The sequence below is a fragment of the Poecilia mexicana genome, unplaced genomic scaffold (genome assembly GCF_051168715.1).
Source record: "Poecilia mexicana isolate PSO_F unplaced genomic scaffold, ASM5116871v1 scaffold_2, whole genome shotgun sequence".
Classification (NCBI taxonomy): Eukaryota; Metazoa; Chordata; class Actinopteri; order Cyprinodontiformes; family Poeciliidae; genus Poecilia; species Poecilia mexicana.
The window spans coordinates 22,014,455-22,086,107 of NW_028263371.1; the positions used below are offsets into that span (position 1 = coordinate 22,014,455).

The window sequence follows — 71,653 nt, forward strand, 5'->3', positions numbered from 1 at the left end:
AACATAACGCCCTGGGCATTTGCCCATATTGCTCATGTAAGAAACTACCACTGTTGCACCATTAAACATAGCAATTGAGGCAATGCCCTGACGGTAAATAACGCTCAACTATGAACACTGACCAAGGAGCAACAAGCAAGAATTAACCAAACAGAAGGCGCTCATCGTGACTGTTTTCACTCTCATTCCCACTTCATGAAGCCAGGTAGTCTGACACCATGGCAGACATTACAGCTGCCACTTTGAACAAAAACAATCAAAGAGCAATGTGCATGCTCTGTGTGCTCTTTCGTTCTTGTGTTTTAGTTATTTGTTAATTTAAATATTAACGTACATAATAAAATAAAATAATGATGCAGTGTACACAGAGCATTACAAGAACAAAGAACGGGTGTTCTGTCAGGTCAGATCGTCATACGCTTAGCACAAACTCACGGTGTTCTGTCAGATCAGCATACGTTGTCAGATAGTCGTACGCTTAGCTCAGATATGCATACGCTGTCATTACCATATGATTTTATTTAATCATCAACATAGAATCATGATGTAGATCATCATACACTTGGTTATTAACAGTTGTATGGCATCCAGCTGCAGCCAGACCTGCTTTAAACACACTTTGAAACCACAACAACGCATGTATATCCATCTAGTTGTCACATTATGTCATATTATAAACAATTTAATTACTTATTTTCGTCATAACTTGTTGCGTATACTGACAACTACACTGACGGTCGGACTTAATGCGCATGCGTTGGCATGGTACTCACTGCATGTATGCTATTTTGACAGCGTATGGCTATGTGATAGAACAACGGCTATATCTGTCAGACACGTCATTACCATAAGATTTCATTTAATCAACAACATAGAATCATGACGTAGATCGTCATACACTTTGTTATTAACAGTTGTATGGCATCCTGACTTAGCGGTTAAGTGAGTTTTACACGGGTGTGTGTTGTAGCTGACTCCAGCTGCAGCCAGACCCTGCTTTAAATACACTTTGAAACCATGACAACACATGTATATCTATATAGTTATCATTGAAAACAATTTAATGACTTATGTTCATCATAACTTGCTGCGTATGGTGAACTGACAACTCCTCTGATGGTCGGATTTCTTAATGCTTAATGCATGTATGCTATCCTGACAGCGTATGGCTATCTGATAGAACAACGGCTCTCAGTGAGTGACACTCCAGTCCTATCTAATAAGTAAAGAGCCGTGGAGAAGAATCGACTGTTTCTGAATGTCACCTCACTATATTGCAGACTTTTGGACATAGCGTTGTCCCATATATGCGACAAGTCAGTCAACACCTCCGCACAATAATTCAGCACAGTGAGTGATAACATTTTTCATCACAATGCTTATGTGTCTCTGTACAGCTAGCTTTGCTAACATCATGTTAACGGAGCTTACCTTCGAGCTACTTTTCTAAGTGACGAAAAAAGTTAGACATTGTCCCCACCGTCTGTGAAAGCGAAGCGCTGCTGAGTTAGCTGTGGCCATCGGATTTCTTACTATTTATGCAGCGCTATTATATTACTGACGATTAGACAAACATTTTCTGCTGCTGAGAGGAAACCACTGCGCATGTCCTGGAGCGCCCGCACGAGTGAAAGGTGGGGAGGGGAGGAGGAGGGAGAGTGAAAGGTGGGGAGGGTGGGGGGAGTAACAGAAACACGTAGTTGCTTGGATTTTAATCGGTGCGTTTTGCATCCACTGAAAACAAAGATGTTAACAAATAAAGTGGACAGAATGCTGTACGTTTAGTGATATTTTCACAGTTGCGGTCTTGACTGGTCTTGAAATAAAATGCCGAGTCCTCAGCGCCCAAGACCGAGACCAAATGCGGTCGAGTCCGAGACGAGACCGAGACCATCAAAAAATGGTCTTAAGACCGGTCTTAAGACCAAGACCAACTTCGAGTACCACAACACTGGTGTTCTAGTCTGAATGGTTTAAAGTGCTGCTTTCTGTGCCGTTCCATCTGAGCCTTAACAGACATAAACATGCAGTAAATAAATCGATTTTCAATCAGTTTTTTGCACCAAATAGTTAATAATAATAAACACATTTTCACTGAGGCTCTCTAAGAGCCATATGAATGAAATAAGTAATTATTGATCTGACAGGCGCAGCGGCTTTGACACCTGGTGGTGGGCGTGTCGATGTGGGCGTGACGTCATCAAGTATGAATGGGTAGGTGACGCTGCTGGCTCTCTGTGTTTGAGGTGAGCTGGGTGGTCAGTCCTGGCAAAGTTTGGAGCATGATAATCAGAATTAAATAAATCGATAATTGTGACAGAACAAAGAAGAGGTTTGGTGTTGATACTCGGACAGATGAGATTCACAGAGTTAACCCAGTGCGGCCGAGCGCTATCACGTTATAACGTGATACGTATCTCGTTAAAACGTGATAGTATCTCGTTAAAACGTGATACGTATGTCGTTAAAACGTGATACGTATCTCGTTAAAACGTGATACGTATGTCGTTAAAACGTGATACGTATGTCGTTAAAACGTGATACGTATCTCGTTAAAACGTGATACGTATGTCGTTAAAACGTGATACGTATGTCGTTAAAACGTGATACGTATCTCGTTAAAACGTGATACGTATGTCGTTAAAACGTGATACGTATGTCGTTAAAACGTGATAGTTATCTCGTTAAAACGTGATACGTATGTCGTTAAAACGTGATACGTATGTCGTTAAAACGTGATAGTTATCTCGTTAAAATGTGATACGTATGTCGTTAAAACGTGATACGTATGTCGTTAAAACGTGATAGTTATCTCGTTAAAACGTGATACGTATGTCATTAAAACGTGATACGTATGTCGTTAAAACGTGATACATATGTCGTTAAAACGTGATACGTATGTCGTTAAAACGTGATAGTTATCTCGTTAAAACGTGTCGTTAAAACGTGATACGTATGTCGTTAAAACGTGATAGTTATCTCGTTAAAACGTGTCGTTAAAACGTGATACGTATGTCGTTAAAACGTGATAGTTATCTCGTTAAAACGTGATACGTATGCCGTTAAAACGTGATAGTTATCTCGTTAAAACGTGATACGTATCTCGTTAAAACGTGATAGTTATCTCGTTAAAACGTGATATTTATCTTGTTAAAACATGATAATTTTAGGTCCAGGAAGTGGCGGTATTATGCTAGGCTAGTACAGTGGCTAACATGAATTGGTCAGGTTTCTTTTCATGTTTGGTCTACAACATGTAGAGATACGGATGCTGCTTTGCACTGTGGTTAAAACCATTAATAGCATGCGTACTCTGAGCAGGATCCTAAACAGAACGGGACTGCACCGAAGGAAACGTCAGTCCGGTCCTCTAGCTGTAGCGGCGTTCCTGACTGTCTGGATCGAAGCTCAAGTTGGCTTCCGATTGTAGCTTCTGATTTGGGAAATGGCTAAAGGGAGATTATAACGGAGGCTCAGACGTATTTGCTGAACAGTTTCTGTTCAGATTTGTTTTAACAGTACACTTGCTGAACTACGGCTGTTCGTAACCAAGCAACCGAAATCAACAGAAGGCTCGATAGTGGCAAAAGACAAAACTAGATCCTGTTAAGCATTCTTCAAAATAAAAGACTTCCTCTCTCCAAAATAAATCATACATAAAGCTTTGAATTTAATTATTTTTCACGTCACCTTTTGGAATTGTGTACAATCAAGTTAAATTCGGTGAATAATAATTATCATGTAAATTATACTTAATGTTAACCGTTCCTGCTCAATCTGCTGACCGTGGTCTGAAGACACAGGGGAGATGTTTCTCCAGGGCCGAAGTTTCTACTTCGGGGTTAACTCCCTCGCACGCCTCGAACATGAACCACGCGGTGGCACGGAGATGGTTGAGGTTAACTTTTAATAACTCCAGCTAACAGGTGAAAGCTGCACAGACTTTTCTTACAGCCGCTGCTCCGGTCGTCTCCTACTCACTCACACCGCCTCACACACACTGACCCTCCCCCTCCCTCCTACAAGGATGCAGGGGTTCCTTTTGCATGCAGCGCCCCCCTTCAGACCGGAGGACGACTGCCACACATCTCTTGCACCCACACAACTCACTAAGCTAAACATCACATACAGTGGAGGCACTTTCCGCAACACTACCCCCACTCTGGATGGCAATTAAGCAATAATTCCACTCCAGCCTTACAATGCATAAAACTGATACATAATCCCTATAGCTAACAAGAGATAACTGTGTCAATCATCCTCACATGGGTGAGGTACAGCATCGAACCACATATCCCAGTGATATATAATTAGCTCATTTAAGGAGTACCTGCATGTGTAAAATTGGACTTTGCATGCAAGAGGGCGTAAGAAATGACTCGGCAGCATCTATGACGACCGGGCAGGACACAAACTGAACTCCATCAGGTATGAAAAACATACAGCAAAACATGTTCTTGGAAATAAACCATTTGCTTTTCAGCTGAATTTTCTTTGCAGTTCGAACAACTGAACAGTAATAAAGGAAACAGTCATATTCTGCCTTGTTGAACAGTTTTTGCTAACTCCGCAGGACACTAGAACAGCTGGAACCTTAAACTGAGTCTATGGTCCTACTTGGGACTATCCATGTGCCGTATCGGTCTGGTGCTCTACGCCGGCGCCTAGATCGTCGAACCGGCGGGCTCCGAGAAGGTGAATATCCCACCTCACCCCCACCATCCTCATGGCTGACATGGGAAGGGGAGGATGGGACAAACACTCCCGGATTGGGATCCTTTGCAGTTGAGGTAGACAGCAGGGAACAGTCAGCGCCCCCACTGATTGCATCCGAGAACAAACCCTGCAGATCCAGGTCACAGTCTGCAGAGTCCTCCTCTAAGGTTGGTGGTGGAACCTCGGTAGGTTCCCAGTGTTGACTTTGGTCCAGGACCCATGTGTTGTCCAGAGGCTCTCGGCTGCGGTAGTGCTTTAGCTGGTCATGGTGAACGACTTTCACCTTGGACCTTGGGTTCTTTTGTATCCGGTAAACCAGGTCATCTAGTTGACCTAGGACGAAGAATGGGCCTTCATAGGATGGGAGGAACTTTTTGACTTTGTTCTTGACATGACGTGTCCCTTTAATGAGATACCACACAGGGTCTCCAACTTTATACTGTGTGTGGAAGCAGTTCTTGTCGTACTGTCTCTTTGCACGTGTGACTGAGTCCCCCAGGGCTCCCCTAGCGATTTGGTGGGCCAGCTCCAACCGTTCCCGCATCTGCTGCACATACTCTGGAGCAGTGGGTTTTTGTTCCGGATCAGGAGGCAAACCTGCGACGAGGTCCACTGGTTCACTTACTTCTCGGCCCAACATCATAAAGTTTGGAGAGAAACCTGTAGCACTATGTTTGGTTGACCTGTACGCCATAACAGCATAAGGAATCATCAGGTCCCAATCCCAATGACAGCGTGCTGCGGTAGTAGCTAGGATCTTTTGGAGGGTGGCATTGAAACGCTCGACCTGACCGTCTGACTGCGGTCTGAATGGTGTTGTGTGAGTCTTGTCTATCCCAAACAAACTGCACATCCCTTGGAACACCTCGGACTCAAAATTGCGTCCCTGGTCACTGTGTAGCGCTTGAGGGATCCCGTAGCGGCACACCCACTCACTAGCAACAATACCGGCAACTGTCACAGCTCGCTCATTTGGAATAGGAAATGCTTCAGTCCACTTTGTGAAGTAATCTTGTATCACAAGCACATAGCGGTTTCCACGCTCAGTCTCATTTAATGGTCCCATAATGTCCAGTGCAATGCGTTCCATAGGAGCTCCTACTTGGACTGTTCCCATTGGGGCTTGCGGTGTCTTCTGGGGTCGAGCCCTTGATGCACAGCTGGTACAAGTTTTACACCAGAGGGCAACATCCTCCCTCATGTGGTACCAGTAGTATCTGGTTCTTAATCTGGTCAGAGTCCGTTCTACACCAAAATGTCCGCCCACTGGCCCCTCATGCATCTGTCTCATCACGTCTAGTTGTAGTTTACGCGGCAGCACAATTTGTGGGTAGAATTGGGTGTCATTAAGGCAATAGAACCGACGGACCAGAACTCCATCTCTGAAGTAGAGTCGTTTCCACTGAGTCCAGTATGTCTTAGTGGCTGGGCTGCATGGCGAGACAACAGACCATGGGGGGCGTTTATCACTGGCCTTCATCCAGCTGCGTATGGGTGCAATGTCCACATCAGCATCCTGGGCCTGGCTCAGCTCCCCCATGGTCCAGCCATGAAACAAAGACGCTGTGTCAAGAGTTTTAGCCGCATATATTTTCTCAGTCAATTTCACACTGCATCCATCAGTTTGAACGTTGTGATGCATTTTGTCTGCACCAGTGGAAATGTTTTGGTCTAAGGTCTCTGATGTAAGGGTGTTTTGACTTACCCCCACTGGACAAACCTCTGTGATGGATGGTTGGTCCTCTACCCCCACTGAACTCAGCAACAGGGAGCTGGTGTCAGAGTTCAACTCACATTGGACAGCCTGATGGTTGATGGTTTTGGGTGATGTGGAGAGGTCCTGTACTTTACATGGGCAGGACTGGCGGCAGGGTCTCCTGGAGAGGCTGTCGGCATTGGTGTGCTGTCGACCCGGACGGTGGATAATCTCAAAGTCATATTCAGCCAGTTTCTCAAGCCATCGAGCTAACTGTCCTTCTGGCTCTCTCATTTTGGTCAGCCAACGCAGACTGCTGTGGTCCGTACGCACCTTAAACGGACGGCCGAGGAGATACTGACGAAAATGGGATGTGAAATCCACTATGGCCAGAAGTTCACGTCTTGTTGTACAGTAGTTTTGTTCAGGCTTTGCCAACTTGCGACTGCCATAAGCCAACACTCGTTCCACACCCTCCTGCATTTGCGACAGTACAGCACCGATGCCGGTGTCACTTGCATCAGTGTCTAGTATCATTTCACCGGAATCCAGGGGATAACCGAGAATGGGGGCCGATATAAGTCGACACTTTAACTCGTCAAAAGCAGCCTGGTGCTCGGCATGCCACTGGAAACGAGCATTTTTCTTGGTTAGGTTATGAAGGGGTTCAGCAATAGATGCAAAGTCTTTTACAAATCTGCGATAATATGAGGCCAAGCCGATGAAGCGTCGGACCTCCTGGATGGACGATGGTGTGGGCCACATTTGGACTTTTTGGACCTTACTGGGGTCCGTAGCTACACCATGTTCGGACACTATGTGACCCAGATAGGCCACCTCACGGCGGAAAAGGCAGCATTTGGCAGGTTTTAATTTCAGGTTAGCTTGTTGGAGTCTGTAAAACACCTGGCCAAGCCGCTGCAGCATCTCTGACACATCCCTCGCCAGCACGATGATGTCGTCCAGGTAGACCAAACAGGTCTCCCACTGCATGCCGGCCAGGACGCGGTCCATCAACCGCTGGAACGTCGCCGGGGCGTTACATAATCCAAACGGCATGACATTCCACTCGAAGAGACCTGTTCTGGCGCAGAATGCAGCTGCTTTGCGTGCTCTTGGCGTCAGCTCCACCTGCCAGTATCCCGAGGTAAGGTCCAACGTGCTGAACCATCTGGCAGTAGACAGTGTATCCAGTGTGTCCTGGATGCGGGGTAGGGGATACGCATCCGGTATGGTTCGCTCATTGAGAGCCCTGTAATCAATGCAGAGCCGGTATGTTCCATCCTTTTTACGTACCATAATTATGGGCGAGGCCCAGCTGCTGTGGCTGCTCTGGGCAAGACCGTTCTGCAGGCTGTCGTGTATCTGTTGGTCGGCGTATTGCTGCTTCTCTTTCGCCATTTTGCGTGGAGGTTGTTTGATTGGGGCGCCAGGACGAAGTACAATATCGTGCTGGACGAGGCTGGTCCGGCCCAAATCAGCAGCCCCAGTAGAGAACACATGTCCATAAGTAGAAAGCAAACGTTTAAGTTGGAGACGTTCACCATCATTGAGGTCTTTAGAGCTTTGAACGTAGAGCTCCTCCAGGTGCGGAGGAACCACAGGAGGGCTGACTGCCGAGTCTGCGGCTGGTGAGACACAGGGAGGCCGCACGGCTTCAGCTGGCTGAAGGAGACCAGCCATGGACCCTTCTTTAATGATCACAGCTTTATTGCCAGGATTAAAGAGTCGAAGGGGGACCATTTTGGACGTCTGGGGATTAACTAAGACTCTAGCGAGGAGTACTTTGTGTTTCTCAATAAAACCTTTGGTGGGGCTAAGTATCATATCACTGCGGGCTGTCCCACTTAGATGCATGCGGCCCCTCACAACATACTCCTGTCCTGGTTCCACCAACACTGTTCTGGATATTTTCACTGCATGTGACTTTACGTTAGATTCAGGTTGGAAGTAGGGCACTTCTTCACCAAACAGGATGATGCGGTGTTTGCCGAAGTCAAGGCGGGCTTCAGCTTGTGTAAGGAAGGGATGCCCCAGCAGCACTTCCAACCCTGCTATATCTGCTACAAGGAAATCCACATCCACCTGACGGTTGTTGATGTCGACAGGTATCCGGGCCTCTCCAAGCACTGGCACATCTACAGGCCCCACCCCAAGTAAAGTCTCAACAATTGACGGCTGCAGCTCAGGTCTCATGTCAGGGTGGATGGTATCATAGTAGTGCAACGGCAGCACATTCCTCCGTGCCCCACTGTCCAACACAGCACACACCTCCACTTCATAGATTCGCATGTGGATACTCATTTCTTGGCTTTGGCCTTTCAGGTGGAGCACAGTGGGTCCTTGGGTCTCACAGGTGGAACTGCTAGATGTCAAAGCTTTGGTGTTTTTGTGGGGAGAGGGGCACTGCTTCTGAATATGACCCCAACCTTGACAGTTATGGCAGCGGACTCTCCCTTTTGCCGGATTTTTGCGGCTATTAAATGCTGAGGGTGTGTGTGTGGCAAACCAATTTGGCGAAGAGCTTGTTACAGGTGTAGTTTTGATAACACTTTCATGTTTGTCATTGGCTCTGACCACAGCAGTCCTGGGCCGACGTTCAACCATGCTGCGGGCTCCTGACTGCATGGCACTGGTGACATAAGTTGCAGCCCTTTTGGTGGTTTCATGAGCATGAGCTATTTCATATGCACGGGCGAGTGTGGCTGGTCGGTGCTCTAATAGTTTCTGGACTATTTCTGCATCACCCAGACCATTTGTGAAAACTTCTACCGCAATAGAGTCCTGTTCGACTTCGGCTCTGTCACCATAAGGGTGATTCTCACGAACCCAGTCATTTGAATGTCTAAGAAGATTTTAAAGTCATACTCATGAAAATTAAAAATAATTCACTTTTATTTGAACAATCATCATTTCTAATATTTGGCACAGTTAATTGTTAGTTACCAAAATATTTTTTTAAATGTTTTTTAACTAATTTTAGAGTCAGAAATTCATTACCGTAATGCGTCCACAGTAAAAAAAAATGCTTTCACCTCAATTTATCATTGTAATTATTCAAGCTGGTTTATAAAAAAATACTACCAACTTGTGTAAAATAATGTAAACTAGCTCAATATTGTGATATCTAATGATTTCCTATTAAATAATAAAATATATTTTAATAAAAGTGAGTGTCCAGAGGTGCAAAACTCATTACCGTAGCACCTTGTTCGAAGTCCTGTTAAATTTATAGAATTTTTTAAAATTGAGTTATTTTGACCCATAATGTACCACAAAGAAGAGAAGACAAAATATGGCTAAAAAATAAGATTGTTTGACATATTTTGATTATGATAATTGTTATGTTTCTCCTTGCATACGCCTATTCGCACACCACAGCCGATCATTACCGTAATGTGCATTACCTCATGTGCTTAAAAAGTAAATGATTAGATATTTTTCTGTAGAGAAGATATCAGGGAATTTGTATTGTAGGTGAAAAAATTTTAGCTGACTCACCATGGCATGCTACCATTTTAAGCTATCTCATGCGAATTTCACTCATTACCGTAATGCACAACTTTCATTACCGCGCAATTTTAGACCTGTTGCGGTAATGAAAAACAAGATTACGGTGATGAACAGTGTCTTTTTGAAATGAAAACATAGATAAATACATAGTGCATTTAAACTTTAATGCTCCTTCTTATTGTTTTTTTTACACAATTACAGCAGTTTTTTATTTACTTCCTACTTATGAAAAATGGTTATACTATTTTATGGCAACAAATATTAATTACCTAATGTGAAGGGAAAAAGGAAGTAGTGCTGGATATCAATTAAAATTTCCAAAAATGCTTAGATTCAGAGGGACCCATTTCAACTCATGATCCAATTTGATGGTTTTTCGATTCAGTTAAGGATATTCCGCTATCAAAATTTTACTTGGAAGGTGAATGAGTGAAAGAAGATGTATACTGGGGGCAGTTCTCCTGGACTGGCAGCCCAGGGGGGTGGTCCACCTACAGAGTATGCTCCAACTACAGAGGGTTCTTGGGCCTCCCTGGTAATGTCTATTCTGTGGTTCTGGATTAGTCGAATCTAAGCTTCAGGAAGAGCAGTGTGGGTTTTGTCTTGGTCGTGGAACACTAGACCAGCTCTACACCCTCAGCAGGTCCTGGAGGGTCCGTGGAAGTTCGCCCAATCAATCTACATGCGTATTGTGAACTTGGAAAAGGTGTTCGACCGTGTCCTTCAGGGAGCCCTGTAGGGGCTGACAGTAAGTCGGGCTGGTTTCCGGTGAGAGTTGGACTCCGCCAAGGCTGCCCTTTGTCATCGATTCTGTTCATTACTTTCATGGACAGAATTTCTAAACGCAGCCAAGATGTGGAGAGGGTCCGTTTTGGTGGCCTTAGGATCGCATCTCTGCTTTTTGCAGATGATGTGGTCCTGTTGGCTTCATCAGGTCATGATCTACAGGTTTAGTTCTCAGTATATCTGTAGTCATGGATGGGAAAATGGAGTGAGAAATTGACAGGTGGATTGGTGCAGCATCCACAGTGAAGCATATACTGCTTTTCATTGTAAGCAGTAATGGCTTTCCATTATGGTTCAGCAATATGCAACATTTTCTCAGTTGCACTGGTCTGCCCTGGTGAAGAGAGAGCTGAGTCAAAAGACAAAGCTCTCAATTTACTGGCCAATCTACAACCCTTCCCTCATTTATGGGCATGAGATTTGGGTCATCACCAAAAGAACAAGATCACAGCTACAAGAGGCTAAAATGTTTTTTCTCTGAGCTCTCCTGTAGAGACAAGGTGAGGAGCTTGGTCATCTGGGAGGGACTCAGAGTAGAGCCACTGCTCCTCCACATTGAGAGGAGCCAGTTGAGGTGGCTTGGGCATCTGGTGAGGATGCCCGAGCCACCTCAATAAATAAATCACCCTTACATAAAAATAAATGAATAAAAATTAAAAAAACACCCAGTGAAGGACATAGCCTATTATCCAGGTCTGTGTAATATCGATTTTTGCGATATATATCAATATTTTCTTTCCTAGAAAAAAATCGATATAGTAATGCAAGTATTGTAACATCCAACTGTCATCTTGTTCACTCATTGCTTGCTTCGCCAGGAGAGTGATTAGGTCATCAGGCTTAGAGTGATTCCTTCAGATGTTAAGTGTCAAGGTTAAAAAGGTATCAAACTATTCAGAGCAGGGTACTTGGTGCACTTTATTTACTTCACAAATGCATGTAAGCTATAGTTTGTACTGTTTCAATTAAAAGAAACATGTCTTCTCAACACTTCTTTGATTCATTTTGTCCAGCTGTTGACTTTAAGTCTGTGTCCATGTCCAACTAGAGCCAGGTGTTGTGTAGTTGGTGCTTTTAATCAGTTTTCAGTTAAATTAATTCAATCCAACTCTAAGTCACAAAATGTCACCAAAATCACTCTGTCCCTCTAAAATCTTTCAGAAAATTGCAAAAGTGTATTGAATTGTATTGTTTGCTGAATATCGCAATATATATGGTATCGTGAGCAGAATATCGTGTATTGTATTGTATCGTGAGATTATTGAATCACTACAGCCCTACTATTCCTGAGGATTGATGAATTCGTCCAATTGCCCAACCTTACATTCCAAGCAATAAGCAGAGATGAAAAAAAGTCAGTTGTGGGTTTGTTTCCATGGCTCAATGTTGGTAAAATGTTTAATTTGCAGATGTATGTTTTGTTACATGCCATTTTATTATTTATGTGTAGTTAAATGTTAGTGTAATTATAAAGTGTTCATTACCGAAACATTCTTATTCATTACCGACATACGTTTTTTCATTACCGCTATGCTCATTTTATGATAATTTATTTAGATTAGATAAAAGAATTACATGAACTTTTTAATTCCTCAATGAAATGGTCAGACTCTTTTATATTATGGTTGTGTTGTTTTTTCAATTTAATGATTTAACACAAAATTAGAACAAAAATAGATTTTAAAATTGTATTCATGTTACGGTAATGAAATAATTGTTTACATTAAAATAATAAATTTTGTTATTAATGACTATTCTTTGTTGGTACCTTCTCCTTTGTGGACACTGAAGTCCATGGTGTCCAAAAAAAGTGGAAAAATGTTTTTGTGGTTTCATATTTCTTCATCAAAATTGTGTTACGGTAATGAATTTATTTCTTCAAAGTCAGACTAAAATGTCTAAAAATACCTTTAAAAATATGCATAGAGGTTATAATTTTACATTGAAAGATAAAATTAGATTCTATTTTATAAAGAAGGTGTGTTTTTGTGTGCATACAATGCATTTTTATTTTTGTTGTTAGTTGTACCATGTTCGTGAGAATCACCCATAAGCCACCGCCACTTTCCCATAGATATCATCTCTGAATACATGCAGGGCCTCTCCATATTTTCGTACTCGCTGCCTCAGTTCTACTGCAACAGCAGCGGCGTGATCAGAGGATGGCCCATATGCAGTTTCCAGTTCGTCCACCAGGCGGCGGTAGTCCCACTTGGAAGAGCGAGGGTTTCTGTGGACAATGGCCCCTGCTGCGCCAACCAGGCAGAATTTCAGCTGCACCGTCATTGTCTTTTCAGACCAGTAATTCCCTTCGGCGCAGCTCTCAAACCTGTGCAGAAATTCTTTCCATGGTGTGGTACCATCGTATTGGCCCGGACGTAAAGTGGGGACCCTTTCTCTAGGTTCTCCATCCTCCTCACTGTCGGACAAGGGCTGCTGCAACAGGAAACGGGTTTTATTTGCTTTTAATCGGGACCGGGGCCGTGCAGGGGTTTGCTTGTAACTTATAGTTTCATCCAGTCTCGGGGTACATTGCACGGCGGGAAATGTCACCGGGTTAAATGGGGCCGGCGTGCTGTGTACAAAGCTTTGTATATGAGCAGGAGCAAACGGGTTGGAGTCGGTGTAATTATCTTTCATTTGAAACGTGGGGGCTGGGTCGTAGTGCATGCCCTCGGCTGCATTCCCCACATGAGCATAACCTTGACATTCGGTATCAACGAATGGGTTCGTAGAGCTAACCAGTGGCTGCGCGGGGCCGCGGTGCGGTGCAAACATGTCCCCTCCTTTAGCGTACGAGCTAAAACAGCTTTCATCACACAGAAAAGGGTTGTAATGTTCACATTTCCCCACTGTCACATCTTCTGTAGCCTTTCCACACTCTGCGCCCTCGGAAGACATATCCAGCGTCATAAACGGGTTGGCATAATCTGTTTCAAGTCCATAGTTTCCACCGGGGTGGCGGGCGGCGGCATCCATCTTGCGGTTGCTAATCAACGGGCTAATGCAGTCTCTCGGCTTTATTGCTAGCCGCTATTATCTCTCTTACTCAAAGCTCACCACTCGTCCTGCAAGGCGAAGAGGTCCCTTCGTGGTCGCCAGTGTTAACCGTTCCTGCTCAATCTGCTGACCGTGGTCTGAAGACACAGGGGAGATGTTTCTCCAGGGCCGAAGTTTCTACTTCGGGGTTAACTCCCTCGCACGCCTCGAACATGAACCACGCGGTGGCACGGAGATGGTTGAGGTTAACTTTTAATAACTCCAGCTAACAGGTGAAAGCTGCACAGACTTTTCTTACAGCCGCTGCTCCGGTCGTCTCCTACTCACTCACACCGCCTCACACACACTGACCCTCCCCCTCCCTCCTACAAGGATGCAGGGGTTCCTTTTGCATGCAGCGCCCCCCTTCAGACCGGAGGACGACTGCCACACATCTCTTGCACCCACACAACTCACTAAGCTAAACATCACATACAGTGGAGGCACTTTCCGCAACACTAACATATGACTTGACATATGACTGTAAATAAGTAACTGGAAATTATATTTAACATATAAATGTTAAGAAATCATTTGTTCTGCTTTAAAAACGAACATACATCGACACTTCAAATCTGGAGTAGATTATTCTAATCTATGCTAATGGCAGAATATTTCAAACCTAGTTTGTGATTTGTGAAATCTTTATCTGAATTGAAACCTCAGCAATGAGAGATTTAAAAATATGTTTGCATCTGGAATGCATTAGAAATAAACTCCTATCACATTTACAATATTTGTTATTATTTTAACCTTCTGTTTTCTTTCACTTTTTTGTCCTAGAGCACCTGCCTTTTTGTGTGGCTTACAAGGATCCATCAGCTGGGATAATAATGCCAACAACTTTTCAGATTCCGATTTATAGTGATGCAACGTAGCATCAGAGATGAATAATCTATTCCAGATCAGAAGTGTCTAAGTATGTTAGCTTTAAAAGTTTAATAGTTAAAGATGCTACTCATCTCCTTAATTGGTCACATCAATATTATAAAAATTACAATATTGCCAAAATTCTTATATGTTTTCCAATCAGTTTCAATTTCCTCACTCCCCTTCTTCTTTAAGGAGCTAAATATAACTTTTTCCAACTTCACTTAAATGGTAAACGCCCGAGAATGAAACTGTTTCTCTTATATCTGCCATATGACAGAGGGTGTTAACAATTATCAAACCTATTATGTTATTTCAACCCAGATCAGGGCAGCAATGTTTTACTTTACTTCCAGATAGCCCCCAGCATGGGTTACTATTGTGTCCCACTGGATCTCTATTGCTATAGACTTGTACATGTACTCATCAGGCAGGAAAAGGTTAATTAAGCAAACAAAATACCCATTTCTGAAAAATACAATGATGATCTGGCAAAAAACACTTGATTATTTGGGAGAAATGCAACAACTATCCGATGTAATGTTCATCCATGTAGAGCAGGATTTAAACTGCTAAGAATATAACTAAAGTGTCTGATCTTTTTTCAGGGAAGGTATTTATGTAACTTGAAGAAATTAAAAACAAACATGATATTCCTACAAAATATTTCTATAACTATCTTCAAGTTCAGAGTTTTATTTTATCAAAGCAACACAATAATCTTTACCTACCCTCTTTGTCTTCGTTAGAAGACATTATTGTAAGTCACCTATATGGTAAAGGAGAGGTGTCTCTTCTTTGCTCCTTGTTTGTCGACAAATATTAAAAATTGTTGACCAATATTTGACAAATATTATTATTTTATTTTTTTATTTTATTTTATCAGGTAAACCCCGTTGAGATACACATCTTATCTTATTTTCAAGAGGGACCTGGGTAGAAGTCTGCAACACACAGCAACCTGGTTACAAAATAAAATTAATTAATGCATATGCAGAAGTGTAAAACAGTAGAAAAGAATTTAAAAACAGTGACACTGTTTAATAGAATCTCGTCTGTTTATAAGAATCACTCGAAATAAGTCCAGTGAAACCAGCTTTGACATCTTTATTTCAGACTGGAGATGTTTCCAGGCTGTAGGAGCCATCACACTAAAAGCTTGCTTCCCTTTTTCAGTTCAGAAAAGTGGAACATGTAAAAGAAAAATATTGTTAAAACGTAAAGAATGGGAATTAACAGACCTATGTAAAAGAAAGTTTAAGGATGCTGGAGCCAAGCCGAGTAGAGATTTATGACTCACGATCTTTAGGTGATTGTTTCTCAGGACGCTTAAAGGAGGCCATTCAGCTTTTGCTGATTTATGATTTATTTTGGAGAGGAAGTCTTTTATTTTGAAGAATGCTTAACAGGATCTAGTTTTGTCTTTTGCCACTATCGAGCCTTCTGTTGATTTCGGTTGCTTGGTTACGAACAGCCGTTGCCGTTGTTCAGCAAGTGTACTGTTAAAACAAATCTGAACAGAAACTGTTCAGCAAATACGTCTGAGCCTCCGTTATAATCTCCCTTTAGCCATTTCCCAAATCAGAAGCTACAATCGGAAGCCAACTTGAGCTTCGATCCAGTCAGGAACGCCGCTACAGCTAGAGGACCGGACTGACGTTTCCTTCGGTGCAGTCCCGTTCTGTTTAGGATCCTGCTCAGAGTACGCATGCTATTAATGGCTTTAACCACAGTGCAAAGCAGCATCCGTATCTCTACATGTTGTAGACTGTTAAGAGAGGAAAAATTCTTGAACTTTAAAACCTTTTGACTCGTTAAATCCTCTCTTATGCCCGGGTTCAGAAAAATGCTGTGCGCAAAGACTGAGATCACGCAGAGATAACAGCGTCACAATAATCAGCATTTATTCAAGACAGATGCATACTATGACCAGACAAACACATCACATAACATCAGAAACCTCAGAGCACAAACAACACATGAATTTACCTGAGAGAGAAAAAGACAAAAGATGGAAGCGACAAACAAAAAGCAAAGACGTCTTTGGAGAAGTTGCAAGCGCAAAATCTGATTTGTTACTTCTGTGTAGAAAGTTTTATAGTAAAAGGCGTATTCCTATCTTTAATTTATTCAAATAAGGCGTATCTTTGCTCATCCAACCAGGAGCTATCTCTGACCCTCTATCTGAAGCCTAAACCCCTGCCGTGTTTACGGCCTTTCACAGATGAGTGTGAAAAGCCAGAACTTCCACTGTATTGTTTTCTCACAGACAAAAGGCAGTTCAAACGATCCTAGCAAACCATCTGCTGTAACTACAGGTAAATTACAGGTCAATAGGCCAGAATAAGTCACTGATTTAAAACCACAATTTAGGCCATTTGAATCAAGACATGTTAAGTTTTAAAACTAGCTTATTTTAAATTTATTTTCTCAACAGTTCCCTCTTTTAATCTCTTAATAGAGATTACACTCTAAAATATAAGTTTAAAATATACTATGTGATAGTATAAGCCTAAATTCAGAAACACCATATTATAGCTGATAAATTACGCCCCTCTTTTTGCATGCAACCTTCTACATAACATTTGTTGTTAAAATGTTGGCATATTCATAGCACATAAAATCAGATAGCAAAATCAAATAAAGGATTCACATCCTAAAATAAATGTTCAAAATTATCTAGCCCATAGTCATGTCTTACCACAAAGATTATTTAAAAATGCATAATTTTGTTAATGCTTAACAGAAACTTTACCACAAATCTTACTATAATACTTAAATGATATTTTAGAAAAGTCAATCATATTCCTGATGTAAATAGGATGTTACACATATATTTGACCAAAATTATCCATGAAATGAATGAGCAAGTTAGATACAAAATACTGCATATATAAGACTTACAAGCTATTAATAAACCTCCAGTTGAATAGTTTTTGTACAATTTTTTTCTTTTTTTTTTTACATATCTTCATTTTGTGTTTCTTGTTTCATGTTTCTTGATGCTCCTTGAAGTAAGATGAGTTCGTTGGCACGTCGTAGATGAAAGATTGTTAACAGGAAAAACAAAGATGATCCTCTGGACTCCAGCAGCTCATTTTCCTTATAGTTTTGAACTCAGGGTCGTCAGCTCAGTAACCGATGCTCACCTACTTAGGGATTATTATGCCCAGAATTTGGTGAGTTTAACAAAGAGGCCGTTCCCTCTTTTCCAATTTGATGACATCAAAAGCAGAGTAGAATGAAAGAAATCCTGATAAACATCTAGGTGTGAGGTCGTCCTCCGGCCAGGGAAGATCCTCAGTCACACCAGGTTGTGGTCCTTTGTTATCCAATGAGGTCATCTGCTGGTCACCATACTGGAACAGAGTCTGTCACCTATCTAGAGCTCCTTAATGTATTTTAAAATAAAATAAGTAATTCCTTCCAATTTGAATTAATATTTTATTTGCACTGATTTATTAATTGATACTCTAATCATTCTTTATTGTTTCAAGTCATATATTGTTCTTGTTCTCAAATCTTATTTTAATAGTTACTTCATTATCAGGAAGTAAGAGATTTTGTGGTAGCTTTTAGTTTTGGTTAGTTCTCTTTAAAACTTCATTCCAAATTATCATTTATTTCCTTATGTTAAGTCTCTTCCAGTAATTTTCCTTTTGTATTATAACTCAGTAAACTTTGCATTTTAAGAAGCTGCTCATTTAGAATTGTATTTTGTCAATCTTTTGACCCTCTTTTTATAAAAGGCCTACATGAGAAATAATGTTTCCTATCATGCTGAACCCAAATCTTAACCATATTTTAGAAGCAGTTCCATAATTGTTCATTTGTAAATCTCCAATTTAGACCAATTTAATTTCAATCATCATATTTTCTATTTTAAAACCTTAAAGAATAATCAGCCTGTTTTACAAGAATAAAGTTAACCGTGTCACTAAATATCAAAAATGATTTACTTTATTCCAATCATAGTTTTGAATCCCAAAATTTCAACCATTTTTACCTTTGATCCATTTATTCTTTTGAAAAGCTATTTGTAAAATATTTAATTTGATACCCTTTTTATAGTGTTTATCAATTATCAATGCCATTATCAGTTTTGGGGAGAAATTCGATACAGCTAAGTTTATTAAATGATGTAAATATTTAGTTTAGACCTTCCTGGATGTCTTAGTTAAAAAACTTGTTTTAAATCATATGAAAAGAGATGCAACAATCCAACAATCACCTTCCCTGTTTTAAGAAACACTTTTTATATAAATTATTTGACAAGTAATATTAAGTTTAGTGTATTCAATTTGTAAATTTTAGTTATTCCATATCCAAATAGTTAGCTCATATTTAATGAATTTTGATTTAACTTCAATAACCTCTTTTGCCAAGAAGTAAAGAGAGCTCCAAACTACAAATTTGCTTATTAGATCAATTCCATTCATTTCCCCCTGTTTCTATAACAGAACAAATGTTCTGTCATAGAATACAATAAAAATCCTATACAACTCATTGAGATGAAATCCGCTATCACCACTAACTTTAGCATCATATAATCACAGTTGGATGTAATTCAAACATGGTGTCCCAGATGCTGTTACAATCTGCACACCTCAATCAAAGAATTCAATGTTTGATTAAATTTATGAAATCAACACAGAACTTGGTGTCATTAGTTCAGTAAGCTCTATAGACACACTTCAATCCACTTTAGCACCTTAATTTTAAATTCAATTTAATTTAGTTGTCACTGAATGGTAGCCCCTGTACTATGCAAAAAAAATTTAGATCATCTTCTTTGTAGTTGAAGCGTAGCCCACAATGTAATTCAGCTATGGTTAAGAAAAACTTTTATAATTCCAATAGTTGGTCCCTGCCCATTCTTATAAGGCTGGAGGGAAAAACACATTAGCATTTTGTGAGACAAACAGAGTGAATCATGGAGGAAGTCAATGCATATCCAAGAAATGCAGAATCGTAACCGTTGGTTCACACGAACCCTCCAATTGTATTGTAAAACCTCAGACACCAGGAGATGGGTGTCCTCAACACTTAGCATTTCACAGCAGGGGTTCAGGATGTGAAGGCAACAGGGCGCATCAGTGCTATAACTAAAATAAGGAGAGAGCAATGGCATCACACACTACAAAAATTTAAAAAGAACTTATTCACCACTACCAAGTTTTGTCGGCATCCATTTCGTCTCCAACCTGCAGACTGAAGGGAACCCCAGGAGTGGGCTTTGGCGCTCAGGTCACATGATCAGAGGTGAGAATCCAGGATCAAACATGAGAACACACAACAGGACCACTGCTAAGCGACTTGCCATGCCCCATTTCTTTATCTGCTGAATCAGAAGGTGTCCAGAGTAGCAATCATTCCCGCAGTGCAGAAACATCTGGATACAGTCCCTCTTTGATGAACTTTGGTCAGCCTTTCGTGGTTGACAGAGTGGGACGTAGAAACCAGCAGATCAGTCATCCTCTGAAACCCCCATCTGGGTTTTGGACAAAAGGCTTTGATCTTTGTGGTCCTGACTCCCTGCTGATTCCAGGCCGTAGAGGACTCTCGCAGATAACGCCCGAGTCCCTTTTGTTTTCAGCCAGGTGTGAAAAGCAACACTCAAAGCAGACATCTGTTGCCAGGTCCTGTGAGCAGCATTTTGCCCTCAAGTGACAAAAGGAGAACACAGTTCGTCTTCACTGACCTTAGTAATCGTTCAACAGTTTTTGGCTTTCATACAGCAGTCCAGCAGAAGATGGGCACAGTTCAGCATCGTCAAGTCCTTGTTCAGCAGCAACAACAGCGGCCTGATGCGATAATCAAGAAGATCCTTTCTAATCACCTCGTCCCATGATCTCTGAGCTTGAAAGACCCTGCCCCCAAGATCGCCATCAAGTCAGAAGGAAGGAGAACTGCCAGAGAAAAATAATAGAAAGTAATTAAAAAATCAAAACTTATGTATGCGACATTTTGTTTACTTTCACTATTATAAAATAAAATTTAATTTTATCTTGTGATGCATCCTCCTTTGTGGCTCTAGATTTGTTGTTGTAGCACAAACGGCCAACTGCCTCAAATCCTGAACTGCAAAAGAGTAAACATAGAAATGCATTAAAACATTCCACCATCAGATGTGCCAGTATTAAGAAAATAATGACACTTACTGTTCAAAATCAATAGACGTCAATACCTCGATGACATTCACTCTGCTTGTGCCAGATATCAACTACAAATTTTAAAATCACCTCACAAACTCATTAAAAAATTAGAACAAAATCTAGAATGTCCTAGTACTAACACTTATAAAAGTTGTGATTGAATTGCACTTTGTCAAATAATTATGAATTTCATATTGTCCTAGTAAATACCAAACATCCTTATCATTGTCCCACGCTTCAAGACAAAGTCCTATTTTAAAATTTCAGAAGTTATTCACATTTTATTTGAATTTCATAGCAGTTTTAACCAAAATTTTCCTCAAAATTCACAATTCACACCCAACTGTATATAATTAAAGTCAGCAGTGATGCAGAAATCTATCAACAATTTGAAATGTAAATAAACATGGCATAGATGTTGTTTAAAGCTGTTCAATTTTAGATGATCAAATCTACTTTAGTAGAAGCTTCTATATCACATACACCATATTTTAGTCAAGCAGGAAGGCATTGTAAAGGCTTTTTACCTAGAGAAATCCATAATTCACTGTTATTGAATGAAAAAGTTAAAATTATTGATTAACTAATTTACAATTAACCGTATCCAAAAATTTACCAGGATTTAGGGTCTACTTCTCCTTCTCCCCCTGTTGATATAATAAAATTATCATTTTGAAAAGAATTTGGAATCTATGTTACTGTTATATAATAATTTGCTGAAAAACTAAAATATTGTAACATGTTCCACCATTTCTCCAAATCATCCATCCAATATTCAAAATAGACTGAGATGATGTAAATTTCAAAGTTCTATCAGTAATATCTTATCTTTATAATATCCCCCTGTGTTTTTCTTGTTTCAAAAAGAAAAACAATTCAGAGGTGGAAAACCAAAATAGGAGACTTTCCCCATTGTGCTAAAATTTCAACATGTCCAACCAGTTACCCATATGAAATATAAACCAATTTAATTTAGTTAGAAGTTAGGTTAGTTTGTTAGTGTTGTTAGTCAAAGTGGATGAGACAGTTTCCTAAGTACTACATTTATCTGCTTTAAGCCAAGGCCGAATTCTCGTTTCGTATCAATTCTACTGCACAAGCAGATGATTCAGCTTTCTCCAGATTGTGATACCAAAATATGTAATCATCACCTTTAAAATTGTCTGTAAAGCAGTAATAAAAGTATATTTATTAAACAAAACCCGCACTGTGTCTAAACAGTACAAAATCAGAAAAAAAATATCACACAGCTACTCCCTAAAGTGACGTCATATTTACATAGCGCTTCCTAAAACCCAGCAATGGCCATCTGCAGACACATTCATTCTCATTCACACTCAAGCAGACTCTTCAACATCCCATTGTAAGAAAATGCAGGATGTAACCCCAGATCAAGCTGACCAAACAAAATGAGGTGTGATCTGCCCCCGACACTGCTGTGAGAGCAGAAAGAAGACCCCATTCTCAGTATTTGAAGGCATCTTTACATTTGTTGACCTGTAACGTAACCAATATACTTTCGAATTCTTCAGAAACACTGGGAAAACACAGTAAATAGTGTAATTCACTTACAGCAACTGAAAAGATCCCCATGTTCACATGTAATTTCCCGTCACACTCCAACATGTGAAATAAAAAAATTTGTGAACCATAAAGTTAGAACTTCCCAATTTGTACTGATTCCAACTTCCAAACACATATTTACCCAAATTTCAAACCAAAATTTGTCCTGTTCAAAGTCTTAAACACAATTATTATAACACCATGGTTGAAAGAAACATAATTATCCAGTAGTTCTAATGTTGTTCAGTTTTGAGTGAACCTGTTACAAAAACTCCATGTTATACACACAACCGTATTTCATGATAGCCCACTGTTATTAAATGGCTACCCAGTAACTAGACCCCCTGTAGGAAAACCCCAAAAACATTCATGTGGTCATGTAATATGAAAAAATGGACTGCACACGAAGATCGTCCTACAAGAAACAAAGTCATTCATTAGTGTTTCAACATGTCCTACATTAACAGTGTAGAAAACACTGTCAAGCAGAAAAACATCCATATGTTCTCGTTTTTGTTCCCTTGTTCCAATCAGTGAGGGTGTTCCATCCTGTGTCAGGAAACCTAGAAATTGAAGTGATTGTCAATGTTACAATATTATAAAAAAGCAATGAGATCATTCCAGAGCTCCAGCCTGGAACTGATGCCACACATTTCTCCTGCTGAGAAAGTAGAAACATCTGTAAATCTGTCATTTTGTACTTTTCATTTCAACATAAAACACAGTTCTAAAAGAAATTCACATCAAAATCCAAGAATCCTGAAAGAGTGTGCTGGAAATGTCAATGTTAACAGAACTGAAGCACTCCCAAAATGCAAATGGAGTGGTCAATCAGCCCCCCTGCTCTGTGAAACAAAACCTGTAACCAAAATGGAGAAACCTCTGTCCCACAGAAGCACATTTCAACAGAAAGTTAGTAATACAACATCCAGCAAAAACATTTGCCCAGAATTAAATAACATGTCTCAGTCCTTTATACTCACGGCAACTCGAGTCAGAGATCCAGAGTAAGGTGATTCAACCTGTACCAAATTAGTTATCATTATCAGTCCTTTTATACTCTCGGCAACTCGGTTCAGAGTCCCAGAGTAGGGTGATTCAACCCGCTTCAGTCAAAAACAATTCACAGTAAAGACACAAAAAGGCTAGTGAGACGCACAAAGACACAAAAACAGCAAACTCATTCAGACGAAAGAAATCCCTACGGACACCGGTGTCATAAAATAACAAACGTGTGGGCCTCACTCTTGTCCCTTCGTAACGCTAGTCGTCACAGGTGGATTTCACACCCAAAATTGTTCCAGTCCTTCCGAGTCGAGTGCAGAACTCGAGGGGGACCGACCCTTCAATTTAACATACTCTTCGAACCTCAACGAAGCAGTACAACCAGTGCCAAATCCGAACAACACTCAGCCAAATCCGAACATGTCCCTTTAGAGAGGATCAAACTCTCAGGCTGATACAAGCCTGTTCCTACAATATCAGTCCTTTTACACCTGGCAACCCGATTCAGAGTCCCAGAGTAGGGTGATTCAACCCGCACTAAGATCCAAAAAAGAAAAATCACACAATCGTTTCTCTGCAATCAAACCAAAGATCCGGTCGAAGCCACAAACCAGCGCGTCAAAGAGAAATTAAACTCACATCAGGAGACGCACCTGTATCGTGGCCCAACACGGAGCTCAAAGTCGCCCACTGCGGTCCCAGCGTCAATCGCACAGCACTTGTTCAGAACCGGACGAGTCCCCAATTGTTAAGAGAGGAAAAATTCTTGAACTTTAAAACCTTTTGACTCGTTAAATCCTCTCTTATGCCCGGGTTCAGAAAAATGCTGTGCGCAAAGACTGAGATCACGCAGAGATAACAGCGTCATAATAATCAGCATTTATTCAAGACAGATGCATACTATGACCAGACAAACACATCACATAACATCAGAAACCTCAGAGCACAAACAACACATGAATTTACCTGAGAGAGAAAAAGACAAAAGATGGAAGCGACAAACAAAAAGCAAAGACGTCTTTGGAGAAGTTGCAAGCGCAAAATCTGATTTGTTACTTCTGTGTAGAAAGTTTTATAGTAAAAGGCGTATTCCTATCTTTAATTTATTCAAATAAGGCGTATCTTTGCTCATCCAACCAGGAGCTATCTCTGACCCTCTATCTGAAGCCTAAACCCCTGCCGTGTTTACGGCCTTTCACAGATGAGTGTGAAAAGCCAGAACTTCCACTGTATTGTTTTCTCACAGACAAAAGGCAGTTCAAACGATCCTATCTGCTGTAACTACAGGTAACATAAAGGTCAATAGGCCAGAATAAGTCACTGATTTAAAACCACAATTTAGGCCATTTGAATCAAGACATGTTAAGTTTTAAAACTAGCTTATTTTAAATTTATTTTCTCAACAAGACCAAACATGAAAGGAAACCTGACCAATTCATGTTAGCCACTGTACTAGCCTAGCATAATACCGCCACTTCCTGGACCTAAAATTATCATGTTTTAACAAGATAAATATCACGTTTTAACGAGATAACTATCACGTTTTAACGAGATACGTATGTTTTAACGAGATAACTATCACGTTTTAACGACATACGTATCACGTTTTAACGAGATAACTATCACATTTTAACGACATACGTATCACGTTTTAACGACATACGTATCACGTTTTAACGACATACGTATCACGTTTTAACGAGATAACTATCACGTTTTAACGACATACGTATCACATTTTAACGACATACGTATCACGTTTTAACGACATACCTATCACGTTTTAACGAGATACCTATCACGTTTTAACGAGATACGTATCACGTTTTAACGACATACGTATCACATTTTAACGACATACGTATCACGTTTTAACGAGATAACTATCACGTTTTAACGACATACGTATCACGTTTTAACGAGATACGTATCACGTTTTAACGACATACGTATCACGTTTTAACGACATACCTATCACGTTTTAACGAGATACGTATCACGTTTTAACGACATACGTATCACATTTTAACGACATACGTATCACGTTTTAACGACATACGTATCACGTTTTAACGACATACGTATCACGTTTTAACGAGATACTATCACGTTTTAACGAGATACGTATCACGTTATAACGTGATAGCGCTCGAAATTTTTTTTTTCCTGCGTGATAGCAATGCGCGTCCGTACTATCGAGCCTTCTGTTGATTTCGGTTGCTTGGTTACGAACAGCCGTAGTTCAGCAAGTGTACTGTTAAAACAAATCTGAACAGAAACTGTTCAGCAAATACGTCTGAGCCTCCGTTATAATCTCCCTTTAGCCATTTCCCAAATCAGAAGCTACAATCGGAAGCCAACTTGAGCTTCGATCCAGACAGTCAGGAACGCCGCTACAGCTAGAGGACCGGACTGACGTTTCCTTCGGTGCAGTCCCGTTCTGTTTAGGATCCTGCTCAGAGTACGCATGCTATTAATGGTTTTAACCACAGTGCAAAGCAGCATCCGTATCTCTACATGTTGTAGACCAAACATGAAAGGAAACCTGACCAATTCATGTTAGCCACTGTACTAGCCTAGCATAATACCGCCACTTCCTGGACCTAAAATTATCATGTTTTAACAAGATAAATATCACGTTTTAACGAGATAACTATCACGTTTTAACGAGATACGTATCACGTTTTAACGACATACGTATCACGTTTTAACGAGATAACTATCACGTTTTAACGACATACGTATCACGTTTTAACGACATACTATCACGTTTTAACGAGATAACTATCACGTTTTAACGACATACGTATCACGTTTTAATGACATACGTATCACGTTTTAACGAGATAACTCTCACGTTTTAACGACATACGTATCACGTTTTAACGAGATAACTATCACGTTTTAACGACATACGTATCACGTTTTAACGACATACGTATCACGTTTTAACGAGATAACTATCACGTTTTAACGACATACGTATCACGTTTTAACGACATACGTATCACGTTTTAACGAGATAACTATCACGTTTTAACGACATACGTATCACGTTTTAACGACATACGTATCACGTTTTAACGAGATACGTATCACGTTTTAACGAGATAACTATCACGTTTTAACGACATACGTATCACGTTATAACGTGATAGCGCTCGAAATTTTTTTTTTCCTGCGTGATAGCAATGCGCTTCCGTACTCTACCACCATTAGTTTGCTGTGTTTTATAATAAAACGTGTTTTTTACGGCCACCGTAAAAAGGCTTACAATATCCAATTATGCCGCATGAACTGATTATTGCGAGGGAACGCAAAAGAAAAAAATTCCCCATGTCCCCTGGAGGGCTCCGTACAAGCTAGCACATAAATTGTAAATAAAGGTTTTTTTTTTTTTTTTTTTTGGTTTTTTTTTTAAGAAAAAGGTTTCTATCGACGACAAGCTCCTGTGATCACCGATACGAATGGTTGATGACCTACTGAGCCTGATATCAGGCAGAGCGGGGACCAACTGAGGCCATTCAATGGGATGATAACATCCGAAGCGGGTGAATCAGCTCCTTACCAGTCGATGCTCTCGATCCACCTGCTCAGGTACTGCCGGATGTCCATGGGGAAGGAGTTATCGTACAGCTGGTCCACCTGCTCCAGGTACTTACTGTCCAGCATTTGCAGCTGGCACCACTGCGCCATCTGGTGGCCACAAGCAGCAGCTGCATCAGGACTCACTAATTTAGAGAAACTGGCAGGGTTGCAGTACTGGATCTTTTTCATCAATATTAATAAATGATTGACTTAAAAGAAGCTCATATATTTTGCTGAACGGTTATTTGTCATCGTCTCCTGAGGGACCAAGATCAGCCCAGAGACCGACTGGAACCACAGACAGAAGTCTGGGTTTCCTCTGTGTTTTATCAGCCACCAGGCTTCACTGCCCTCTAAATTATGACACTTACTTGAATGTTTGGAACATTTTTAACCCAAAAACGCAGCGGGCCGCTGATGGACGACCTTATGACCCCACCGCCAGGCTCAGTGCTTCCTGATCCAGTTCTCCATTTTGTCTTAAATGATATTTAGTAGTGTGACTTTTTGAAAAGTGATATTTTCATTAAAGGGTTTGACCAGAAACCTTCACCTTCCATTTATTACACATCAGAAAATGGATCTGGTGGTCGGATCCTAATGACGTGTTTGTAGGTGGAATCTTTTGTTTTTGAGGCATGTGAGTAATGAGGAAACATTCCTGCACAGCAGATAGAAACTGATAAACATCTCACAGTAAAAGTCACTGTTTGTAACTCAGCAGGTTTTTAACTTTTTCATTGAAACGTTTGAGACAAACCAGTTAAACAACTTAAAGCCTCCAGGCTAAAAGAGGTCAAAGGTCATTATGTTCAGAATGAAAGAGGTTCAGGTGAGAATCAAAGTTTCCTTCAGATCAACAATAAACAACACGATTAAATAAATTAATAAAATCTGTATTTGATAACATTAACATATCAGACGGTCGTGTCAACATGTGGAGAAACTTCAACATTTCAAGGTTCTTTGGCTCAGATTAGAAACTATTATTAGTTTTATTGCTCTTGAGTTTCTGTGCAGAAATTTGTTGGTTGTTAAAGTTATTTATAGATAAAACTGAAAATCTCCATTATTTTAATAAAATACTGATTAAAAAATTCTTAATATATTTTAAACATTTTAAAAAATCCTTTAACCTGAAATGTGAACTTTTTGTTTTTAAACATTTATTTCCAGACATTGATTATCAGATAGGATTCCTAACAGGTGAACACATGTCTGCAGTGAGAGGGGGCGGAGCCTCAGGTGGTTGAGGTGTGGTGAGTTCTGGAGAATCAGGTCCAGTTCTCCTGTTCGCTCCGACTCGGTTTGTGTGAACAGAAGGAGAAGCAAAGATCTGATCAGGTGAGTTTTAACTCCACTTTCTACTGGTTTCCAGTCCTGACTGGTTTTTCTCTCTCTGAGCTGCTGGACAGAACCAGAACCAGAACTGGGCCTGGTTCTGGTTCTGGTTCTGATGCAGAGCTGCAGCTCCTGATTTCAGTCAGAAACTCTGATTTTCTCTGAGTTTTCATCTGTAACCCAGACAACCAGCTGAGTTTGCTCCCAGTTTCATAGTGGAGTCAAACTGGTACCAGTAGGTTCTGAGATATTTGGGTTCTGGTTGGTGGATGGAAAATATTTCAATATGAAGTCAATAATTTATTGATCAGAGAGGATTTATCTGGGCTTTTATCAGTAGAAAATCTACATTGAATCGGTCTGTGGTGACAGAGGACAGCTGATCATTCCAATCAATGATTGATCAATAAATAACTGATTATGGTGCCATAGCAACACAGCGCCCCCTAGAGTATTTAAAACCATCCACCCCACCCACTGCTGTTATTTAGACCTGAACTCAGTTCAAGCATCAAACCATCAGAACCTGTAAAATCTATTGGACCCGATTTACACACCCAGCAGGAAGTCGGCCATCTTGGATCAAAATGTGGCTTTTTTTTGTTGTTGTTGTTGTTGTTTGCTTTTTGTTTTTGTTTTTTTACATTTTGGTTTTACAAGAAAAAGCAACAACAACAACGAAACAAATTAAAAATGTCAGATTTGTCCTGAGAGCTCGGATGTTTAAGCAGAAGAAAATAAAACTGTCCTCCACTCTGACCATCGCTCTGTTTCTCTCATCTTGATTAATATTAAATCACAAATCTGCAGAATTACTTGTTGAATCACAGTAATTTCTAATAATCTATATGACTGTTACCACTTAGAAGTAAACCTATTAATGTATTTTATATTTCAATCACTTAATACATTCAGTGACAGTAATATTTAGTTTTTGTTGTTTTTAATGAGGAAAATCAAAGTTTTAAACAGTTTGGGTGTATTAGGGAATCTTCTTGTGTCCAGAAGTTATCTGAATATTTAGGGTTTTTCTTTACTCTATTTTTGATTCAGTGTTAAATGTTTGTTTTGTCCATTTAATATAAATGAACTGAATTTTTTCAGAATCACTGCAGCTTTTCCTCTTTAGGTTGGTGGCAGGAATTTGACCTTTGACCTTAGTGGTTCGTTCCTAACTCCAGCGCGTCATTTCTCTTTGTAAAACTGTACCAAACTTGATTGTGCAATGAAATAAAATGGCGCCATCTAGTGTTCAGCTGTGGCGTTACAACAACATGATGAATGAACTGAGGCAGTTCTTTACGTCTTTAAACAGTTTTTCTATTGTTTAGTAGTTAGAAGGGGCGGAGCCTGAGGTGAGTCAGGTATGATAAGACCAGGAGAAACAGATCATTCACTTTATATCAGTAAAACAATCCCAATTAAAGTTTAATATTTGCTTTAATAAGTGATTTGATTGGATAATTCATCTAAACTTTCAAGGCAGAAACTAGACTTAAAATCTGACTTTAAATCCAAAACCATATGAAAGTATTTACACCCTTTAAACATCTTTACATTTCCCAGTTAGCCTGATATTTATGAGACCAAAACAAAGTATTATGTTAATTATATTAGTATTATAGGATCTGTTGCATAATTTGAAGTGGAAGGAAAATGATATAGTTTTCAGATTCTCAACCAAATTATTCATCAATCTTCACTTCAGTCCAGGCTGCAGGTGGTTCAATTGTTGACGCTGATTCAGCTGTAAAGAAGCAGCAGCGCCCTCTGGAGGAACAACAATATAATGACGTCAGAACCTGGTGGATCAAAGCACCAGAAATCCACTTCCTGTGGTTCTTGATTCGTCATATGCTGCTTGATCTTGAGATAAAAAGTTCTGGAACCAGGATCTAATTTTCAGGCTAAGTTGACTCAGTTTGTTGAACCTTCTTTAAGAACAGTGATTATATTCAGAACCCAAACATGAGAATCATTGATTTTGAATGTTTAGGTTCTGAGATAAATCAGTCCTGAGAGGAGATGATGTCTGCTGTAATCAACTCTGAAGATGAACTAATTATCAGGAATCTCAATCTGTCCCATCATCCAGTTTAACCAAAGAACCACAGATTACACACTCCTGATCAGTGATGGACTTTGAAAAAGCAACTTTAATTACTCCTTGAGAAAGTGACTTAGTTAGATTACTGATTACTTGATTTGGAAAGTAACTAAGTTACATTAAAAGTAACTATTTTAGTTATTTTCAGCAGCTGCTGCAACGCTCTACCTGTGAAAATTACATTGAGCTTTGCCATTACTTAATTGCAAGTTATTTTATAATAGTAACTGTTGCGACCGACTCGTTGAGCCGTAACAAAAACCAGGAAGACACGGCCTTCAACAATAAATACGCTCTTTATTGAGCAACAAATAAAACAAAAAGCAACAAACAAGCAGGCGGCCCCCTGTGGAGAAGACCACTCAGCTCCGAGCCAGCTTCAACTCCTCTCCCCTCTCTTGACGCACTGAAGCAGGCTGGTTATATAGCCAGGATGCTCTGGGCCCTGGCGGATCCTGGTCCCGCCCCTTCCGGTCCGCCTCGGCACAAAACACAATTCATAAACGTCACAGTAACATCTAATGTCTCCATTTATATGATTGAACTTAAGGGGAGATTGTTTAATATTGTTTAATGGTTACAACAGTACAAAAAATAAAAATCACAAACTTTAGTAATTTGTGTGTTCCAGTATTGTCTGGAAAACTATAAATAGGATTTCAGAGCCCTCTTCCTCTCCCCCATGCTCCAGCGTCCAGGTTCTGCGTTACGACCCCATTTCCTGTCAGAATGTATCTCTGCTTATTTCCAAGCCCAGAAAGTGCAACCCGTAACTCATTAAATTTGCTAGCAACTTTAGAAACAAAACGAGCCCAAAGCCACTTATAATAATTGGACTTGGTGACAGAAACTCAAAATAGTTTCTTTTTTTCCAGCAACAAAATGCGCATCTCGCTTCTCCCTCAGTTGTTCACATTTCTGTCGCTGCTGATGCTGTCGCATAGAAACGGTGGTCGCTCCCCAAGACGCGTAGAGTAAATAACATTAAATTACAAAAGAAAATAGTAACGCAAAGTGATTTCGATAAGTAACTGTAGTCTGACTGCTGGATTTGAAATAGTGACGCGTTAGATTACTCCTTACTGAAAAAGTTGTCCTGATGGTTGTTTGTTGAATTAATATTGATCTTACTGAGTCATATTACAATCAGATGTCATCTCTGTACAGCAGGTCAAGATGTTCATATATTAATCCTCTCATTATTGTCAGACTCCAGAGACAGTTTGTTTCCTGTTTTCATGAAGGTCTTATTGTTCCACTGAGGAGTGGAGGAATATTTCAGGCTTCAGCGTCTCACAGATTAATCCCTAATCCATCTGTGGTTCTCCAGAGTGAGAAACTGAAGAACCAGAAGACAGTTATTTATCTGCATGTCTGATCTTGTCCCAGGATTCAGATGTGCAGAGCTTTGGTTCATGCTCTTTTCTTCTAGCCATCAGTCAGATCAGTGTAAAGTTGGTTCCTCTGAAGGAATGAGATCTGCTCTACAGCTTGGAGGGGAAAAAAACAAATTTCTCCTGGACAATCGTGTTAAAGTCAGACTGTTTGACTCTGAGATATTTTTATTGAAGAGACATCCAACTTTGAGGTCTGGTCCAAAAAATTCAACATTTTGATAACTTTTAGCCCTCCTAGGTTAATAGGCATTCCTACTATGTGAAGCCAATACATTTAAATTCATTGGACTTTGTCAAAATTCAGTATGTGTGAAATGTCAAAAATGACCTTTGACCCAAATCCTGCCACCAAACTAAAGAGGAAAAGCTTCAGTGTTTCTGAAGAAACTCTCAGTTAATTTATATTACATGAACAAACTCAAATATTTAACACTGTTGATATAGGACATAACTCCAATAGTTTATTTCCTGTCTTGAAGGCTTTCGTGTACCAAGTTTCAAATATCTTCATTATGCCATTTTGATTGGGTTTACAACCTTTAGGGTTGTAGAGTATTTGGCCCCTTTTAAAATCCACTGAGTTCTCCAGTTTGGTCCCAGAAAAGTCCAGTGTTGATTTAACTCCCACAGAGTTGATATTAACATTTTTTCGGAGTTTATATAGTCCACACTCATATGTGTTAAATTAACACTTTCAAAATAGTTACATTTTTAACACTGGATCAGAGTAAATTTTTAACTCACAAAACAGAGTTAAATTAACTCTGTTTGGGATGCAATGGTTAACACTGATAAAATAACAATTTTGTTTGTGTTAATTTAACACTTTCAAGTGCTAGAAATTTACTCCAAAATGTGTAACTTCATGATTCTGGTTAAAATGTATTATAATAAAGTAAAACTAAAACAAATCAATTTTAAACAAATGTTTTATTTATGCAGCTGTGTTTCCAACATTTTAAACTGTTGTACAGTGAACAACATTAAATAGCATTCCATACAAGTTTTGAATATCAAAAGGCTTATAAAATTTTTGAACTGGGATTTTCAGAAGATATCTTTCACTATAAAAAAATCCCTGAAAGCACGAAAATGAACAAAGGTCTCTGTAAATAGCTGTTTAGGTAACAAAGGAAAAAAGTGATTCCCAATTAATAATATATTGGTTATCTTGCTCTTAAGTCCCCCACTCCAGGTGATTCCTTCATTTTGGCAACATCAATGTTATTCAATGCAAAAATGTATAAAAATTCATTAATGCAGGTTCATTAGAGATAGCACAAAATGTATTTTGAATAACTCATCAAATGTTGCAAGAAAGCAGTTTGTTTGGCATGGGATGAGTCACTTATCCACGATGATGTAGAGGATGTCAATCTTGCTCTTCTGACAACACACAGCAAGGAGGTATGGCTGCAGACCCCGTTGGTCCCGGAGATGTTCCTCTGAACTTCAGCATGACTAAAATGAAAGAATGCATACACCAAACATAAGAAACCAGACATACGGCCACAACCATTATAAAACTTTAAGGATTCATAAAAACCAATAAAAGAAACTAATATTTTCCCACACATACTCAAAGCTGCCATTTAATCACCTGCTGAACGTAATGTATATAAAAGCAAAGTGATAAATTACTACACATACTTTTATTTCAATTACCTTATAAAAGACAGCAAGTCTCTCGACTGCATCCCACGCATTGATTCCTGGAGACTTCAGGTGGTTTTGGAAGGAGATGTCACCATCCTCAAGTACTCCTCTCTGATTGGTTTAGCAGGAAGATGCCTAACAGGAGATTTCATTTTAGTGAAAAAATTGGGACTTTTTTAAAATAGATTTAGAAGTGCAAAAACACACTTACCTATTTTTATCAATCCTGTGAGCATCAGTATGTTCACCACTTGTCTTCTTATGGCATCACTGAGAGTTTCTGTTGTTCCACACTCCTGCAGAACTTCTTCACCACCAGACATCATTTTGTAGGGCACTTCAACCAGCTATGAAATGAAGAATAATTAAACAAAGAGAAATACATGGAGAATTTAGATTACCCAAAAATGGCACAACATGTTTAAAGAGTTTAGGGACACACTGAAATCATGCTACCTTTTTAGCAGACACTCCATTATCAGCATTCTCAGGTTTAGACAAAGCAAAATATAACTTAAGTCAAGTGTTCCAGTCAGTGCGATACTCCTATGTACGTAAGAGGACGTAATATGGAAAGCCATTTGCGCCAAAATTGAATAAATAAATAAATGGGTTAAATAAATAAAAAATGAGTAAAATAAATCAAAAAATGAAGTAAATGAGTGAAATAAATAAAAAATTTGTTAAATAAATAGTTTAGCTTTTTCATTAAACCAATTTTTAATTTATTTATTTTTCATATTATCAATTTCCCAATTTCTCTTTTTCATTTATCTATTTGTCATTTATCCCTTTATCCATTTACCCATTTTTCATTAATCTATTTTTCATTTGTCCATTTTTCATTTATCCCTTTATCTATTTACCCATTTTTCATTAATCTATTTTTTAATTTAACCGTTTTTCCATTTCCTATTTCCATTAACCCGATTTGCTATTTCCCACTTTCATTAATCAATTTCTCATATATCCCTTTTCTTACTTACCCATTTTCTTTTATCTATTTTTCATTTACCCATTTTTCATTAATCTCTTTATCTATTTACCCATTTTTCATTAATCTATCTTTTAATTTAACCATTTTTCCATTTCCTTTTTCCATTAACCCGATTTTCCTATTTCCCACTTTCATTAATCAATTTCTCATATATCCCTTTTTTTATTTACCCATTTTCTTTTATCTATTTTTCATTTACCCATTTTTCATTAATCTCTTTATCTATTTACCCATTTTTCATTAATCTATCTTTTAATTTAACCATTTTCCATTTCCTTTTTCCATTAACCCGATTTTCCTATTTCCCACTTTCATTAATCAATTTCTCATATATCCCTTTTTTTATTTACCCATTTTCTTTTATCTATTTTTCATTTACCCATTTTTCATTAATCTCTTTATCTATTTACCCATTTTTCATTAATCTATCTTTTAATTTAACCATTTTCCATTTCCTTTTTCCATTAACCCGATTTTCCTATTTCCCACTTTCATTAATCAATTTCTCATATATCCCTTTTTTTATTTACCCATTTTCTTTTATCTATTTTTCATTTACCCATTTTTCATTAATCTCTTTATCTATTTACCCATTTTTCATTAATCTATCTTTTAATTTAACCATTTTCCATTTCCTTTTTCCATTAACCCGATTTTCCTATTTCCCACTTTCATTAATCAATTTCTCATATATCCCTTCTTTATGTACCCATTTTTCTTTAACCTATTTTTCATTTAACTTTTGTTTGAAAAACTTTTAATTTTCCCATTTTCCAATTTCCCTTATTCATTTAGTATTTCCTTATTTTCTTATTTATCACATTCTATTTTCCCCGCTAAACTTAGGGGGAAAAAATAAATGCAAATGAGGAGTGGCACGTCATCAGGCTACAACTTCCCCAATTGGTTGGTTAGCGTCACACCTACTTTGCTTTCAAGAAAGATGGCGACCTACTAACGGGTTATCAATAAGCATAAGCTCATTAACTTCATTAGAAAATAGTGTTATTACTCCTGACTTTATTTTTGTGTGGCCGCTCAGACAGAACGTGTTTCAGCTGGCGGCTCTGATGGACTCAGAGCTTCACCGTCGGGGTTTTTTATAGTTTGGACGAAGCGGCCGCTGAAGTTGGCTTACGATTGAAGGTTCAGGACGCCTTCGTAGCTACCAGCTGCGATTCAACTATAAGGAGCAGACTTGACTGTACATCGTAAGTGAACTGCAATATCCAGTGGCAGCTCTACGGAGCATCGAGCTGAAAGAATGACGGTGGCAAGCCTTGGAGATCTGCATCGGAGGCCATCTTTCAGACATGCACCGCTGCTGTCCGTCCAGGATCCTCCGGTTGCCCAGACGGTAAGCTAACGCTGATGTTTTCCAACTATAGTCATATTTGTAACCAAACTTGAGGCCAACAGGTGTACTTTTGATCGCCACCAGGTCAAAAGTACAGCTTGTTTTTGCAGCACATTCATTAATGTTTCTATCGTGTTTTTTTTTCAGATGCTAAGCTGTCACAGCAGACCATCCTGCAGACCTCTGGTCTCTGTTTCCAGTGGGCTCACAGCTTCAGGGTGACCAGAGACCTTCACCTTTCTGGAGCAGGAACACCCGGCCAAATGCACTGGTGACACATTTAATTTAAAAAATGTGGCTGTTCTTATAGCATTGATATGCAAGAACCATCTACTGTTTTTAATAATAAAAATATATATATTATGAAATCTGTGTTCCTTCTCATCTGTGTAGTTCTAATTTAATCAAATCTCATGTTTTCACATCCCAGAGACAATAAGATGGATAGTTTGTTTGTGGCTTTAACCCATTCATTCCAAATTTTTCCCAAACATGTAAATATGAAAATCCGATGTCATTGATAGCCCTTTGAACTAATCAGGGAAATAATTTTAAAAATTGTGGAAAAGTATGTAAAAAAGTGTGTTTTATGTTCGGTCACAATTGTGACCGGTGGGATAATATGGTGTTCTAATACTAAGATGAGCTAAAAGTGCTTTTTCCAAATAGACATGATCATAATATGTGAACATTGTTTCTTTAGTAGAATATATCTTGCCACAGCATTACTTTAGTGCAACATTTGCTCTGTAAAGTACAAATTTGACTATCAATATATTCTAAACCAAGGTAAATTTGAGTGCTTGAGTGTTTATGCATAATTATATTGAACTTCAGTCAGCTGTAGTGTCATCACAGTAACATAGATCATAAAGATAACATCTACAGTAGAGGCTTTCATTTATATTTCTGAAAATTATGAACATTTGTCACACTGTCATAAAGTAAAACTCAATAGACTTAGTCCAGGGGTCTCCGTCTCCAGGATTTAGGGCCTGTGTCATGCATCTTTTCCATCCGCCTCTGCTTCAGCACACCTGAATCAGGTGATAAGCAGGACTCTGGAGAACTGGACTGCATACTGAAAGGGTGATCCATTTAATTCAGGTGTGTTGGACCAGGAACACACCTGAAAGTTGCAGGATACCGGACCCCAAGGCCTGGAATCAAAGGAGAGTAGTATGGCTCCTTCTCACCATTTGGTGACTTTGGTTTTCTTCAATTTTAGGTTATTTCATCTCTTTCTTACTTTCCATGTTCTTTCTTGAAGCACTCAGTGTGCAATAAAACCTTGAATTTCTCCAACGCATGGGTGGTGCAAAAGCAACAACTGGAACAACATCTCTGGAAATGACTCTTGCATTGACTGACCAGAAAGTGTCTTGGTTACATCTCGTCATAACTTGAAGAGAAGTGTCCATTTGAGATCTACTTCCATGACCTGCTGGCCTTATACCAAACCTTTGCATAAGATAATAAGCCATGATGAGCAAATCAGTTGTTCCTCCTACGACACATTTGTAAAATAATATCTGAAAGGTAAATGGCCTGTACTTGTGTAGTTCTTTATCAAGTCCAAATGACCTGAAAATGTTTTCACCACATTTAGTCATTCACCCATTCACACACACATTCACACACCGACAGCAGTAAGCTACTATATTGTAGCTACAGCTTGCCTGCCACAGTTTGACAGAAGTAAGGCAGTCATACACCGGCTCCTCCACCAGGGTCCTCTGAATACCACCGGCTGGCATGGTGGCTGAATTGTCCTCTTGATCAAGGTCACAACTACTGACACAAACAAAGTGGGGGTTCCAGCAGGCAACCCACCAGGTACAAGATAAACTCCAACCTCCTAGGCTACCGGCACCGTTTCAGGTGTGCTTTTGGTATGAACCATGTTGAGAACGAGAATCTCAATCGATGAATCATAATTTGTATTGACACACGGAGCATAAAATCAGCCAAGAAAAGCATTCAGACTTTACTTATTTTATTAACTTTCAGCGCTGAAAGGAGACGCTTTACCATTACATCCGAGAAGAGTTTCTAAAAAAGTCTGTGCAGCGTCTGAGGAGAAGGAGGAGGGCAGCTGATTATATGGACTGAAGACACTGCCTGAAATCACACCATGTCTCTGTGGCCTGATAAGTTTCTGTTTCTCGTGAGAAATGGACCTTAGTGTCTAACAGAATCAAAAATGTAACTCTTTACTATGGGCCCTTTGTCTAACAGCGTGTGACTCTTTCTCGGCCTGGTAAAGCATCTCAACAACCACCATCACTTCTTGGACCTGACCATGACATTGAACCTTGAGGGGGTTTGGTCATAAAGGTCTACACCTCTCATGTGCTCATTGATCTAGTTGACATCAGTCTCTATATAATTCTTCATCTTTGTTTCCATTAGGAAAATATTGTTGTTTTTCTAGTGGATCAGCAGTTTCTCATCTTGTGTTGGAACCTCATTTGGATCCTCTTTAAAGGGTACATCAAAGAGACAGCTGTCCCTTCGTCATAAACTTTTGCAGGTGGTAACAGAGTACCACATGCCTGATGAAGGGTCAGATTATCCTCTTTTCCCATGAACTGATCATATGCATTCAAAATCAGGCATGGAAAATGGCCCATCTTCCCCTTATAGTCCATGTTTAAGCCATCACTATCAAAATCAGTAAGGGTTCCATTTTTCTCACAACTACATTGTTGTATGCTTTGTCTGGCTATAACAAAGTCCAACAAATCAAGAACCAAACTCAAAATTAATCTTAAAAAGGAAGAAGTTAGGAATTGGAAGAATATGGTATGTATTTAAATAAGTGGGCCTATTGGTCAAACGTATTCTCCCACCTGTCACTATTATGACCGTCAACATGTTTACACATCCTGCTCACACACCTAACAAATTTTTATAAATGCAAAGGTGAATATCATAACTAGACACTTTAAAGATGATGTGCACCAAAAATCTTTGTTGTATGTTTATTTAAACATACATTGCTATCCTCTTCTTTGGGAGGTTTGTGGCACTCTTTTTCTCGCCGAGGTGCAACCAAGATTTAATCAGCTCTAGTCATGTGATAATTTAGTCTAAACATGTGATACTGCATAAGTATTATCCAAACACTAAACTTTGAATGTTTGCTGAACATTAACTGAAAATTTAATCAGCAAGCTTTTTAGAGTCCTTGAAAGTGAAAAAAAAATTCATTTTTCCTCTGATGTTTGGGTGAACTCTTCTCTGCGGAGGTCGGCCATCTCTCTGGTTCTTCCTGAAGGAGATCCATCAGGAGTTCTGGTGCTGCTCACAGTGCAGACGGTTCTCCTCCCTGTTTGCCGTTGTCCCTCTCTCAGCCAGAATCTCCAGTCATTTTTCTTGATCCTTGAATAAACATAACAGAATATGTTCTGGGTGTTATTTATGATTCGTTTGTTAATTAAAACAATGTTTAATATAAAAATAAGATTAATTTATTTCCTTAACAATTCCTTCTCCTGTTCCCTCAGAAGGAAAGAGTTTAGGACTCACTAATTACATTTACTCAAATATAGTTGAGTAACTTTTTGAAACTCAAATGAAGTTTTAGGAGTACCGTTACTATGCTGAACTTTTTACTTTTACTCAGGTCATTTTATTATGAAGCATCACTATTCTTATTTAAACACATTTTTTATTTTGTCTTTAAAAAACTAAAAATTCCGCTGAACTTTATATTTTGAGCCCTCTAATTGTGTAATTTTTTAAGATATGACATAATTGATAACTTGATCAGTTACTCAGTACTTGTATACTTTTTACCAAATGCTTCTTTACTCATGTGTAATTTCTTATTCAGCTACTTTTTACTTAAACATGTAAGTAAGAGATAAACATGAGTAAAAACATGTTTGGAGTACAAATTATGGAACAGTAACCAAATGTTGAGGCACATATGTTGAACAAAAACAGGGAAACTAAGGTGGCCAAGTTATACATCCACAAAGAACTACTGAAATGAATAGTCATAATTACTTTATATGAATACGACATGTATGCATGTGGGCCACACTTGGCACATTTCAGGGATGTAACCAATAGGGACAGATTTTAGCAGGAGTTCAGCTTTTATCCATTCTGCATTCTGTACCCTCACTAAGGTCACTGTATTCAGGTAGTCTGTTTACAAATATCAGCGTTAATTTACCCCCACATTTTTTAAATTAAATGTGTCACCAGTGCATTTGGCCGGGTGTTCCTGCTCCAGAAAGGTGAAGGTCTCTGGTCACCCTGAAGCTGTGAGCCCACTGGAAACAGAGACCAGAGGCCTGCAGGATGGTCTGCTGTGACAGCTTAGCATCTGAAAAAAAAACACGATAGAAACATTAATGAATGTGCTGCAAAAACAAGCTGTACTTTTGACCTGGTGGCGATCAAAAGTACACCTGTTGGCCTCAAGTTTGGTTACAAATATGACTATAGTTGGAAAACATCAGCGTTAGCTTACCGTCTGGGCAACCGGAGGATCCTGGACGGACAGCAGCGGTGCATGTCTGAAAGATGGCCTCCGATGCAGATCTCCAAGGCTTGCCACCGTCATTCTTTCAGCTCGATGCTCCGTAGAGCTGCCACTGGATATTGCAGTTCACTTACGATGTACAGTCAAGTCTGCTCCTTATAGTTGAATCGCAGCTGGTAGCTACGAAGGCGTCCTGAACCTTCAATCGTAAGCCAACTTCAGCGGCCGCTTCGTCCAAACTATAAAAAACCCCGACGGTGAAGCTCTGAGTCCATCAGAGCCGCCAGCTGAAACACGTTCTGTCTGAGCGGCCACACAAAAATAAAGTCAGGAGTAATAACACTATTTTCTAATGAAGTTAATGAGCTTATGCTTATTGATAACCCGTTAGTAGGTCGCCATCTTTCTTGAAAGCAAAGTAGGTGTGACGCTAACCAACCAATTGGGGAAGTTGTAGCCTGATGACGTGCCACTCCTCATTTGCATTTATTTTTTCCCCCTAAGTTTAGCGGGGAAAATAGAATGTGATAAATAAGAAAATAAGGAAATACTAAATGAATAAGGGAAATTGGAAAATGGGAAAATTAAAAGTTTTTCAAACAAAAGTTAAATGAAAAATAGGTTAAAGAAAAATGGGTACATAAAGAAGGGATATATGAGAAATTGATTAATGAAAGTGGGAAATAGGAAAATCGGGTTAATGGAAAAAGGAAATGGAAAATGGTTAAATTAAAAGATAGATTAATGAAAAATGGGTAAATAGATAAAGAGATTAATGAAAAATGGGTAAATGAAAAATAGATAAAAGAAAATGGGTAAATAAAAAAAGGGATATATGAGAAATTGATTAATGAAAGTGGGAAATAGGAAAATCGGGTTAATGGAAAAAGGAAATGGAAAAATGGTTAAATTAAAAGATAGATTAATGAAAAATGGGTAAATAGATAAAGAGATTAATGAAAAATAGGTAAATGAAAAATAGATAAAAGAAAATGGGTAAATAAAAAAAGGGATATATGAGAAATTGATTAATGAAAGTGGGACATAGGAAAATCGGGTTAATGGAAAAAGGAAATGGAAAAATGGTTAAATTAAAAGATAGATTAATGAAAAATGGGTAAATAGATAAAGAGATTAATAAAAAATGGGTAAATGAAAAATAGATAAAAGAAAATGGGTAAATAAAAAAAGGGATATATGAGAAATTGATTAATGAAAGTGGGAAATAGGAAAATCGGGTTAATGGAAAAAGGAAATGGAAAAATGGTTAAATTAAAAGATAGATTAATGAAAAATGGGTAAATAGATAAAGAGATTAATGAAAAATGGGTAAATGAAAAATAGATAAAAGAAAATGGGTAAGTAAGAAAAGGGATATATGAGAAATTGATTAATGAAAGTGGGAAATAGCAAATCGGGTTAATGGAAATAGGAAATGGAAAAACGGTTAAATTAAAAAATAGATTAATGAAAAATGGGTAAATAGATAAAGGGATAAATGAAAAATGGACAAATGAAAAATAGATTAATGAAAAATGGGTAAATGGATAAAGGGATAAATGACAAATAGATAAATGAAAAAGAGAAATTGGGAAATTGATAATATGAAAAATAAATAAATTAAAAATTGGTTTAATGAAAAAGCTAAACTATTTATTTAACAAATTTTTTATTTATTTCACTCATTTACTTCATTTTTTGATTTATTTTACTCATTTTTTATTTATTTAACCCATTTATTTATTTATTCAATTTTGGCGCAAATGGCTTTCCATAGACGTAATACTTCAGCGTTGCTAATTATTAGCCATGTGAATGTACAGGCTGGTAGCATTTAACTTACCATGGCCAAAATTATGATTTTAAATGATAGAAAAATATAACTTTAATTTTCATAAATACACGGCCCGATAATTGTGTGTGTGCGTGTGTGTGTAACCCTTTTGCTGCTAACAAAAGGGTTAGCAGCAACCCTTTTGTCGGTTGCTGCTAACTAGCAACCCACAAAAGGGCTGCTAGCTAATACATCGAGTATAGCCGTTGCAAAATAGACGAAGTATTAAATTAGTGGAAAAAGTCACATGACTATCAACTTAAAAGCGCTTAACCAAAGATTTAAGAAGTTGTACTTACCGTTTAGAACAACAGGAGAAGAAAAAATTGAGCGGTTATCAAATTCCGCTCCAAGGAAGACGATGAAGGAGGGAGGAGCTTATTTTCCTCCAATCAAACTGGAAACCATTTAACTCAGCAAATGTTAAAACAACACTTAACGAGTAAAATCAACCCTGATGCAATCAACTATTGGAAATAACTTTAACACTGGGTGCCATTTAACGCCATTTAACGCCATCAAGGGTTAAAACAACTCTTAATGAGTTAAAGTCAACTCTGAAGCCTTTAACCCTGAAATTTTAACTCTTCAGTTTTTGCTGTGCAGTCAGGACTTGGTTTATTTCAGCAGGATGAAACTTTATCAGTCCAGATTTGTCCTCTCTCTCATCCCTCTGTATCTTCATCTCTGCTGCTGCTCATCATCACTCAGAGGAAGACGGCAGAGAAGGTGAGGACAGATTCAGAAGCTGCTGGTCACCTGAAAACTAAACACCTGATCAGGAGGCCAGACGCTTTTCTGGAGGAGCTTTAATCAGCTGATGCTGCCACCTAGTGGTAGCAGCAACACAATCCTGTCTCCATGGCAACAAACAGGATTTAAAGATCTTTAAGTTTCAGCCTGAAGGAAATCTGATCCTAGAATGACTGACGATCCTTAAAGGGAACCTAGAAACATTTGGTAAGTTGGTGTTTATTTCAGATTTTCTGCAAGGATCAAGTCAGTTTTCATAAAAGAATTAAAGAAATGGTTATTTTTTTGGTGTGTTGATGATTATCATGTGATTTAAATTATTATTTTCCATCTCTAATCCAGTGTTTTTTATTTTGGTCTCCTAAGAAGACCAAAATAAAGTCTGAAACATAATGAATCCTTCATGTTTTCCAGGTAAAAGATGGCGCAGCAGCAGGAAGTGGATTTTGGTAAGTGATCATATAGGAACAAACTGACCAATCACAGCCTGTGTTGCTGCCATGTGATGAAGCTCTGGTGGAAATATTGTGAGTTTCTGTAAATCCTGAAGGTAAAAACTGAACTCAGATGGAAACTAAATGGAACCGAAGTGAAGAACAGGCCAACAGCTCTGATATTTCAGGAATATTAACTATAATTAATTTATCCAGTAATCACATCATTTATTACTAATTTATTATCTCAGATGGAAAGACTTGCTGTGTCTTAGTTTTATTCCAACATTTGGTGACAGAGATGAAGAAAGAAAAGTGTTGAAAATGTTAATCATTCAATATTTTCATCACAATATTAACTAATAATTTCCTGTTTTCCTAAAATGGTGCAGCTCCATATTTAGAAGGTGTTTCTTTTATTGTTCTTCCTGCAGTGAGGAAAGAAAGTGATGAACCAGAAGCTTCATTTGGTCTCATGTAGACAGAATCAGTGGTCGTCACTCAGATATGAGGCAGAAACACAACAACAGGTTTAGACCTGAGGAGCTGATCAACAGACTCTGAATCTCTGGATGGAGCAACATGAATAGTTGATCTTCATCACATTTTTCTCTCAGACGTCAATTTGAATTAATCCTGTTTCTGATTTCTGCCTGCAGAGAAAAAACTATCAGATGTTCGTATTAAATTTGTGGAGAGAGTTTCTGAGGAAATCCTTTGTCAGCTCTTCGATGGTCTTGTATCGGATGACGTCTTTAAATGTTTGGAGAAAGAAGAAATACTGCACAAGTACAAAAGTAGGGCTGATAAGGCCCGCAACACCATAGATGCCGTGGAGAAAAAAGGAAAGAAAGCCTGCAGATTGATGATCAAACGTCTTCATCAAATAGATCCGACTCTGTCCAATGAGCTGGGTTTGTCCTCTGACTCCTCTGCTAAAGGTGAGACCCAAAGTTCATTAAAACTGCTTTGACAGCCTCTACTGTCTTTGATTCAACTCTGACCCCTCTGAACTAGAACTTCCTTAAAGGTCAGTTCACAGATAAAACCTTAAAGAAATTAAGGTTTTATCACACCCTCAGAATGAACTGCTTCATGCTGATCAAACATTTCCTTTTCAGATTTCGTCTTACAAAACTGGTCTCTGATTTTAGGTGCCACCTGGTGGCATTTAGCATGTTTAGCATGTTCCTCATAGCAGGAGAACATGTATCTATATATCAGGAGTGATGCACAGTGGGAGATTTTGGGTCATAGGACTCGGCATTAAAAAATTCTTACTTTGAGACTTGAGTGTATTCAGGAGACCCTGAATCATAATATATTTACCTGGATTAGAGACAACATGGGTTTAATGATAAAAATGAATGAATTAACTAGAATAAATGTTTACTAACGTTCAGCAACGTTCAGGCTACCTGAACTTTAACATTATAGAGGCAACATGAGTCTGAATCAGTATGAAGACAGACCAGAACAGCACTACCTATACACAGAGCTGTTGAACTCACCTCATGTTAATGTTTATTGCAGTGAAACAGACCATAGAAACTCTTTGTTGAGTTTAATGACATCAGGGTCACAAAGACTCTGTTTGGTTCAACTCCCAGCTAAAACGCTCACAGTGTCTCCAAACAGCATCGATCAGTCAGTCCAGAAATATCAAATTTTCTCCATCCTCACAGACTGAAGTTAGAATGACTTTCTCTTTTTTAGATAAGACAACTATTTTTATTAATTTATTGATTTTTATTATTCATAAAAGTTTCTTGCAAATCCCCTCTGAGAACATCAAAAGAAATTGTGCTCCCTATATTTAGCTGAAATGTTTCCTCTTGTGTCTCTTTTTCCAGATATTCATATTCAGTGTCAACAGGAGCTGAAAGAGTCTCTGAAGAAGAAGCTCCAAAGTCTCTGTGAAGGCCTTAATGAACATGGAAATAACATCCTACTGAACCAGATCTACACAGAGCTCCACATCACAGAGGGGTTAACTAGAGAGATCAACCAGGAACATGAAGTTAGACGCATTGAAACAGCATCCAGGAAACAAGAAATAATCAGAAGAGAAGACATCTTTAAAGTCCCACCTGGAAGAGATCAACCAATCAGAACAGTGATGACCATGGGAGTGGCTGGCATTGGGAAAACACTGTTAACACAGAAGTTCACTCTGGACTGGGCTGAAGGCAGAACCAACCAGAATATTGATTTCATATTTCCATTCACTTTCAGAGAGCTGAATATGCTGAAAGAGAAAAAGTTCAGCTTGGTGGAACTGATTCATTACCACTTTGAAGATGTTAAAGACGCAGGAATCAGCAACTTTAAAAAGTTCCAGGTTCTGTTCATCTTTGATGGCCTGGATGAGAGTCGACTTCCTCTGGACTTCAACAACAAGGAGATCCTGACTGATGTTACAGAGTCCAGCTCAGTGGATGTTCTGCTGACAAACCTCATCAGGGGGAAACTGCTTCCCTCTGCTCTCCTCTGGATAACCACACGACCTGCAGCAGCCAATCAGATCCCTCCTCTGTCTGTTAGCATGGTGACAGAGGTCAGAGGGTTCACTGACCCCCAGAAGGAGGAGTACTTCAGGAAGAGATTCAGAGATGATGATAAGGCCAGCAGGATCATCTCCCACATCCAGAAATCAAAAAGTCTTCACATCATGTGTCACATCCCAGTTTTCTGCTGGATCACTGCTAATGTTCTGGAAGAAATGATGAAGACCAGAGAGGAAGAAGAGCTGCCCAAGACCCTGACTGAGATGTACATAGAGTTCCTGCTGGTTCAGAACAAAATCAAAGAGGAAAAGTACGATGGAGGAAAAAAGACAAAATCTATCTGGAGTTCAAAGAACAGGAAGCTGATTGAGACTCTTGGAAAACTGGCTTTAGAGCAGCTGCTGGAGGGAAACCTGATCTTCTATGACAAAGACCTCGAACGTTGTGGTATCGACATCGAAGATGCTGCGTTGTTCTCAGGAGTTTTCACCCAGATGTTTAAAAAGGAAAGAGGAACGCGGAACATCTCCGTCTACTCCTTTGTTCATCTGAGCATCCAGGAGTTTCTGGCTGCCGTCTACATGCTCCACTGCTTCACCACCTGGAGGAAAACAAAAGTGATCAAAATGTTGTTGGGAAAATATTATTTTTTCATTTCTTTGGGTGAGTTCATGAAGAAAGTCATGGAGAAATCCCTCAGCAGTGAAAATGGCCACCTGGACATGTTTGTCCGCTTCCTTTATGGTCTCACTGTGGAGTCCAACCAGAGACTCTTAGAGGATCTGATGGGTCAGACAGAGAACCGTCCAGAAACCATCCAGAGAATCATCACCAACCTGAAGGAGATGAACACTGATAGAATCTCTGCTGGCAGAAGCATCAACATCTTCTACTGTCTGGTGGAGATGAACGATGTCTCATTTTATCAGGAGATCCAACGGCTGCTGGATTCAGGGAAGCAGCTCTCAGTGACTGACTGTTCAGCTCTGGCCTTCATGCTGCAGATGTCAGAGGTTCTGGATGAGTTGGACCTGGAGAAGTACAACACATCATATGATGGACGACAGAGACTGGTTCCAGCAGTGAGGAACTGCAGAAAGGCTCGGTGAGTCCAGATGTTTTCATTGTGTGAATGCTGATTCAGCACTATTGTCCTCCTGTTTCTTCTTCTTTCTTCAAGTTAATTCTGGATGTTTTTGGCCTTTAACTACTTCCTTCATCCTGTGGATGATTTCAGCCATTCAAACATCTAAACATTCAGTTCATCCAGGACAGCTGCAGCTTCTGGTTTTTACACATTTAGATCATTTAAAAATATTTAACTTTTTATCAGTTTTCAGGTTGAAATGAATAGAAAACCTTGAACTCTAGAAAATCAGTTTCTTCTGAAGGATGCAATCAGCCAGAGAAATATTTTAACTTTAAACTCCTCTTCACTCATTGGACCGCTACTCAGCAATTCACCTTTTAGGATCTTTGATGTATAAAATTAATTTATACATAAACGCCTGCATTTGTGTTGTTGCCATGGAAACTAGTCAGAAACTTTGTGAACAGTGTTGATCTTCTTCATCCTGTCATCATCCTCTCCTCTTCCTCCTCCACTAGTTTCCTCTGAGTTTGTAACTGAGACCAAAATGTGGTGATTGTTGTCTGGTTCCAGAAAAAGTCCTAGTTTCTGTCAGATCCTCCCAAAGCTCTGAGAACTCTGCTTCCAGAGCTGGAACCATTTTCCTCATCAACTCTTCATCTGCAGCCTTTGTTGAAGCTGTTAGCTGTCCTCCATGAAGACCTGCAGAGACATGAGCTTCAGCTCTTTAGACATCCCAGCCTCTTTAGTTCTGGAGAACTTTCACTGCTTCACCATGAAGATGCTGCTGGACCCAAACGCTCCGTCTCCTCCAGGGGTTTTGCTCTTCAGCTCTTTAGGAGTTTAGCAACAATTTCTTCTGACATCCAAACCTTTGTTCCTCTGAGACGATGGACAGACCACTGCAGAGACACGTGTCCCTCTTCCAACCAGTTTGTCCCAGTTCCTCTCAGACCAACAGAGGACGGTCCAGACCTGAAGGAGCAGCAGGACCGGTTCTGCTGCTGCTCTGCAGGACGACCAGAACAATCTGCAGCTTTTAGCTGAAGCAGGTTGACGACTGTCCACTTTCTACTTTGTTACAGCATCAAATCCAGCAGATGAACGGAGACACAACTGGGAGCATCATGTGTCTGGTCTGCTCCCAGTTTCCTCTGTGGCAGCATTTAATAATCTGCTGCTGGGAGCCATGTTTCTATAGAATATACTACTATTATTAATGATGAGGAGGATTCTAGATGCTGCAGCAGCAGATATGGGCTAAACAAACCCAGAGATGCCAGAGGTCCACAGCAGGCTGGACTTCATGCTCTGCTCACTTCACTTCCTGCTTGGTGGAAGATCTCAAGGAGCCAAACTGTCTAGTCCAAGTCAGTGTGACTTGTCAGAGCTGTGAGCAGTTCTTCCTCCTCTCCATCATCTCCAGTAGTTTCCTTCATTCAGCTCAGTCAGCCTCTTCATCAGCTGCTGCAGCTCCTTTGAGGCTCTGATGCTGCAGAGAAACTGAACTTTCCTTCACAGATGATAGAAGATCTTCAACATCTGACTGAGCTGAAGGTCTGAGGACATGAAGCCTGGACCAGAACCAGAACCAGAACCTGGACTTTAGTCAGGAACTGCACAGACTCTCTGTCGGGTCAAACTCAGTAAACTGAAGATCAGATTTTCATCAGATGATGACATCATGATGACATCACTGTTATCATATTTTAGTATGTTTATGATCCAGATTGATTTCATTAGAACTGAATTTATTTCTTCTCTCATCACAGACTTGGTGGCTGTTTGATCCATAAGGATGAATGTGAAGTTTTGGCTTCAGCTCTGAAGTCCAACCCAGATCTGACTGAACTGGAAATAAGTTTGATCATCATAATTGAAGGTGGAGAATCAGATATGAAGAATCTGTCTGAGATCCTGCAGAGTTCAGTCAGTAAAGTGAAGAATCTGAGGTTTGTTTTCTCTATTTATACAATAAAATCATTCATTGATACTTTAATCTTTAGTTTAATTAATAATGTAATTGTAATATTATAAGACAACCTGTTTAAATGTCAGAATAAAATGTCTAACACATTTTACCTTATAAATTATTTTCTTATTTCAGACTTTGAGATTATTGAACTTTTTCAGTTTTAATCATTTTAAAATGTTTCTGACTGATGAACAAAATTAGTAAAATAATTCAAATTAAGTTAATTAACGATGGAGATGTTTCTGATTCTCATCTTTACATCCAGAATGAAATGTTTTCCTCCAGTCGAGCCACAAACACTGACCAGTTCAAATCATCACTAATGAAACATCTAAGAAGTGACTGATTGTAGAAAAGCAAATCTAGATGAACTGAATGACAGTGAGGTTTGCAGCAGCAGCAGGTTCCTCACTTTGTCCTGAAGCTGTGGTTCTGTTGGGCCGGGTCAGAGAGGAACCGACCTCTTCAGTCTGACAGCTGTCAGTCAGTTGGAGCCTCGTCTCTGTGATGAAGCTTCATCAGGTCACGTCTCCTTAGGAAATAATGGCCTCCATTGGCTTTCAGCAGCTTTAAGAAGAACCCAAGGCCATTCATGAATAAACTGAGTGGTTCTGATCCGGTTACCAAGTCGGGTCTCCAGCTGATGATCAGGAACCAGCAGAAATAGCTCACCTCATCCAGGCTGCTGCTCAGAGAAAACTTTGAGTTTCTTTGTTGATCAAATGTTCTGGTTCTGCTGGTTTGGACTCTTTAAACCAGTTTGACTGGATCAGATGTTAGAATCAGTTCATCATGTTTCTTTTACATTCAGGGAAATTAATTTTCTACATTTTATTATTTATTTGTTTATATTTCAGTTTTAACTGCATCTTGTTGGCTTCAGCTCATTTTTTATTCTTTATTCAGTTTGATGAGCTGCAGTTTGTCAGAGACCAGCTGGACGTCTCTGTTCTCAGCTCTGAAGTCCAAACCGACCCATCTGACAAGACTGGACCTCATCTACAACAATCTGGGAGATTCTGGACTGAAGGAGCTCTGTGGTTTTCTACAGACTGAAGGCTGCAGACTGAAAACTTTGTGGTTTGTAATTATATAATTATTGATATTTCTGTGAATAATTATCTATAATTGATCATTAATCAAAGTTCATATCTTCTGTTCTAATAAACATTTTCTGAGTTTGTTCCTGGACTTGGATCCAGAGTTTAATTTAGTCCCTCTGTGTAACTGAGTTGGACCTGCTGACCTGAGGTCAGAACAGGACAGCATTCGGACCCCCAGTGTGTAGAAATCCCCCTCATGTCAAGCAGGTCAAAGGTCATTCAACCCAGTCTAGAAAAGTGAATTCCTGGAATCTGACAGGAACAAATCAATAATCAATGATTGATGCTTCAACACTTTGATCAGAACCTGGAATGATTTTACTGACTAAAATCCTCCAACACAACATGACCCAGTACCAGGTTCTGGTTCTGGTTCTGAAGTCAGCAGGTCTTCATTGAAGCAGCAGCTTGTTGGCTTTAATATTCATGAGAATCTTTAACTGGTTCTGTTGGACTGGTTCACCTGCATCCTGTTGGCTTCAGCTCATCTTTTATTCTTTATTCAGGTTGCAGAGATGCAGTTTGTCAAAGATCAGCTGTGATTTTCTGGCCTCAGCTCTGAAGTCCAACAGCCTCCATCTGACAAAACTGGACCTGAGATACAACAACCTGGAGGATTCAGATGTTCAGCAGCTGAAGGATCTTGTAGATGATCTAAAGTAAGTAAATGTTTGTAGTGAGTCCAGCTGCTGTCAGCATATTGAACTAAACCCAGTTAGCATCAAAGCAAAGCTCCAGTGTTCCCAGTAAAGCTGCAGCTTCTCAGTGGGAGGAGAATGGTTCAGGCTTCCTGATTGGACACAGAGACAGCAATCAGCCAATCAGAGGAGCAGCAGCTTGCTGTGTTCCTGTGTTTGTGTTGGTGTGAAGATGAGTGTTGTTGCTGTGTCCATGTCTCCAGGACGTCCAGCTGGACTCCAGCGTCCAGCCGTCCAACATGTCTAGAGACAGTGGTCCTCATTCATCAAACTGTGGCAGCAGCAGATCTGATCTCAGATCTGCTTGTTCTCTCAGTTCAACAGGAAACAACTGATCAGGTTCATCTTGGTCACAGCTCTGAGATCAGTCTGACTGCAGCCTGGAAACCATCTACTGGATGTGCTGCGTCACTGACTGCTGCTGGAGAGGCTGGAAACACTCACTGATCTGATCTCTCCATCCTTCTTCTCTCTGCAGGTGGGATTCTGATGATTCTGACTGAAGTAGAGAATGGTTTCTGTGTCCTGCTGATCCTCAGAGGTTGAAGCTGCAGCAGTTTGAGTCTAAAGAGACTCTGACTGGATCCTGATGATGACCTCTGACCTCCACGATGTTCCTCCTGTTTATTTTCTCATGTCTGTCATTTAGTGTCTGATATTGTTTGTCTTTTTGGATCAATAAAGATCCGATTCAAACTGGGCTCCATTTAGAGGCTTCATGGAGTTTTGATCTGAACTGGATTCAACTGGAAAGTTGATCTTTTTTCTCTGATTCATTTTCATCCTGGAACCAGAAATGGTCTGAGATGGAAACATGGGAATCATTTCAGTTCAGCTTTGAATCATAAAGACACTTCAAACCTCTTTTCTCTGCTGCTTCTTCTTCTGCTGACAGGAAAATGTTCCTCAAAGCTCCACAGATAAAAAGATGCTTTACTGGAAACTGCAGAGAAACTTCAGCTTCCATCACAGAAACCAGTTGAACCAGTTTAGAACTGGATTTATTTGATCTCATGTATATTTTTATCTTTTTATAGTTAATACAGAGTCTTTGACAAAAATGAAGTTTTGCCTATTGAATTTGAAAGATTTAATATTTCTGTTTGTTTTGGTGATTTTTTTTTAACTCCATATTTTATGTTTTATTTTGAGTTTTCTAGAGAACATTAGGGCGCAATCAATCAATCAATCAATCAATCAATCAATCAATCAATCAAATTGTATTTGTATAGCACATTTCAGCAACAAGGCATTTCAAGGTGCTTTACATAATTAAAAAATTAGAACAGCATGTGACATTGAATAAGTAAAGAGAGAGATTTTGAAAAAAGAAAAAGATTAAAAGAGATTAAAAAAGATAAACATACTTTTATATATTATTATGTTATGTTATATTATTATATATTTATTTTTTGCGTTATTTTTAAGTATATTGTGCGTGTTTATTGTCGTTAGTGTCAGAGACTAACGGGGTTCGGTTACGGTTCGGGCTTTTTACTTCCGAAGCTCAACAAGCCTCATAGCTTAACAGTAGCGCAGCTCTCACGTCAGAGATCTGGTTCAGCTGTTCAGGTTCAAAGTTGCTGCTTTTAGAAAAATATGACCGTGTTGCTTCATGTCTCCGTGTTATTTCGTTTTATTACCTTTGCATGTTTCTTGTGAAGAGCTCAGATAGGACGGTGTTTACAGCAGTATGTACAGGCGGATCAGTTGCTCGGCTGTCCGGCTCTGGTCTGCTCTCTGGTTCCCATAAACTCTTTCAGGCTGAATATAGAAGTGATTCCATGGAAATAACTCAGGGAGGCTCCTTTATTTACCATCTGTATCCCCGGTAGTTTTAGGCTGATCCGGAGTGAAGTGAGGCTGCAAACTTTGTGTTGTGCAGTGTTAGCTTTAACTGGTAGTGACGAATATTTACAAGCCACCGACTTCTTAATTCAGGATCGCTTGGAAATTAATGAAAACTTTAAAGCCCATTATATTAGGAAGACACCAACGTTCATTGTATTGCGTTTTTTGTGCCTGAAATACGACTTTTGTCTTTTCTAGCTGTCATGGTAACTCAAAGCGGAAACAAGTGAGCCGCATTGGCTCATGGAGATGTGACGTCAACGTCGTACGTGCAAAACAGCCCGTTCATGGCTTGTTTGTTCCATCACTTCCATGTTGCAGCGAGTTTCAAACGTTGCGCCATCATTTTTCTTCTCTCGTCGCTGCTCCGTCTGTCTACGCCCTCGGCCAATCAGTGAGCAGCAGCGAAGCTTGCGTCACCCACCAAAGCAGGGTCGGTCCAGCTGGCCCTGCTCCGAAGCAGGAGCCTAAAAAGCAGAGCCAGCCCCGAATATCCGGTGGAAAAGCTCCGTTTGTCTCCTGCAGAGCAACAACCAGCCTCTGATGACATCACTAGAGGCGACCAATCAGAGGCCTTCAGGTCACATGATGGAGGTTTTTAATGAAACTTCAGGTCAGATGATTCTAGTTAATGTTGATGTTCTGATTGACCAGCTGCTGCTTCTGGTCCAGTGACAATATTTGATCATCACTCTCTCATCTTCATCACTCTCTCCTCTTCATCACTCTCCTCTTCATCACTCCCTCATCTTCATCACTCCCTCATCTTCATCACTCCCTCCTTTTCATCACTCTCTCATCTTCATCACTCCCTCATCTTCATCACTCCCTCATCTTCATCACTCTCCTCTTCATCACTCCCTCATCTTCATCACTCCCTCCTTTTCATCACTCTCCACTTCATCACTCCCTCATCTTCATCACTCCCTCCTTTTCATCACTCTCCTCTTCATCACTCCCTCATCTTCATCACTCCCTCATCTTCATCACCACCCCCTTTTCATCACTCTCCACTTCATCACTCCCTCATCTTCATCACTCCCTCCTTTTCATCACTCTCCTCTTCATCACTCCCTCATCTTCATCACTCCCTCCTTTTCATCACTCCCTCCTCTTCATCACTCCCTCATCTTCATCACTCTCTCCTCTTCATCACTCCCTCATCTTCATCACTCTCTCCTCTTCATCACTCCCTCATCTTCATCACTCTCTCCTCTTCATCACTCCCTCCTCTTCATCCCCTCCCTCCAGCTTCTTCCTTCAAACTGCAGGTAAATCGCTCTAATCTTCACAGAAATCCTCAGTTCTCCTCTTCTGTGAGCGCCGCCTCGTCGTTTACAGCTTTTCTTACCCTGATGACATCACAAGATGACGCCGGTGTTTGACCCAGTTACTCCAAAATCCACAGGTATAATTTCTATATGGAAAATTATTTTATTTTGTTTTTTTCTTTTGATTTAAATGTTTGATTTCCTGGAGTTAAACCCCTTTAAAATGTCACTTCTTTCCAAAAAGCAAAAACTCAATTTCCAACCATTTTGCGAATCTAAACATTTTTATCCACTTTATGTTGTTTCATAAATTTTCAGAAAAATAAAAGCCGATGGGAACACGAGCCGCTGACAGACTTTCTTTCTTCGCTCACATTAGAACAAATTGGAGGAACATATTTTTCTTCTTTACTTCCAATAATAGAAATTTAGATAATTTCTAAAATATGAGGATGAATAAAAAGTTAAAAACTTCTCAAGAGAAGAACAAAATGAGCAGCTGAACATGACATCTGCCTGGAATAAATTATTGTAAAAATCTTTTATTGATCTGAAAGTGAACATGCAAACGTTGGTTCTGCTTCTGGAGCCAAAAGGTGAAACACAACAAGATGAGTGACAGGATGTTTATCTGAAGGTTGTTGGTTTGAGTCCAGAAGCTTCTTGTTCTATTTTGCTTTAAACAAAGGAAACATGAAGCCAAACTCAGTGCTGTTCAGGGATTGAACCAGCAACCAGCAGGACCCAAATCCATTTCTTGAAGCTCTGAGCTCCTGCTCATCATGGAAGGAAGGACCTCAGCTCCCATCTTTCAAAATGTGAAATAATCAGCGTGACTAAACAAGCTCCTATAATTTTCTGAAAAGTTTCTTGTAAATTAGTTTTGTTTTATTTCAAGAGCACCAAGAAGCTTTAAAAACTAAACTACTTGGTCAGATTTTATAGTTCAAACTGAACACTGGATGGAAGATTTATATTTTTCTTTTTGTGTGTCAATGATCTTAAAAGTTTCCAGCATGTGAGGATGAATAAAGAGTAAAAAGTTTCCAAGTGAAGCAGAAAAAGTGGGTCTGAAGTGAAATGTGGAGTAAATGGTTCCACATCTCCTCCGTTGTTCTGAACATGTTGAGCAGTAAAATGTTGGATTCTGCTTTTCCTGCTGAGACACAGCAGCTCAGTTTGGACCTGTGGCTTCTGGATCCTGAACTTTGACCTTTTTCTCCTGAATTAGAGACAATTCTGAAGCCAAGCCTTCAGTCGTCACAGTTGATGTCTGTCAGAGTTGACACCTATTAAACACAGCAAATAACACAGGAAAGACAAGAGACAAGAGACAAGAGCGAGGAGAACAGACAGAGATGTGCTTTCAGTTACAAATCTCCTACTGCTCTGAAGCACATTTGCCTGTCCCTCTCTTTTTATTGTCTTTAGGATCCCTAATCACAGAGAGCGCTGTAACTCTAAAGGGAGGGGAAAGACACTTCATCACACAGTCACAGCGCCAAGATTATCGCTAACAACACAATTTCTCTCACACTAGCTTATCTAGTTCCTGACCCAGGATCAAACAGGACAAGTTGTGAATCTTCACGGCGATGGTTTTATAGCTATCTAAGAATTCAAAGCAGGGAGTTCTGTGAAGAGCTGTTGTCACTGCTCTTCTTCAGAGAGGCCCTCTGAGAAAGGAAGCAGAGTGGTTAACAATATAGAAACATTTCTAAAAACATATGACTAAAACAAATAAGAGTACATAAACTAACAACATATAAAACAGTATAACAAATAGTTGATAATAATACAATTTACCTAACAATGTCCCTCCCCTCAAATTCCTCAGAAATAGAAGACAAATATAAATAAAAAAAGGATTTTAGTGAAGCTGAGCGAATGCTGGAGAGTTTGACAGGCTGCTTACCTAAAGGTTGTTGGTTTGAGTCCATCTTTCTGTGTTTTGATTAAAATAAAGGAAAAATTAAAGTAAAATTGTTAAAGTTCAGGACTCAAACCTGTGGACTCTTCAGTCCACTTCTTATTCCTCTGAGCTACTGCTCAAAACAACAAAAAAATGTTTTTGGTGTAAATCGCCAAATTTTTACACAAATTTTTTGAAAAATCTGCCAAGAGAAGAAATAAACAGGAAAAGTGTTGATCAGAGGATTGGTGGCTGCTTCAGGTCTTCAGATTCTCTTCAGCGACTCGTTCAGCTCCAGACCTTCATCTGTTCAGCAGTAAATCCACCAGCAGGACTCGGCTTCTCACAGACTGAAGCTTTATTTCATCTTTACACACAAATACTTTCAACTTCAGAGGGAACAATTAAAGCCCGACAAGCCATGCAGAGTCACAGTTTATACAAACAGGAGTTTTCTGAGTCTTCATCAGCGATGAAGGTCAGTTGGACTAAAGCAGAGTTCTGCAGCTCATTAGGATGAAAAATCACAAAGTTTAAAAAAAGAAAATAAAAATATACAGATTTAAAATTTATTTTTCATTGAATAACAGAATTTAACTTCCACAACAAAATGACATTAAAACTATTTAAGTAACTAAATCTGATAAAAATAAAAATCACATTTTGAAGATGTTTCACTCGAACCTTTTTCTACAATATTAGAAATAAAAGATGCAAATAAGCAAATATTTATGTTTCTTCTAAAAAAAATAACAGAATAAACATTTTTATCAATGTTTATCAATACAGTGTAGAACTGATCTCCTGATTATGTTTTCAATTAATCAATTAATAATTGGTGCTTAATAAGAGATTTTTTTTTTACATAATTTGAACCTGATTACCTAAAACTGTAGCTTAATGAGTTTTGGGTAGAAATATTTACAAACAGGATTTTATTTAATCTTTAATGTAAAATTATAGATTTTTTTGTTCAGTTTTGATTTAATTCCATCTGAATGGTTGTTCAGTATTGACTCAAATAAACTTTTTGAGTCAATACTGCAGTTACTGATTAATTGATTACCAAATTAGCTGACTATGATTTTAATAATTAATCATTTTATTTATATCAATTTTTCTTGATATTAAATTGGAAACAATGTGCAAATATAAACATCCTATATAAGAAAATGTGACCATCATCTTCTGAGGAGGTTTTGTGTTTTTCTTTATAATAATAAAACCTTAAAGTAAAAATAAAATATTTTCTCTTTAACAGTTAAAACAGATTAAATGAAGTAAATATTTAAAAGATGGTCGTTTGATGAGAACGCTGAGCGCAAACGGGCCGAGCAAAACCACCAGGAGGGACGAAGGACCAGAACCAGAACCAGGACCAGGACCAGGACCAGAACCAGGACCAGAACCAGGACCAGGACCAGAACCAGGACCAGGACCAGGACCAGGACCAGGACCAGGACCAGGAGGGAGAAACGGCATCAGATCGTCTTCAGTTCTCACCCTGAAACTCTGAGCTCATCTGTGGAGAAAACAAGAACTAATTAATTCATCTGAAACGGAACCAGTTCAGTTCAGAACCGTTCGTGTTCAAAGTTCCCAAACTAAAACCTCTGAGCCACCAGGAGGCGCCAGAGCTGCAAGTTCTGCCTCATTTCAGGAAAATTAAAATGCATCTTTATCTGAAGTTCTCAGATTTATTACATCTGTAATACGACGGATTATTAGAGCCACGTTATGAAAATAAAAATAAAATTACAAGAATAAAGTCAAAATAAAACTAGAATAAAGTCGTAGGATTATTTCTCAGATATGTTATGAGAAAGCCATAAAATGTTACCTTTATTCTCATTTATATTTTTTTATTTGTATTTTTTTCTAAGTGTGGCCCTAACACTCTGTCGTACTTGAAAAACTAAAACCTTGTTATAAATAATAAACTTTAAAGTTTAACTTTGGCTAACGCTGTTAGCCGCCGCTGACGGGACGACTGGAATAATTGATGAGCTGCCAATAATTTCATTAACCAGAATTAGATCTACAACCAACTAGATGTTTAAAATACCACAATTTACATTTAACTTTATATTTTGGTCCTTCTGATGATGTAATTTTCAAATATTAAATGATTTCATCAGATTCTTTTAACAAATACTTTTTCACTCTTGAGTAAAATATGTTGAAGTATTTCTACTCTAACTTCAGTGCAACATTTGGTTCCTGTTCCCATCTGAACATTTCAATATTTTCTAATTATTTTCCACCAAATTTCACCAATAAACTGATAAATTTATGGCAGGTAAAGCAGTTCAGGTCCTCCAGGTAAGGAGTGTTTACTGTCCTATGATTGGTCAGCTGCTAACCAATCCAGTGGATTTATTGACGGATTAACCGTCCAAACCAAAGGTTGCTCAATCTGTGGTTCAGTTGCCAAGAAGAGGACGAAGCTCAAAGTGTTTGGGTCGACCATGCAGGACTACAGGAGCTACAACCAACATGCAGCAACACTTTACCTGAGGGACAAAGTCCTGCAGGTCCATCTAGAGACAGGAGACGGACAAATTCAGAGCAGGACAGGGGGACAAGGTCAGAGGGCGTCGCTACAGCAACAGTCAGTGTCACCTCATTCATACTGTCAACTAAATTTACACTAACAGGACAGTTATCCACTTATGCTAACAGCTAAATAACTGTTAGCATCTTAACTGTTAGCAAAAACAAAAACACTGAAAATGTTGAAAAACCAGCAGTAGTTTAGTGGATGGATTGTTTTAAAGGTTTATTCTGTCAGTTCATCTCCTCTATAGTTTCTATAAGCACCTTTAATGTTTCTTTTTAAATAAAATTATTATAAAATATGAATTTAAAGCTTCCATATCTCGGGATGTTAATATTGGCTGCACTACACAATGTCTACCAGCAGGAGGCGCCTCTGGAGCATCGCTGCTCTCACATCGTTTTAACAGAAACTCAGATTTTCCTGAACTTTTCGGCTCTAAAATCCCTTTTTGTCAGTGAGGAGGTCAGATTCTGGCTGTGAGGAAGAGGAATGTGTGTTTCAGGGTCTGGACAGATTTAAATCAGACATCTGGAGCTGAATGAAGGACTCACCACAGCATCAATGTCTCTGGGACTTACAATTCGCTCCAGCACCTTGTAGTCGTCAGGAGACATGGGCATCATGTTGTCCTGCAGTCTGGACGGGTGTCTGACCAACAACAAAGCTGTTAGTCAATTTTTATCACATTTCAGACTGAAAACATCACTTTATAAAATGACAAACTGTCAAAAAAGAAAATATTTGATTCTAAATCACAAAGAAAACATTTTTACTGCACCCAAACTTTCTTTAAATCACAAAATGACTTTTTGAAATGTCAAAAAGTGCAGCTACGTCATAAATGAAAGGAAAAGAACAACAAAGTAGGAAACTTGCAGCAAGGCGGCAAAGTTTCTGTTGTAAAGTAACTTAATTGACCCCAGAACCATTCTGGGGTCAGAACGACTGGTTCCTCTCCTCCTTCATCAGAAACATGGCTGAATGACAATAATGAAGCAATCGTACTAATTGAATCAGCGCCTCCTACGTGTAATTCTTTAAGTGAGAACAGAAAACACAAAAAACCAGAACCAAACGAGGAGAAGCAGCATTCAGTTTCTATGCACCACAAATTTGGAACAAACTTCCAGAAAACTGTAAAACAGCTGAAACACTGAGAGCCTTTAAATCTGAACTCTGAACCCACCTGTTTAGAGCTGCTTATGGCTACATTAGGGTTAGAGTCCCTCGAGTAAAACGGGGTTTAGAGTCTCAGCTAAACGGCGTTTAACTAAAGTCCTAAAAGAGGTGAAGGTTTTAATGTTATCTTGTTTAATCTTTTTTTTAAAATCTCTTTCTCTTTCTAACTGTTTATTCATTGTCACATGCTGTTTTTTTATTATGTAAAGCACTTTGAAATGCCTTGCTGCTGAAATGTGCTATACAAATAAAATTGTATTGATTGATTGATTAGTGCTTCAGTTACTAAAAGTAACTTAAAGCTACAAGATAAAAATAAATGGTTTGTTTTAAATGATTCTTTTAGATATTCAGTTATTAAAATATGTAAAAGCTTCTTACTAAAACGTTAATCTCTCTCTTTATGGTAAAACCTCTGATCTTACACTTCAGAGACGGAGATGAGCTCCGTCTTCATGTAGCCGTGGGCCTCCTGGACGTCCGTGTCCATCGGCTCTGGAGCTGCAACAGAACCAGAACATTAACGGGTCCGATCGGGTCTTTCCAAGCGGTGGGATGAATCGGCGCGGCTCTCACTCTCTGAGGGTTTGGGGTAGTACTTCCCGAAGGCCTTGTCCTTGGGGACGTCGGGGTAGAGGAAGCGCAGCGGGTTCTCCGGGATGTTCTCCACGGCCATCACCTTGTAGGTGCGGATGATGTCGGGCAGCGACACGGCCGACAGCTCCTTCTTGGTGTACGGCTCCACCGAGTGATAGACGGGCTTATCTGGAAAAACAGAAACACGTTACAGCTGCAGCTTGTGCTCCAATGGGGGCCCAGCAGAGTCCTTTCACAATAAAAGCCCGGCCTGCGTTACCGTGGACGTCGTGCTCGATCCAGGTGAAGGTGATGGCGCCCTCCTTGCTGCTCTCGCTGAACCTCAGCAGGAACGTCCCGGGGCATTTGTTACTCAGCAGCGCCTTCTCCCTCTCCTTGCTGATGAAGCCCATGATGCAGCTGCACGCAGGACCAGACTGTAACCATGGAAACGCAGCAGCAGCAGCACCGACGGTGCTTCCGGCGGCGCTTACCCGTCGTTCCACAGCGACAGCAGGTGTCTCTTGATCAGGTCCAGGATTCCTTCGATCCACAGCCAGAAGGGGAACGATTTCTCATTGGCGCTCTGCTGCAGAGACGACAAACACATGAACCAGATCCGCCCGGCAACGACCCCGACGACGACCCCGGAGGCTCACCTTGCAGAACTTGGTCCAGGGAATCGTCCCGTCTGGATTCCTCTGAGCTTTTGCTCCTGCCAACAAAACAATCATGTTAAACATCAGAACCAGAAACCCGATAATCTGGTCGGAACCAGAGACTTTTCACATAGTTTGGAGATTAAAGTCTAGAAATCTGGAAATAATCCAGAGAAAAACCAGGAAGAAATAAAATCTGAACACATAAAAATATCAAGTTAATTCAGGACGAAAGAAGGAAAAATTAAAGAAAAATGAAGTGAGAATAAACCCAATATCTGGTTCTGTTCTGGTTCTGACCCAGCAGCTTGTCGGCCAGCATGTTGAGCTGCTCCTGGTTCAGGCCTCTCTTGGTGACGGAGGAGAACTGCCAGCTCAGCACCTCGGACAGCTGGGACCACTTGGCGGACGGCGGCGACAGGAAGAACTTGAGGTTCTGTTGGACAGAGCAGGTCGTGAGCATCGGGTTGGCGCCGAGGAGGAAGAGGAGGACGAAGAGCGGGCCTTACTCTGGGTTCTGTGGTCAGCATGTTGTACCAGAGGATGGAGGCCCAGCCGCTGGGCAGCTGGCAGACGTTGGAGATGACGACGAGGGGCAGAGCCATGGCCTGGAACACACACAGGGTTCAGTTCTATGGGCCGACCCGGTTCTGGAGCCCGGCTCCGGGTTCCGCTCACCTCCACCTTGATGTGGAGTCCTGGAGAACCGGACTGGTTCAGGTGCAGCTCCGACTCGAAGCTGAGCGAGTGAAGCTCCTCGGTGACGATCAGCGGACCCTGAGGGACACGGAAGGAAACGGGTCAGACAGAACCGAGCCGGACCAGAACCCACCGACCGACCCGGTGGAGTCAGGAGGTTCTGCAGGTTCACATCTGAGTTTAAACCAAACCCGACTGAATGACCTCAGATTAAGAGTCAAATTTAGGCCTGATGCAGGTCTTATTAGGGTTGCCATGGTAACAACACTTTGAGTCTAGATTGATTCTGTGAAAAAAAACACTTATAGATCTACAACTAACTATTGATTATTCTATCGATTTTTCTTCAAAGAAAAAGAAAAATTTCAAACTAATTTTGCACAATTTTCATTTAAGTCGTTTTTATACATTAGAAATATATTTAAAAAGCCAACAAACACTTTCAATCATTTTTGAAATAAATTTTTTTTAACATTTTATTGGTTAAAATCCAATTCCAATAATTGCATCTTCTGATAATTTTTTTTTTAATCTTTAATGCAAAATGTTTATATTTTTGTACAATTGTGTCTTAATTACTCCTCTAAGTTGTTCTTTCAGTAAATGGTCTTTTTTTACATTAATTACTAAATTAGTTATTATTTCACTGGTTGAACAGACGAACTCTCTCACCTCGTTGGTTCTGTTTCCGGCCAGTTTCTGCTCCTTCAGTTGCTGCACAAATTAAAAAATTTTACATTTCAGATTAAAAACATTTTTCACAACAATAACAGTCTAGATATGACATTTTAATGTTTTATATGATAAAAATCAAACTTTAATCAGTTTTCTCACTCAGGCTGAAACACTTAGTGTAATATCCAACATGACCACAAGGGGGCGACATGTTTCTGCAGCTTCTCTTACATTTTATTGTTTCTTGACCTTTTTGTTTGTATATTTAGATTACAGGAGCTTTATCATTTCCACCATCAGTCTGATTTGTTTTGTTGATATAAATAATAAAACATGTCATTTTTATTTGTATCAAATCTAAACCATCTTATTAAATCAGACGTTGTTTCTGTTCCTCACCAGATGCCTGAACTCGGCCGCCAGGCTGCCGTTGGACTCCTCCATGTTCATCACCTTGGTGTTCGTTCCCAGGATGTTGAACTTACGGAACCTGGAAACAGACGCCATGTTTCCTTTGACTTTCGAAATGTTGACCTTTGACCTCTGGAAACATTTATTGGGTGTTTATATTTACAAAAAGTGTGACAGCGCTGATAAAAATGAGGAAAAATGATTTCAAATCTCCTTTTCTACCTTTAAATTGATCCATTTTCTGAACAATTTGGACAGAAATGAAGCTTCTCTGTCTTTAATCAGGTTTTTGTGTTTTATCAGATGCTAAAGCTAACCCGGCAGGATGCGGCTGTTTCCTAGGTAACGGGTAAAGTTTCAGACGTACCCTTTCTTCTCTGTGACGTCCCTGTGGGAAACAAACGGCAGAGTTATTGTTGCAGACAGAAGCGGTTTGAACTCATCCACATGAGCTCAGCTTACTTATCGAACACGGCTTTGACTTTGAGCTGGTAGTTGAACTCATGAAGCTTCACCAGGAACCTGAACACAGACAGGAAGTCAGACGGTCAGGTGAAGAAGAAGTGACTTCCTGCTGAGCTTTCCGGTCGCATTCAGAGCAGTTTGGTTCTCACCGGAGCTTCACGGTGAACTGGACGCCCGTCTTCAGCACCAGCGGTCTCTGTGGGTGTGTGGGCATGCAGGGCTGCCGCTCCACCACCAGAGAGCTGCAAACACAAGCAGACGCCATGTTGGCTCGGCAGCAGCTGCGGCTCAGAGGACGGGTCGGAGTCGTACCTGGACAGCAGGTTCTTCAGCAGGTCCAGAGCGCGGTTCTCCAGGTGGCTCTTCTTCTGGGAGATCGGGTCGTTTTCGTACGTGAACTTCTGCTCCAGCTCCAGCATCTTGTTCAGGTGCTGCCGGACCTGCTGCAGCGACTCGGCGACGGCGGTGAACCTGCAGCAGGAGAAACAAACAGGAAGACGCAGACGGAGAAAACGCTTTTTTAGCTCCTAGAGTTAAAAAAATTACTTAAATAATGATGGATTATGGTGGAAAAAACAACATTTCCTACAGATGAATTTGTAGGAAATGTTGAAAATTCCAAACGTAGAAAAATAAATAAACTTTTTCTGATTAAAACTAATTAATTTTAAGATGTTTTTCCGGTAAAATTGCATCAATATTCCTATAATTAAACAAAAAATTTAATAGTTATGCTCTTATCCTCCATCGTATTCATTCCTTTTATCCAGAAGGAATGGATAAAATAAAATAAACCTTTAAAAAATATTTTCTATCACTTCAAAATCAGAAATAAGATCTGGTATGAGAAAACTAATGATTGGAAATCAGATTTGCTATAAAATAAAATAAATGAACAAACAAATTAATTTAAAAATAATTGTAAAAATCTGAGATAAGGTTTGAAAAGAAAAAAAAAATCTGAAAATCAACTGGCATGAGAAAACCATTCACTAGATATTTGATATAAAAAAACAAAATAAATACATAAAAAAATTTGAAATAAGATCTGGGATGAAAAAAGTAACAATAAGAAATCAGATTTGCTACAAAAAAAAATAAAGAAAAAAATGGAAAGAGATTCTAAGATTTGGTTTGAGGAAACCAATAATTGTAAATCAGATTAGATCTAAAGCTCAGCATGTAAATGATATTTAAACTCAGTGTTTATATGACGTTTATCTCAGCGCGCCGCCGCTGCCTCACCAGTTCTGCAGCTGGTCCACGCAGGCGTTGGGCGGGCCGCCGATGCAGGCGATCTGCTGCCGCTGCTTCCACTCCGGCAGCTCCTCGTTGATCAGGTCTTGGATTAAACTCTGGGTGAGGTTGAGCAGCTCGCTCAGGAAGGACACCACCTCCTGCCACACAAAGCGCATCGTCAGTCTACGGGCCTCCACAGGAAACGCTGCAGAGCGCGGCGACGGCGACTCTCACGTGGCGTTTCTGCTTCAGCTCGATGCACATCCTGGTCGTGTTGAACTTCTCCTTCTCCAGCTCCTTCGCCGACATGCCGTTCAGCTCGTTCTCTGCAGGAGGGAAGCTCACATCAGCTGCACAACGAATGTTACACATGGAGGAACATAAACATGGCGACACAGTTCGAGTGAACATACGCAAATTTGACCTGCTGGGAAAATGTGCAGCAAATTGTCATAAAAACAGATTTAACTGGACGATAAATTGTCCCAGAAGTTACAGCGATATATAGTAATGTTGTTTTGAGAGTCTGAAAGAGCAAAAAACTTTAGATTATATTGAACTTTTAATAGAGGAACTGGTTAAGATATTCTATTTATCCACAACAACAAAATCCGGTCGGATGATGCTGGACCAGAACCCGTCCTGCTTACGGTTCTTCAGCGTGTTCATCTTGAAGTCGTACTCGTCCTGCAGGTCCTCCAGGTTCTTCAGCATCTGATCCATGAACTGGAGGAGAAAAACTGGACCTTTAATGAGGTTTAAACAGAAACCGACACGATGAATGAGCAGCTTTAATCTGAGTTCATCAAACCTGAACTTTGTCTTTCAGCTCCTTCACTTTGTTGTCCAGCTTCTGCTTCTCCACCACCATGGCCGACACGGCTCCTTCTCCTTCCTGCTGCAGAAACGGCATCAGATTAGTGAGGATCTCAGGATTTTACCATGTGCAAAAAATACAGAACTAACTGGAAACTTGGCGCCACTGTCTGCACATTTTGTCAGAAACACAGAAGAAGCAGCTAGCAGCAGCTAGCAGCAGCTAGCAGCAGCTAGCCACGTCTGCTAACTCAAAAATATTTAAATCAGTGGAAGGAGATTTAGATTATTTAGCAGTTTTTGATGAAACAATTAGTCAATTATTGGAATAATTGTCAACTAATTTAGTTGTTGATTCAATGTTAATTGCCATATATAGGCCTTAAAATGTGCTATTAACTAGAAAAAAAACTTCTCTTTAAAATGTTGTAAATAACCTTTAATGGTTAAAAATCTTCTTTAATCGATTAGTCTGATTTTTTTAAATCAGACTAATCGACTACTATAATCATTCTTAGCTGCAGCACTATTTTTTTTATTTGCAATATGATCAGTTAACTTTTGGATAAATTTGGTTAAAGTGGAAAAAATGATAAATTTGCAGGTTTTTACCTCGGCTTCCTTCGCACAGACCAAGATCTTCTGCTCCTCCTTCAGGTTCCTGGAGATGATCATCGCCATGGTAACGGGGTCCTCCTGGAAGCGATCCTGCAGACAGACGGACGCCGGTCAGAGCGCGTTAACCTCTGACCCCTGGGCGGCGGCGGCGTCTCCGACCTGCAGGTTCCTCTTGATCTTGCGGAAGTTGTGCTGCTGCAGGAAGTTGCTCTCCAGAGCGAAGCGGCTGTGCTGGTCGTCCAGCTGCGCCAGCAGGTCGTGGAAGCGGATGGTGGCCAGCGAGTCCTGCACCGCCACCGTATCCCTGACGACGAGCAGGAAGAAAACAACATGGAGGCTTCCAATTTGAATGAATATGCGTTATAACAATATTCCTTTGGGATCAATAAAGTTTCAGAATTTGTTCATGTTTCTCACAGGAAAATTCAAACACTTTTCAAGGTAAGTTTTCAAACTTTTCCAGCCACAAACCTTAGACATAAAAACATTAAAATGATCTTAAGACACAATTATGTCTTATTAGTTGGGTAGTAACAATTAAGAGAAAATGTACTTTCAGGAGTATTTTCTTTGATATTTTTATGAAGTATTGCTGCTGGTACGTGAACAAACTTGGACTGAAGCAGAATCAGCTCCTTACCAGTCGATGCTCTCGATCCACCTGCTCAGGTACTGCCGGATGTCCATGGGGAAGGAGTCATCGTACAGCTGGTCCACCTGCTCCAGGTACTTACTGTCCAGCATCTGCAGCTGGCACCACTGCGCCATCTGGTGGCCACAAGCAGCAGCTGCATCAGGACTCACTAACTTAATTAGAGAAACTGGCAGTGTTGCAGTACTCGGTCTCGATCTCGGTCTTGTCTCGGTCTCGGGCTCTGAGGACTCGGCATTTTATTTCAAGACCAGTCGAGACCGTAACTGTGAAAATATCACTAAACGTGCAGCACATTATCCAGTTTATTTGTTAACATCTTTGCTTTCACTGGATGCAAAACGATTAAAATCCAACCAATTACGTGTTTCTGTTACTCCTCTCTCCCCCTCCCCCCACCTTTCACTCGCACGCGGCGCTCCAGGACATGCGCAGTGGTTTTCTCTCAGCGGCAGAAAATGTTTGTCTAATCGTCAGTAATATAATAGCGCTGCATAAATAGTAAGAAATCCGATGGCCACAGCTAACTCAACAGCGCTTCGCTTTCACAGACGGTGGGGACAACGTCTAACTATTTTCGTCACTTAGAAAAGTAGCTCAAAGAAGGTAAGATCCGATGACGTGATGTTAGCAAAGCTAGCTGTACAGAGACACATAAGAATTGTGATGAAAAAAAGTCACTCACTGCCTGAATTATTGTGCGGAGGTGTTGACTGACTTGTCACATATATGTGACAACGCTGTGTCCAAAAATCTGCAATATATTGACGCGACATTCAGGAACAGTAGATTTATCTGCTCGTCTCTTTACTTATTAGATAGAACTGGAGTCCTGAGAGCCGTTGTTCTATCAGATTACCATACGATGTCAGAATAGCAAACATGCAGTGAGTACCAGGCCTGCGCATGCGCATTAAGAAGTCCGACCATCAGAGTTGTCAGTTCACCATACGCAACAAGTTATGACGAAAATAAGTCATTCAGTTGTTTTCCATGATAACTATATAGATATACATGTGTTGTCATGGTTTCAAAGTGTATTTAAAGCAGGTCTGGCTGCAGCTGGAGTCAACTACAACACACGCCCGTGTAAAACTCATTAACCTACTTAACCGCTAAGTCAGGATGCCATACAACTGTTAATAAAGTGTATGATGATCTATGTCATGATTCTATGTTGCTAATTAAATAAAATTATATGGTAATGACGTGTCTGACAGATATAGCAGTGAGTTTGCTAAGCGTGTGACGATCTGACATCGTATACTGACCTGACAGAACAGAGCAACATGGACAAACACCCAGGGTGTTATCTATTTAGGGATGGCACAAGACCACCGCGGAGCGTTGCACAAAGATGGAAGCATAGCAGAACCAAGAGTTTGTTCTGCTTTTAATATTGGTTAAATTTATTAAGTATTTAATATCTAGGTGTTTTTATGGGAATATGGATCTTTCAGATCAATTTGAGAAGTAATTTTGATCATATTTCACATTTTATCGTTTCATGTAGCGTGGGGCGCTGGTCTTGATCTTGACTTGGTCTTATCTCGGTCTCGATACACTCTGGTCTTGACCACAACACTGGAAACTGGAACCTATTTCTGCTCTAAAATGTCAACATGTCATCAATTAATCAATTTCAGGAGCTTAATCTGTAGACAAAATAAACAATTAGATATTTATGATGTATGTTTTAATATCTGTTTTAGTATTTAGGATAATAACGAGCCAATAATTATTTTTATCAGCAGTTCTATTCTCTCAAAGCTTCTGACATTGTTAAAATCTCACCAGACCTGGTTATTTTTGGCCCCAGAGGGAGAAATTATTAGGAAACTAGAAAGCTCCTCCTTAATAGTATTTCATCAGAAACTGAAAGCTAAAAGGAACCTGCTATAAGCAGCTGAGGAAGATGCTCTGTTACACTGCGATCGGTGGCCGAGAGGCCAAAAAACACCGAAAAATAAAATAAAACACCCTTTTGTCTGCTTACAAACTAAATCACGCTTTCTCAAATCCCCAGTTGTACTTTAAACAATAAATAAAAGCAGTGTGCAACAATCCTTTAAGTATTTTGGTTTAATTTTTCAGTTCATGTAGTTTTAAAACAGCGGAATATCCCTTTAAAGCTAACCAGATGCATGTATTTACTGTCCTACCTGTTAGCTAGCAGCAGCTGTTCAGGTGGGCGGTGATGAAACATATTCGCATATTAAACATTAATTAACACCGACAACACAGCAAAGCACTTCTACTGCCAAAATGTATCCATATAAGGCATAAAACTAGACATTTTTTATTTTCTCAAACTTGTCTGGAACTACAAACTTCAGCAACTAGCTTACCCGAGTGTTTTGTTTTGCTAATAAAAATACACGTGCATCATAAAACGCTTCCACTGTTAGTCAGACAGGTGAATAAACTTACTTTTTCGTCTGTGGAAGGTTATTATATCGCCGATAAAACAGGTTTTATTTCCTGAAAGCTTGTTCTGTTACAAGAACGCTAGCTGAGTCCTCCTGTCAGCTTCACGTCTCCTTTCCATTGATGAAACCTAGCTAACAGTTCTCATCCAATCACACCGGAGAATCGACTACAGGCTCCCGCCTACTTCCTGGTCTTAGCCAATCGGAAGAAGAAAAAGCGGCTGTTCCGACAATCATCACATACATGCACAATAACAATATCTTAACACCAGTTTTTTACGCAGGAGCTTCATTTCACAGATTTTACCTCACGGTTAGGATAAACCCGGTACTTTTTGTATTTTAGATTAATCAGATTGCATTTTAAATAAATTTTCGAGCGTCAGGTAAAAAACAATTTATATTTTAGGGGGAGGGAAGACAGTTAAGAGAACAGCTTGGGGAAATCACGTGTTTTCAGAGAAAGAAGGTAAAACTGCGTCAAGTCCGAAACTGAAACTTAAGGAGAAAATACACAATATACAGAATAAATGGTAGTTTGTCCAAAACTAAACACAAACCAAATTTGCTAGAGTTTTATATAAAAAAAATGTAGTGACTTTCGTTAAAATAAATTCTTTTATATTTATGGTAACTAGCTTAGCCGATTTAAATTAATCAGATTGCGTTTGAAATAAATTTTCGAGCGTCAGGTAAAAAACAATTATCTCGCCGTGAAAACAGGTGAATTACTATTTTCTGTTTAGGGGTAGAGGGATGGTTATTTAAACCATAAATCTATATGGAAAACAGTTACATTGTTATAAATGTTTTACTTTCAAATGACATGAACTAATTCAGTTCACTTTTTCTAAACATTCAGCCAGAAATACAGCAGATGGTTTAAGCTAAAACATGTGTTAGACTGGCCTAATCAAAGTCCCGACCTAAGTCAGTGGCAAAACCTGAACATCGACTGAAATTGGAGTATTTTTGCAAAGAATGGGTGAAAATATCAGTGTTTAATTATGGATGAAAATATCACTGTTTAATTATGCAACACTGATGGAAACATACCTCAAAATATTTGCAGGTGGTGCTGCAAAAACAGTCGATTCTGACTATCGACTTTATAAGCAAATTCACACCAAAGTTTTCATATTTTTATTTGGAAAACATGCAGAAAATATGCAAAAATCAATAAGAAAACACACAAAAACATGACTATTGATAGAAAAGCAATCAGACTTTACAAAATAATCAAAGGTCTTTACTCAGATTTTTCAAAAAGTGATTTTGCTTCCAATAAAATCAAATGAAACATAAAAAAATTGTGCAAATAAAATAAACTGGCCTTGGCAAATATCAACTCAGCTGATGTTTTAAACAGGAAATGCATTCAGACTCCTTTGGCTGAACTTACTTCTTAAATTGAGTAAGTTGTGACACAAAAAGGAAACATTTTAGTGACAAGAAGACAGGATGGGAATCAACATGGCTGAAAGGTTATTTTATTATCAATTTATCTCCAGAAACTGGTTTTAAATGCAAAGTTTGATAGAAAAGAAAGATTTGACGGAAATGTACAACTTGTAACGTATTCTATTCACATCTTAAATCGAAAACAAAGAAAGGAGTTTTTAACTTTAATAAAAGGACAGAATGTGATTTTTAGAATCAAACCTGTTTAAAGTTATCAGTGATGTGAATCTGAGTTTCAGCAGAACAAAGTCTTTTCGGGTCACAAACCCCCATGAAGACAACAACAGTCAGGACATCTGCTCTGGGCGTTAAACTGGGATGGCGCCTCCAACTGGGATCCCAGTTTCTGCTCCGACACTGATCCATGTTTAGCTCTCCCCGGAAAATTATGCATTAAATGTTTCATGTCGGCTCAAAACATCAACAATCCACATTTCTTCCAGACAAAAGCCTCAAGCTGGGCTGCAGTTCTCCAGATCCACCACTAGATGCTGCTGTGCTGCATCTAGACAGCACAGATCGCTGCAGAACAAAAATGATTATCAGCGTTACAATAAATCAGAATGTTCATTTTTAGGCCAAATATTTTAACAATTTGCAGGTTTGTGTGTAAATATAACAAGATTACATATTTCCTTCACCTCTGATGATCTTCTGAACAAGGCGCAGCGAGAAATGAGCAAACAGACAAAAGGTGGCGAGTCATTCGGTTCATGTTTTCAAAATAAGGAGGACATCCTGCGGGCTGTGCTCTGGTCAAGGCTCAAATCAGGACAGGCAGCAGCAGGAAGCCTCGTTTCAGACACCAAATCTATTCAAGGTCCAAACTTCTTCAGTCTCACAAACACAAAACCAAAACTCCAGGATTTGTGGTGAAAATACTGAGAAACAAATATATAAATTTAACAGGAATTTAAAATAAAAAATCCTGCAGGTTAACTGTTCAGTTTATTACAAGTGCAAACTCAGATGTGATCAACTCACATTAAGGTGCAACGCATGAGACAAACTCAGTTTCTCATATTTATATGTATTGAGCAGCAAAAACGTTAAAATAAAAATCATCTATTTGAATAAAAATAAACCATTTTCCTCCACAACAGGCTGAATTATTAATGTTTATCTGTGGAAACAATAATGGGAAAACCTAGTCATATTTAATTTTGGCTCCTAAAACATCCTCAATCTTATAGTTTGGTCTCATAACAGTCAAAATATTTAATCCACTCTATTTATAGTCATATTTATAACGGCATATCAGGGCCACAGTAGATACAAAAAATAAATTCTGCCAACAAATATCTGAACTCAAAAAGTCAAAAATTTGCAAGAAAAATATCAAGTTAATCTCTGAAATTTTCTGAAAAAAGCATGGAAATTTCTGAGCTCCAGAAGTTTAAAATTTACGAGAACAAACTCATAAATGTGTAGGTTAATCTCAGAAATAAATGGTAAAGAAAAGACCTGAAAATTACTGATATCCAAAATTTGAAAATTTTGAA

The 71,653-nt window shown here is 39.4% G+C and overlaps 3 protein-coding genes and 2 long non-coding RNA genes across 18 annotated transcripts in view; 1 reads left to right on the forward strand and 4 right to left on the reverse strand.

The window, feature by feature from the left end:
• Positions 1–28,141: 28,141 nt before the first annotated feature.
• Positions 28,142–51,542, forward strand: LOC106912837 (NACHT, LRR and PYD domains-containing protein 3-like). 4 transcript variants are annotated; one of them, XM_088003776.1, is made up of 10 exons: positions 28,142–28,275; positions 42,830–43,078; positions 43,286–43,320; positions 43,740–43,835; positions 43,965–44,246; positions 45,159–46,917; positions 48,675–48,854; positions 49,784–49,957; positions 50,487–50,639; positions 51,157–51,542. In XM_088003776.1, exons 5-10 carry the CDS (start codon positions 44,171–44,173, stop codon positions 51,179–51,181), a joined length of 2,367 nt encoding a protein of 788 aa, XP_087859902.1. In that variant the 5' UTR covers positions 28,142–28,275; positions 42,830–43,078; positions 43,286–43,320; positions 43,740–43,835; positions 43,965–44,170; the 3' UTR covers positions 51,182–51,542. The 4 variants fall into 4 exon arrangements, with proteins under 4 accessions (XP_087859902.1, XP_087859903.1, XP_087859900.1 ...); XM_088003774.1 differs by lacking the exon at positions 43,740–43,835 and having other exon boundaries at positions 28,143–28,275; XM_088003777.1 differs by lacking the exon at positions 42,830–43,078 and having other exon boundaries at positions 43,740–44,246.
• LOC148160610 (uncharacterized) lies at positions 32,690–33,888 on the reverse strand. Its single transcript, XR_015762342.1, has 3 exons — positions 33,644–33,888; positions 33,442–33,567; positions 32,690–33,237 (listed from the first exon to the last, which is right to left on the reverse strand). It is a non-coding gene; the product is annotated as an uncharacterized LOC148160610 (long non-coding RNA).
• Positions 38,757–41,607, reverse strand: LOC148160611 (uncharacterized). The gene is made up of 3 exons (XR_015762335.1): positions 40,273–41,607; positions 40,002–40,125; positions 38,757–39,170 (listed from the first exon to the last, which is right to left on the reverse strand). It is a non-coding gene; the product is annotated as an uncharacterized LOC148160611 (long non-coding RNA).
• Positions 51,543–56,052: 4,510 nt separating the features above from the next.
• Positions 56,053–68,821, reverse strand: LOC148160612 (signal transducer and activator of transcription 1-alpha/beta-like). Of its 11 annotated transcripts, XM_088003800.1 has the most exons (26): positions 68,692–68,821; positions 66,250–66,377; positions 65,769–65,913; positions 65,604–65,699; positions 64,987–65,073; positions 64,826–64,901; positions 64,410–64,501; positions 64,182–64,333; positions 63,249–63,407; positions 63,086–63,178; positions 62,934–62,993; positions 62,839–62,859; positions 62,460–62,550; positions 62,058–62,099; positions 61,365–61,463; positions 61,196–61,294; positions 60,987–61,122; positions 60,687–60,742; positions 60,522–60,616; positions 60,308–60,447; positions 60,028–60,216; positions 59,877–59,952; positions 58,824–58,920; positions 58,226–58,252; positions 57,174–57,234; positions 56,053–57,083 (listed from the first exon to the last, which is right to left on the reverse strand). In XM_088003800.1, the coding sequence occupies exons 2-25, from the start codon at positions 66,375–66,377 to the stop codon at positions 57,205–57,207; spliced, it is 2,286 nt and encodes a 761-aa protein (XP_087859926.1). In that variant the 5' UTR covers positions 68,692–68,821; the 3' UTR covers positions 56,053–57,083; positions 57,174–57,204. The 11 variants fall into 11 exon arrangements, with proteins under 11 accessions (XP_087859926.1, XP_087859935.1, XP_087859928.1 ...); XM_088003809.1 differs by having other exon boundaries at positions 56,053–57,234; positions 60,522–60,613; positions 64,987–65,070; XM_088003802.1 differs by having other exon boundaries at positions 56,053–57,234; positions 64,987–65,070.
• A 997-nt stretch (positions 68,822–69,818) lies between these two features.
• Positions 69,819–71,653, reverse strand: part of LOC106909974 (growth/differentiation factor 8-like) — an 8,067-nt gene continuing 6,232 nt past the window's right edge. Inside the window, exon 4 of the mRNA XM_014976504.2 lies at positions 69,819–71,653. This exon is cut by the window's right edge and continues 1,071 nt beyond it. The gene's annotated coding sequence lies outside the window, so the exon portion shown is untranslated.

Excerpts from the sequence above, each read along its gene's own strand:
- LOC106912837 (XM_088003774.1), top strand. The coding sequence starts at position 43,293 with ATGGCGCAGCAGCAGGAAGTGGATTTTG. Across the intron at positions 43,321-43,964 it reads GCAGCAGGAAGTGGATTTTG|AGAAAAAACTATCAGATGTT; the intron begins GTAAGTGATCAT and ends TTCTGCCTGCAG. Across the intron at positions 49,958-50,486 it reads TGCAGACTGAAAACTTTGTG|GTTGCAGAGATGCAGTTTGT; the intron begins GTTTGTAATTAT and ends TTCTTTATTCAG.
- LOC148160612 (XM_088003800.1), bottom strand. The coding sequence starts at position 66,377 with ATGGCGCAGTGGTGCCAGCTGCAGATGCTGGACAGTAAGTACCTGGAG. Across the intron at positions 61,295-61,364 it reads GACTCCACATCAAGGTGGAG|GCCATGGCTCTGCCCCTCGT; the intron begins GTGAGCGGAACC and ends TGTGTGTTCCAG. Across the intron at positions 60,217-60,307 it reads GATCGAGCACGACGTCCACG|ATAAGCCCGTCTATCACTCG; the intron begins GTAACGCAGGCC and ends CTGTTTTTCCAG.